The sequence below is a fragment of the Camelus bactrianus genome, chromosome 14 (assembly GCF_048773025.1).
Source record: "Camelus bactrianus isolate YW-2024 breed Bactrian camel chromosome 14, ASM4877302v1, whole genome shotgun sequence".
Lineage (NCBI taxonomy): Eukaryota > Metazoa > Chordata > Mammalia > Artiodactyla > Camelidae > Camelus > Camelus bactrianus.
The window spans coordinates 46619364-46691452 of record NC_133552.1 but is presented as its reverse complement, the minus strand read 5'-3'; positions in this window follow the sequence as shown (position 1 = coordinate 46691452).

Here is a 72089-nt window from a genome sequence, read left to right as displayed (position 1 = left end):
TCCTCTCCTTGTGCAACCTTATTCCTTGACCTAAATGCACTCCTGTTGGACTCTAAGATTCAGAACATCTGTCTACACCTTTTGTGGATTCCCTCTGGAGGCCCAGTTTTGCTCTTTACTGTATATTGCTAACCACCGTAGAATCCGTGAACACGTCTAGTTTCCCTACAGGTTCCAGATTGCCTGATTGTCAGTGACAGCAATTTATGCTCTTATGACCACTCACTGCTGTAACGCATTGATGTTTATGAAATTCAGTGGGGTGAGCAACTATCTTTGTTTCATAATCCTGTCTTCAGAAATGTTTTCCTCTATAAGTGTTTCAGAATTCCAGATCCCTGAAAAATCATAATGCTTGTTATAGCTGCTTATTCATATGAATTAAGCCAGCAATGGCCCAAGCTTAGGCAGATATGATGTCAAACAGCAGAAATGCGTCTTGTGTGGCACTTTATATCGCCATGAAAAAGCTGAATAAAAAATAATACTCCTTAACTATTTCCTCTGTAACCTTCATCTAATCAGACTCAAATGGGATAGAAACATACCTGAACTTACTTTTGTGTCGGTGGACTCTCAGCACACTATGATATAATACCTCTCCTTAAATTAAAGAGCCAGCTCTCATTTAGGACTCAGATATCTTGGCTCACTGACTGTTACTTTGTCTGCAGATTCTCCCACTTTCTAATTTCAGACAGGGAAACAAACTCTGGAGACCATGAAAATTCTAACGTGAACTACTGGAATAGGCATGAGGCGGTTTGCTGCATGCAGACAAAGCTCATAGTCCCTTAGCACGGAAAGGGGCCGTTGTCAACTAAGAGAGAATTAATCAAAGCCAAGCTGGTTACAAGCCCACCGAAGAACAAGAATTCCAAACAGCAAAAGCACATCTCATGTGGATTTTTTAAGGTGGTCTCAAAGATGTAGGGGAAGCACAGCGTGTTAGGAACGGAGGAGAGGAGTTATGGAGCCACAGTGTGATGAGATGGTTCCGTGCTTTAAGGCAAGGGCAAGGGCAGGGGAAGCTGGAGGGGTTAATGCTGGCAGAGGTGCAGAGTGCAAGGGCTTTTGAGATGACAGTAAATCAAGGGATAAAGAGGTTAAAGAGAAAGAATGACTTACATAAGTAGGTTGGTGAAATTTATGACAGTTCTAAACTGGCTTGTTGAACTCAGAGAAAGGCGGTAATCCCTAATGAGAAGGAAAACAGATAAACATTCAGGTTGGACAGATTCTTTTATCCCATCATCTGTTCTTCCCTTTGTGACATGGGACAGGCAACCTAATTCTTTCATATGCTAGTCTGTATAATGGTAAACTGAGTCTCCACCTGTTTATTTAGGGAGTCTAAAGTCCAGGGAGATACTGACTGCTCAGTACTTTGGAGTTCTTTGGAAGGGCACATTTAAGTGCATATTCATTTAGAGCAATTACTCCTTGTTTCAACAAAACCAAACCAAACCCAAATAACTAAAAAACTAAAAAGAACGTTCAAAGATATGGAATTAAACAACCAAGTTCAAAACTAAAAGCCTCTTGAAGGCAGAAGCCATCTCACTCAATGTGCCATCAGCACCAAGACCAGTGCCTGGCACATCTTATGCATGCCCTGTTTAGGGGTTTGGTGAGAAGCAAGTCTGAAAATGGCTAAATTAGTTTTTTTTTTTTTTTTTTGAAAAACTGGATTCATCCAGGGTGTTTTGTGAGCGGAATTAGTCTGAACATGTCAATTTTGTTTCATTTCAACAGAGATAAACTCATTTATCATTGTTTTGCATTTTCTAGAGTGATCTAAGTCTGATGTGCAATGTTGTTTAAGCCTTTTGAGTGTAGGCTGGACCTACCAACTTGCTTCTAGTGAATAGAATGTAGCAAGAGTGTTGGTATGGCATTTCTGAGGTTAGGTTATAAAAGGACCATGACCTTCTCTGTGGTGCTCTCCTGTGCCCTCTCTAGAGTCACTTACCATAGGGGAAGGATGCTGCCATGATGCCAGCCACCCTGTGGACATATGCATGTGGCAAGACGAAGACCTGTGACTCCTAGTCCAACAGCATGTGAGGATCTTGAGCCTGGCTGCAACAGTGCCAGAGAGCTTGAAAGCGAAGCATCCAGCTCTAGTTGGGGCTTGGGATGACCATAGTAACCCCAGCTGACGATTTGATTGCAACGTCATGAGAGACCTTGAGTCTGAGCTGAACCCTACCTAGACACCTACCCTGCAGAAACTATGAAATACTGAATGTTTATGTTAAGAAGTTAAGTTTTGGAGTGATTTTTTTTTATGCAGTAGTAGATAATGAATACACTGTTAAATAAAAGAATAAAATGCTTGGGCAAAATATTTGAAAACATAGTTGTTTTTTTCCTAATAGTTTTTACTATTGTACTTGCTGAGGGCCAGAGAGAGTGAGAGAGGGAGACAGGGAAGGGAGTGGGATTGGGGAAGGGGAGGCAGGTAAAGAGAGAGATTGATTTTGTCTTTCCTTTTACTCTGTCAAGGACTCTAACCTTTATCTTCCCTGTCTCCTCGGATAGCCATCTTGGGGAGCTGAATTGAGTGCATGCTGGCTTCCAAACATGCTTCAAATATATGTAGGCTGATTATAGAAAATAATGTAAAAATTATAAAAATTGTAGCATTCTCAATCAATAATAGATGGTGCATGAATATTTTCAAAAGTAGTTAGGAAAATGTAAATAAATTTTTAAGAAGAAAGTGAAACAAAGACTAAATGTGCATTGTTATAAAATTTATTGTGTATCATTTCATTTTGTTATTTAGTATTTTTATATTAATTTGTTTATACTAATAATTGCAAATGTTTACTAATATATGTAAACTTGCTTCATGGCTCTATTTGGGAAATCCACATTGCATTTCACCTGCCTGTCCACCTGTTTTTTATATTTTATATCTCATTACAGATAGTGGCAGTATTCAGCAGGCTTTGGTGTTACCATGGCATTAAATTATCTTTAAAGTGATAGTCTATTCATGAGTATATACCGTCTGGGAGCATACTGAATTTTATTCACTATGCCTCTGAAACTTCTGAAACTTCTTGGGACAGAGAGAAATGTTTTGGTTTTTTCCTTTATTCTTTCCACATATGGTAACTTTCTGAATCTATTTTTATAGTGTGCCATTTAGATATGAATATTTTAGAAGTTAATTGCAAAGACCGTAAATGTGACAGCTGTGAAAAGTGCCGAAGCCAGTTTTATCTTTCTAACCAAAGACAGAATCTAAAGAAAATTCTTTTTTCCTATTCTCCTCCTCATGATAAGCAATGCATATTTGTAATTACCTATAGGTATTGTACTAATATCTGTGGACCTTTTTTATTCATACAATGAAGGGTTGCCAAATTCACCTATTCCATTACGATTTTATAGAAGTAATCATTATCATCATCCCTTGAACTTGCAGAGTGCTTTCTAGTTTACAAAGTGTTTCTGCATGCATCATCCTGTAAATGCCTCACAATGGCCCTGGCATTAGGAGGGATGTTTCATTCGTATTCTCATTTTATAGAGGACATTCAAGCTAAGGGAATTTAAGTGACTCTCCCAATTATCGGTTAGGAAGTTGTATCCTTGGGTCCTCAGTCTTTCTGCTAACTCCTGGTCCAGTGCACACTCCACAGGTTGTTTTTATTTTATAAATTCCTGGCAGGTGCAATCACATCAAATTTATGATTAGTAATAGGTGTCAAATGACTCAGTCAACTGCATTAACTCTCCAATGGCTCAGATTAAGTGTGAAAGAAGATACAACTATTTAAACTAACAGTCCACGTTTTACTCTACCTGCAACTGTTACTTAAGCTTACTAAAAATACGCAAGTCCTGCGTGTGGGGTGTATTCCTGGCACTTATTCCCACTTGGATTTACGGCCCAACTCGCTTAACAAGTGATAAGGGAAGCACCTCTGGTTTCAGCTTTAAAGTGTATTTGCCATTAGAGGAATTGACACACTTATTATCCTACACTGGAGAGTGTCTAGTTAAAATCCAGTTGAGGGCTTGATGCTTGCTTTCTCTGTCCTAAGGAGTAGTTTGTACAAGCATGTGCTTGACACTAACTGCTCTGAGATCAGAGTGCCAGGCAAAGTCAGGCACCCAGTGAGACTTGGGTGTTGCCTCCGCCCCACTCCTGCCACCCCTTTGTTAGGAGGTGGATGTGTCTGCCACGTGGCTGCCTGGGTTTGAGCCCACAGAACATGGACCTGATTGCTCCAGGATTCCTACTGGCTGAGCTGTGAAAGATTTCTTTCTAATGTGCACATTTTAGGCGTTCAGCAAATATTTGTTCAAAATAAATGAATAAATGCATACTTTCATAATTGAAAACTTTCAAAACCCAGAGGAAATGTGATTCACACATTCCCTGGGGTTTGGGCCTGTTATTTTCTTCATCAGAATTTCCTTGAAGTTGAAGTGTTTGTTAAGTACAAGCCTGAGTACCTTTCACGTCCGGGGTCCCTGTGTCCTGATCCATGGTGGAAAGCAGCTGCGGTGTGGTCACAGGGGCACGAAAAGGCCCCCGGCGGGTCTCTGGGGGGAGCCGTGATTGATGCAGGGGGGTGGAGGTGCATTCTAGGTTCAGAAGCGCTGGGTCAGCCAATAGTTTTGATCTGTTACCCAGGAGGGAATGATTGAGTGGGAAGCGCCAAGGTTAATTTGTTGATTAAAATTATAATTCAGTATTTACATTTGCAAAGTACTTTAGGATTGCTAATGAGTTGTTCTTCAAAGTGGGCCTGGGAGGAAGGTTGGCAGGAAGTGTCCCCACTGAACAAAAGAGGAAACTGAGACACTGGATGTTAAGTGGTTCACTCAAAGTTGCCCAGCAAGTTCAAGGCGGAGGAGGCTTGGTTGAACTTTAGGATCTGACTGTCTACACTGGGCTTCAGGTCTCCCAGGGGATTTCACTCATCTTGGGACTCTGTTGTTTAAAAGTGGGTTGATGTGGATCTAAGAGCTTCTAATGAAATAAGCTCAACCATCCTCACTCCAGAACGATGTCAAGTAAACGTGGCTAGAAGAGTAATTGTGGGAGTGCACTACTTTGCCCTGTCCTGGGCTGTACTTGTGCAAAGCCTGCCTCACGGAGATTATTTCAGGGTTCCAGGGTCTTTGCTTTCACTTTCCAACAAATCTCCCAGGAAACCTTTTCATAAAAGTCTTCTCTCTGAGATGAGCTCATGTTCATATTAATCCCCCTTTTCAATTTCCATTTAATTAAAATAGAATACCATAAACTTTTTTTCTCTTGTTATAAGGAAATGAAGCAACTGTTCATCCCTAATCAGTGCTTATGGGAGATGTAGACCTTCAAATCTCTTTGAGTCATGTTGCTGAGGATGTTTCTTCCTCTGAGTTCCCTAAGCCACTGTGCAGGCCTTAACTTTTGCATTTACAACATTATAATTGTTGCTTTCTCTGGCATTTTCTAGGAAATTTTTCACTACTTTGTCTCTCTAAGATCTTGCACCAAATGTTTCTAATCATAAGCACTTAATGTTAAATGTTTGTTAATAGAAGAATAAATGTGGGTCACTTTTTTTTCTTACAAGTGTCTGTAAATGTTTTGCTTCTTTTCGGGAAGGAGTAATAGACTCAGAGTGAAAAAGAGGAAAACAGAAGAAAGGTAAAAGTCGAGTTGGAGTACTGAGGAGTGGTGCCAGCCTGCTGTGTGACTGTCACGTGGACTATCATACACAGTGTCATGTGCTCTCATTAAAATCTGTTTTGTAGATGAAGAAAGGAGAAGAGGCAGAGAAAAGGAGGGGGAGGAAATAGGTAGCTGGAAACTGTACTCAGGTGCAAATATGTCCAACATTTGTAGTGCTGATTACAATAAAACAAAATTAGCTTCATGTTGAAAAAAGTCATCTTTCCCACAGCCAAACCCTGAGAAGGCTGATGCCAATAAGGGCATTATCTGGAAATTGTATGAGTGCTGGTTTTCAGGGAGTTGGTCTAAATACTGGATGAGCGAATATTCCATCGCCCTCCTCCCAAGGGCTTCCCAGCTTGTTCATTGTGGATTTTAGTTCCGGGAGGGCGGGGTGAGGAATGTCACCCCAGTTCCTGGCCAGCACATCACCGGTTTTCTATTTTCTGTTTATAATAGCCCAAACGCTCCGGCTTACACTGGGAGCATCTAGGTGTCTATTCTTGGAGTTTTCTAAGGGGAGGCTTCATCCCAGTTCCACAGCAGACGTACTTCAGGAGAAGAACCTTTGATAGCTGAGGGACTGCGTGGATGCCTCACATTAACTGAGGCTGTGTGTTATGAGGTAACTGTGATGTACTGGCCACTGTCCAGGAGTATGAGTCGGAGATCTGAGCACCACGTCTGTATCTGCCACTTACTAGCTATGCTGAGCAGGTTACTGGACTTTTTGTGCTTCCGTTTCTTCACTATTTTATAAATAAGTGTGATAATATTTACGCTAGAGACGCTATGAAGACTAAAACTAATCATTGAATTAGGGAGGAGGGGAATATAAACACAACAAAGGAAATTTCTTCCTTAGAGAAAAATGCCCACTAATAAACATGGAAGGAATGATAAAATTAGAAAATCATAACTTCATAGTCCCTAAAGTCATAATAGATTCAGGTGTGAGTATGACCAGTGGATGCTAAAGCCATTGGGTGGAAGTGTGTTGAGGAACAAAATGTTCAGTGTAAACACTGGAGAGTAAGTTTACAATGGAGAGGCCAGGTGGTCACCACCTTGACCAAGTGGTCAAGCTTAGCCTGACGCCTAGAGGGACAACCTGACATTACAGTCGGCTCTCTGTATCCGTAGGTTCTGCATCCAGGGATTCAACCAACTGACCCTGAAAATATTTGGGAAAAAATTCCAGAAATTTCCAAAAAGCAAAACTTGAATTTGCCGTGCATTGGCAACTATTAACAGAGCATTTACATTGTATTTATAACTACTTACATAGCACTTACACTGTGGGTATTATAAGCAACTGGAGATGATTTACAGTAAATGGGAGGATGTGTGTAGGTTATAAGCCAACACTATGCCATTTTATGTAAGGGAGTCAAGCACCTGTGGATTTTGGTATTCTCAGAGGTTCTGGAACCAATCCTCCCAAGATTATGAGGGATGACTGCATATGTTACTGTATAGTAAACACTGAAGCACTCAGTACCACCTATGAATTATTCTGGACAAACATGTTTAATCTAAACCTAATCAAGCCTCAAACCTAACTTCTAGTTTAAGAATACAGGAGATGGAAGTATAAGCTAAGGTGTAGCATGAAAAAACAACCAGTTAAATCCAGAATATGAGATAAGACAGTTGGACCTGAATGCTTAAAAAAGTTCAATATCGTGTGAAAGAAAGAAAAAGGAAAGGGGACTGATTTGGATTAAAAGACAATAAGGAACTATCACAACTTCTATGTTTTATATAAAACAGCAACAAAAATAAATGGACTATAAGATGTCTTTTTTTTTTATTAAGGACAATTAGGAAAGTGTAACAACTGGATATAGGTGATATTTATGGAATAATTTTTATTCTATAAAGATTCTATAATAATTTTTAAATTTTTTAGGGATAGTAATGATATTTTGGGATATTTGAGAATGTCTATATATGTACACATATATAAGGATTAAACAAATATGAAAAATATTAGTAATTGTTTTATGTAAATGAAGATTGAGTGTTCATTGTGTTACTTTTTCAAGCTGTTGTGTTTATAATTTTTCATCAGCTAGAAAAACTTTAAAAAAGAAACATATGTAAGGTACTCAATTTATAAGTCCATGAAAAATATAAGCTATATTTAATATATCAGTAGTATTTATGCATTATCTATAATGAAATAGGAAATTGTTGGCTAATTTGTTGATGTTGAGAAGGACAGGAACAAAACTTATCCTAAAAGGAAGTAAAATTCACATAGAAAGAAAAAAACACTTTAAAGGCTGTCAAACACCTAGGAAAAATATAAATATTTCTCTTTTCTTCCTGAGTATAAATTTTATTAAACTTACCAATTGGTCTGTCATTCTCCTTGTCTGAAGGCAAATCCAGATAATGACGCATTGGAGCCAACGCAGGAACGGTATACTAACAGTGCATTGCATTTGTAAAGCATTCCTTATTTTCTTAATCTGAATGCAACCCCCCAAATACGTAGGTATCACCACCAAATATATCCAATCATCTGACTATATTCACACTAATTCTGACAGACAAATAAGCCAAGGATTTCTGTTTCAATGTATCAATGAAGAAGATTAGTCTATGAGGGTACCTGGGTTACAAGTGTGAAACTAGAACCAATTATTACTCCCTGCTCAATTAGCGTGAATGGGGAAAAATTTTATGTCAGGTTGACTTGGCAAAAATACCTTGGGAAAAAAATCTGATCTGTATTATTATTAAGATATGTTGAAATTGCTTATGCCTTTAATTGTGAAAAGGCAGCTTGGATTTAAAGGCTTTGTTATAATATTGTATATCATGTGTACCTCAGTAAAAAAATAGTTACTCATTATAGTGTCCTAATGACCACGTATTGTGACGTCACTCCACTGAAGTTACTGTATTGTCTCTATAAGAACAGATATACTAGACCAAATACTTACAGCATGAATCTAAGTATTTTTTTCTACAGAAAATAAAGAAAATGAGAAACTGAGAAGATTTACATTGCAAATATTTGGAACTCCAAACATTCATTAAAATTTTTACTACCATTTATAGAAAAATTAAAGTGTCGACAATATTTTAAAAAATTGAATTAGATAATTATACCGCAGCATTTTGCTAAATATTGATTTTACCTATCTGTATTTTTCCTGTTTTTCCTCTCCTATATTGTTTCTTGCTTTCCTTTCCGTTAGTTTTGTGTAATGCAGGAAACAGCTGTGTTGTGGCTATGTCTATGGAATAAGTTTTATGTTTTCTGTACTAAATTTTTAGAAGTAATAAGTGAAACAGAAGTACATTTAAAATAAATAACTAAACAAATCTAAAATATATCACTATTTGAATTGATGTCTTGTATTTTTTTTCCTTTTGCATACTTAACACTCAGAAGAATAAATTCCATTTTCCATGGGAACTTGCTAACTAGTATCAGTACAATACTTCTAGAAAATCATGAATCTAAGAGTCAAAACTGCCCAAATCAAAATACTTTCAAATAATTATCATCAGAAATCCCATCTTAAAAAATGAAGGATGACCACATTTATCCAGAATCATCAGTCATCAGAGGCGAATTTTCCAGAAAAACACTGAAGTGGTCTGAACTTTTTTAAGAAGATTACCAATTTAAATGGAGTGCTTTAAAAATCTTTAATGTACCTCCTTTCATGTAAAAAGTTAATATGCAGAATATAAGCTAATATTTCCTTAATGATTCAAGGTTATCATTATGAAACTGGATGTCTTCAACCCACGTAACACTGAATGGTTTAGAGATCATGTACCTTCATATATCTTCTCAACTGAACCTCACTACAGCTTTATGCCCTACGTAGGGCAGGTATCAATATTCCTGTTTTACAGAAGTGGAAACCGAGGCTCAGGGTGGCTAAGGAACTTTCCCAAGAATCTCTCCGAAGTGACAGAACAAGAAAGCACACAGAGTCTTCCAGCTTCCAGCCCGGACTCCTCCCCATAAACAGCGCTGCCTTCCTGGACCAGTGATTACACAGCGGTGTTTACTAAGATAATGAAGTGGTAACATGGACCATTTTTCCTTGCTCTAAAAACCCTCAGGCTCCTAAGGTTTTATGTTCTTGCATTTGCTTTTTATAGATTTTACTGCACAGCGCCTGGCATATGATAAGCATTTAGCCATTGTTCCCGGGAACCTGTCAGCTGTTGGTTGTAGCACACCTGGGACTAGGGACTTATCTTCTTATTAATATTCCTTCATTCATTTGTTCATTCATTAATGCATTCTTGCATTCATACATTCAGTACATACTCACTGAGAACATACTGTGTGCCAGGCCAGAGGGCTAGATGTGGAGATAAATGCTGAACTCCAAAAAAAGCCTAAAGGTGAGGAGCTCACATCAATCCCTCTGTCACTCAGTGCCACCAGACTTCTCTTCCCCTCAAACGAAGCTACTTCGAAGATGGCAATGAATCTGTATAGAGTCTGCTGGAACTGCCATACCAATGCCCCCAGACTAGGTGGCCCAGGCCACAGAAACTTATCTTCTCATGGTTCTAGAGGCTGGGAGTCCAAGAGCAAGATGTGGGCAGGGTGGGTTTCTCCGGAGGCCCCTCTCCCGGGCTGGAACCTGGCTGCCTTCTTGCTGCTCCCTTGCATGTGCCCTCTTTGCACTCATGCCTTTGGTGTCTCCTGCACATCCCAGTTACCTCTTTTATAAGGACACCAGTCATATTGGGTGAGGTCTCACCCATACCACCTCACATGACCTTAATTATCTCTTTAAAGGCCCTGCCTCCAAATGAAGTCACATCTCGAGGTACTGGGAGTTAGGCCTCTAGCGTGTGAATTTTGGGGGAGACACAATTCAGCTTATAATGCTATATAAATTACTTTCCATGGAGGGCCTAGTGTGTGTCAGAACTTTCTAGACACTTCTATTAACACTGATTCTTTTTTTAAATTTTTAACTTAAGTATAGTTGATTGAAAATATTGTGTTAGTTTCTGGTATACAGCATATGATTCAGTTTTTTATATATATATGCACATATATATACTTCTTCATATTTTTTCCATTATGGTTTATTATAAGATGTTGAATATAGTTCCCCATGCTATACAGTAGGACCTCATTGTTTATCTGTTTTCTATGTAGTAGTGTATATCTGCTAATCTCAGACTCCTAATTTATCCCTTCTCCACCCCCATTCTTCTTTGGTAACCATAGTTTGTTTTCTATGTCTGTAATTCTTTTTCTTTTTTCTTTTTTGCAGATAAAAAGGATTATTAGACATTATTTTACAATTTCTTCAAGGTCTTTTTTTCTTTTTTTTAAATTGAAGTGTAGTTGATTTACAGTGTTGTGTTAATTTCTGGTGTACAGCATAGTGATTCAGTTAAATATATTCCTTTTCATGTTCTTTTTCATTATAGGTTATTACAAGATATTGAATATAGGTCCCTGTGCTATGCAGTAGGAGCTTGTTGTTTACCTCTTTTATATATAGTAGCGTGTATCTGCAAATCCCGAGCTCCCACTCTATCTTTTCCCACCCTTTTCAGCCTCCCAGTAACCACAAATTTGTTTTCTAAGTCTGTGAGTCTTTTAACACTGATTCTAACAACAGCCCTGTAAGTTAGGGTAGAGCTAAAGACATGCTCAAGGTGGCAGAGTAACTCGTGTGCCCAGCTCATACATAGCAGGGCCTGCATTGAGCCCGGCCAGTCTGACCTGACATTCTTTGATGTCTCTTTAATGGTGTAGAAGTCTTTTCTCATCCCGGTTCTTGCCTTTCTGGCTAACTGAGCCCCAGCTAAGTGTCAAACTGCAGAGCAGCATGATATTAGTATACACTTACTTAAATTGTCAATCTCGCTTTTTAAAATAAATTCTGGCAGAACACTTTTTTTTTTCAGTCAGCAAGCATTTATTGTGAGCATACCACGTGTCCAGCCATGTATATGGTCTTTTATAGGCAACGGAGCTGCAGGCTTGCTTGTTTCCCGCCCTACGTGTTGCTTAGTTGATAGGCCATCTGGCTTTAGTGTTTTATTGTGGTGATGATTGAAATAATCCTTTAAAATCTATATTCTTATCCACATCCCTGTGGTCCACAAAAAGACAAAGCAAAGTGTGAGAAGGCCCATAAATATTTGTGGAACGAATTACGATTATGTTAAGCAGTTTCTGGTTTATTTTATTTAGTAGCATACGCACTCTTGCTATATTTTATGTGATATATTTATGGAATCATCTTAGAACCTCAGTATGCATTAGAATAGTCACCAGAAATGTGGTTTTCAAGCCAAAAGATGAAGATTTCATTGGGATGTGGAAAAGGAAAAATAAATTTAGCCCAATTAGTAAATATTAGTTGAGTGTGTTCCCAGTACCAGGAATGAATGATACCAGGCACTGGGGACACAGAGAGGACTGAGACATATCCGCTGGCCCCACCTAGTTTGAGCCCTCATCATCATTTCAGCAGAGGCACTAGTCCCTTCACTAGACTCCCTCCTTCCAGTCTTGCTCCTCTTTAAGCCACACGCCACAGCGGAGCACAGCAGTCTACCCAAAATGTAATTCAGACTGCACCAAGTCCTAATTTTTTAGCATCATTATTAAGACCATCAAGACACTGCCTCTCTCTCTTTGTCTCCTATCATTCTTCACCTTGATGTTTATGCCCAATAGTTTTCTTAACACTCAACCTCATCTTAGGTATCAAATGCCAGAGAATTATTCACAAATTTCTCTCATTTTGATATTACTATCAGACCTGTTTCCATTTAAAAAATTACTTTGGGCTCTGGCTATGAGTAACTGTAGTATTTAATGCACATGTATGTTTGATGACTGGCTTTGTTTTACTTGTACCACCTCAGTTCATACTATAAAGTCAGGCAACGCAGAAATAATTTGGACAAAATACTCATTCTGTGATGTTATCAGCAATAACTTGAGATGTTTATTTTACACAATGTAATGCAAACATAACTCAGTTAAATCATCTAAGATTTCAAAAATCAAGAAGCTTTTTGAATTCAGGGAGAATGTTAATGCCCTGTTTTTATATTGTTGAATAATGTGAAATCTAATGTGCTTTGCTATTTCCAGGAATTCTTCGCTGGGTTCCTGAAGGAGCTCAGTTATTCTAGTCTGATGGGTGGACCTGAAACAATATTGTAGTTGGCTAGTGGCCAGTTGTATTTCCTCAAACATCCTCCACCCCTCAAAAGCATTTCTCCAATGAGCTGCATAATGGTAGAAACCAGCTGTCCATCATCCTGAGAGGTTCTCAAGGAACACAAGATCTTTCTCTCTCTTGTCTCTCTCTGTCTTGATATTGATTTGTATATTACTGGATTTTAATAATTAGAGGCTTAGCTATAGTTGCGCTTTTCTGGTAACTAGCTAGTTGTTACTTAGCAAATCATCTAAGCACACATAAAACACTACAGTAAGACCTTAACAAACTAATATTCAGGGAATGGTTAATTGATTTAACCTGTGGGTTAAAAGCAGAAACTCCTGCCCCTCTTAAAGAAATCTCTGATTTAATATAGTGTTTAAAATATTTTGCATAACTTTCCTATTTATTGTTAATATAATACATTTATAATAGATATATACTGTACACAACCATAGCATATAAGAAATACAATAGACTTATCTATTTAGGATCTTTGTTCAAACAGTCTAAACGTAGTTTTTTTTTAAATTGTTGAAGTACAGTTGATTTACAATATTGTGTTAGTTTCAGGCATACAGCATAGTGATTCAGTATTTTATACCCCATTGTAGGTTATAACAATCATAATAGGTATAATTCCCTGTGCTGTATAGTAAATCCTTGTTGCTTATCTATTTTGTATAGAGTAGTTTGCATCTGTTAATCATATATGCCTAATTTGTCCCTCCCCATTTATCTCTCCCCTTTGGAACCCATGAGTTTGATTTCTATATCCAAACATAAATTCTTAATAAATTCCTAGGAACTGATTGACTGAATGACATAATAATACAGCCGACTTTGTACGGCTTTGAGAACACAGCTTAGATATATTTTTATTTTTTTTAAGTTAAATCCCTGTTATTTTAGGATTTGGTTTGCTCTTTCTAATATCAGTAGAGATCAGGAAAAAAATTCAGTTGATTGAATAGTCAAGTCACTTGGATTCAGATGTTAGTATCTTGACATTAGAGACTGGAAACATGACGGCCTGAATTACAGCTTTCCCACACACTGTATAAGCTTGAGTAAATGACTTCACTTCTCTTAGCCTCCTTTTATTTATCGCTAAAATGGGGATGAAAATGGTACCTACCATTAGGGTTCTCGTAATATTTAACTGAGGTAATGTAATGAGAGGTCTTAACTGGATGCTGTCAATAGGTGGCAGCCATTGTTATCCTGTCCAATGACATTTGCTCGATTTTGTTTCTTTCTTTGGTGTCTGTTGACTGGGATTCTGCTAGAGGCTGCCAGCCAGCCAGTGCTCCCTTCTCCAAGGCCAAACCTGGAGACCTTCCCCTGCACCCTGCACTTCCTCTAGAAAAGGCATGTTGACTGGAGAGACCTACTTGATTTACACCATTCTAGTAGCTCAGGAACTTGACACATACATAGTTGTCCTGGTGGCAAAGGGTGAAAATATGAGGTTACTTGCATTTCACCCACTAAAATTTAATCTCACATGTTCTGACAAAAAGTGGAGAAAAGTTTTGATAGTATCTGCCTTACAATTAAATCTATAGAATCCACAGACTACTTTTTACATTCTCAGTTTTTTTTCCTCTGGATGAGATTATCCAATTTCTTAGCAATCCTAATTATAATTCCCCACTTGGGCTGCCCTTCCCCTCCCTCAGGTTCCTCTCGAGCTCAAGATACTTGAGTTGCAAAAAATATCTGAGTCTTGTCTACGGTAAGGGGGATGTCCTGTAGTGTCCATAAACTTAGTGCTTTAAATGAGGTTAACTCTAAAATTGACTAAATCATGAGTAAGGAAAAAAAAATCAAAGGAGTTGAACATGTAACCCACAACACAAGTGCCATATTTCCTCAGCCTGTTGTTATTACACAGCATATATCAAAGCTGGGACATAGAGAGGAAGATGGGCCGTGACGCTCAAAGCTGGGACATAGAGAGGAAGATGGGCCGTGACGCTCAGCACTCTTTCTTACTGGGAGTACTTTGTGACCCTTTGGTGATCAGAGAGGCAAAACCTTCCTCTTACCTTCTGTTCTCACTCTACAACATTACTGGGATCAGATTTTGGCCCATTAGGGTTTTACTTACTCCAGTTTCCTGACCTTTGTGAGGAATGGCAATAGAGTAAGCATGACATCCACAAAAAAGGATCTTGGAATTAAAAAAACTGGGGTGTGACTATTAATCCTTAGTATTAGTTTGCTTTTCATCATCTGTCAAATGTGCTTAACGGCAGTGGCTGCTCCATAGGATTGTAAGAACTAAATAAAACAATGCCTCGTCAAGTCCATCCATCCATCCATCCATCCACCCAACAAATCACCCATCCATTCACCTCTCTATTCAATTAACTTTTACAACTGTTTCCTTTCACCTGGCCTTGCATTTTTGTAACTAAAATCAAAAAGTCTAGTCAGAGGAATGAAGTTTCCAACTTAAAATAAGGAACAATATCCTAACCAGAATGTCTGCCCTTCTGCTGTGCCCTGTGCTTAGACAGCACGGTGGACAGGCCTTCTTAGATTTATTCACAGGAATTGAAAGTTTTCTTCCTCCCTCACCCGGAAACCATCATCCACATGAGGCCAAAGGATGGGAGTATAATTGGATGGTACATCCACAGATTTTCTGATGTTTACCCAGAGCGCTGACACTGGGGAAATACACACGTGACCCCTGAGTGAGCGGATAATCCTGGGGGAGGGGCTGTGCGCAGGCGTGAAGCTTTTAGACAAATCTAGCCCCAGGCAAAACGAAGAATCTGACCTAGATGGTCCTCTACCTGCCAGCCCCGAGCCTGGGACCCTTCCTCCTCCAGGCGTGTCCACCCCTTCCCCCAGCGCTCACAGAGGGCTGCCTGTCATCCTTTGAAGAAACTAAAAATGCTTCCTATCTTAGGCGCTGGGCATTTTAAAATAGGCATCAAAACCAGAAGCGAAAGGAAATTTCAGTATGGAAATGGTCTGGAGGGCAGGGCAGCCTGTACTTGGGAACTGCTCCACGTCCAACCTTTCTATAGAGAGAGGACAGTGAAGAAGCCAGAGAAGCCGAGACAAGCAGGACGAGGAGGATGGCGCGTTCTCTTCCCTTCCCCGCTGCCCTCCGGTCTCACGTGGCACGGCACGGCTCAGCCCTGAGCTGTAATTGACGTCTTGTTCCCTCTCTTAGGGACTCATTCATCCATTTCCAAAGCGTGGTGGCGGCGACCCCTGACCCTCCTGGGCCTGCACGTCTTCCTTACTTGGGAGCACAGAAATCGGAGAGCAGAATGACCGCTCCTCAAGCTGCCTCTGAATAGCTCTCTGCGCAAAATACCGACAGAGCCACCTTTAAATAAATCATCCCGGGGAACATTTACCTTTTCTGTTACAACTGAAACAAACAATTCTGTGAAATTCTATCACTAGAATATTTGATAAGACATGCCAAATTCCAAGGAGATCAGACTGTTCCTCTGCACTGAGAAGAAGGGCAAGACAGTATTTGACGCTCTACTTCTGGTGAAAAGGCCAGTAACTAACAGTAGGTTTTCTATTCCCTTTGCTGTGTCAGGTAATGACAGTGTGTGACGGTACCGTCCCCTTAAACAAATTTGGTTCAAGCAGATTATTAGTTTAAAAAAAAGGGTCTGGGAAACAGGACATCTTTTTATGACAACTCACTTACGGTTTTGAAGTGTGCTGTAAATGGTAAAATCACAGTAAGTAACTTAGCTGAAGTGTAATAATTGGGTTCCAAGTGTTATGATTGATACATTTCATTGAAAATAGCACCCTGAGGTTTTTCCAAATTAAAGATGAAATCTAAATAAAACCTTAAATAACCCACATGGAAATACTTTATTGTAGTTAATAACCCGGCAAAAATATGCTTGTTTTGTCTGCAGACTCATTCCAACAGATTATACCTGTTGTGGCTTCCCTTTGAAAGGCATCTCACTTGGCTTATGTAAAACTAATAGCATCCCTAACTATTAATAGCAAATAAGAGAGACATTTATGGACATTCATACATCATTTATAAATGACCCTTATGAATAAAGTGTTACAATGATTTCCATTAGCATAAGTTCCACAATTATGGCCTGCCTAAGAGATATATTTTTCTTTCTTGAATGCACACATAAAAAAGCTGTCATTTACTTTCTTAAAATTTTATCCATAATGCTTCAATGTATTTCTATGCTGCTAAGCGAATATACACCTAAATACATAGACAGGGATGTAGCCTCGGGGTATGTGGAGATCCATGAGGACCTTAAGAATGTTCCTCATTGGGATCCGGGGCACCTGACCATGTCTACCCTTTGGATGGTGCAGTTTAGAATGGGCTCAGGCTTCCATTGCTGGCTGGGACAAACTGGGAGGGAATTAAGGCACCTGATGGAGACCTTGATCTTGTTTTTCCCTTTCCCTGGCATCTCTCAATCCAGATTCTTGGGTACTATCTTCTCTTTGCAAGGGATGTCCAACTTTGGAGTAAGTTACTTACTCCAACTTCTGATGCAAAGGACAAACTAAAAGACCAATAACTGTAGGTTTTATATTCCTCTCATTGTGCTGGGTAATGCCAATGGGTGATGGTAGTATCTTCCTCTTAAATGAATTTGACTAAAGCAGATTAAAAATAAAAATATAGGGGTCTGAGAAAAAGACACCTTTTTATGGTAGCTCACTTACGATTTTGAAGTGTGCTTCAAATGGTAAGCTCACAGTAAGTCATTTAGCCAAAGTGTAGTATTTGGGTTCCAAGGGTCATGATTAATACATTTCATTGAAAATAGTACACTGAAGTTTTTCCAAATTAAAGGTGAAATCTAAATAATACTTAAATACTCCAGCTTTGGAGTAAGTAAAGTAGTATCTTCCCCTGATGACCTAGTGAGAGAAGCATCTTTCTGTGATGGGAATGCAAAACGTGAGAACAGATGGTTATCAAGCGCCTGCTTTGTGACAGGCACTGTGTACCCATGATCTTGCTGACCCTCATAACTACTCTACGTCAATGCACATTTTGATGATGATCCTATGAGCTACGTTTTGTCACACTTTTTTTCTAGATGAGGAAATCAATGCTCTAAGAAGTGACATAAATTTCCCAAGACTACCCAGAACATGGCAGAAAGGATTTGACCCAAACCTATCCTTGTCCCACCACATACATCCCTTGATCCTACAACTCTGTCTGAGATCAGGGTACCAGGTCTCTTGAGCTCTCCCCATTAACCCTCTGAAGATGTGGAACTACTTGGAACAGGGTGCACTTTACATAGGGCATTATCATTAGTTTGGTCTCACAGTGCCAGGAGACTGCCTGGGCTATAAGTTAGGGAGTTTGACCCAAGGACAGCGCCAGTAAGGCAGTTATAATGAAGCATATTTCCTCCAGCTATTGATCTACTGTGTACTGTTCTCTCTTGTCGTAGTCCTGCATCTTCTGAGCGAGACCATTTAAAGCAGGCAGGATGTTCTAACTGTGACAGGGCTCATTATCATGAGCTGTTGCCATGGCTCCTTAACTTGATTTGACAAGATTCTTTTTTGTTGCTTTTTATTTTTTATTTTATTTTATTTTTTATACAATTTTAAAGGTTACCTTCCATTTACAGTTATTACAAAATATTGGCTATATTTCCCAAGTTGTGCAATGCATCCCTGTGGCCTGTCTTACACCCAATAGTTTAATCTCCCCTTCTCCATCCCTCTTACCCCTCCCCTCCACGTTGGTAACCACTAGTTTGTTCTCTGTATCTGTGAGTCTGCTCCTTTTTTTTTTTTTTTTTTTTTTTTTTTAGATTCCACTCCATTTGCCAAGATTCTTGAGGGGAGGGCAGTGAGCTGGCCATGGCTCCCCTTCCCCAATTTTCCCAGTGACTTTCCTACACTCTTTCCTTCCTCAGAGTGATGGAAGCATTTGGGCAACAAAAAGTAGCTCCTCCATAAAAAAAAGTTGGTGGATCCTCTGCTTGGGAGCTCATATACAAATGGTTCCACACATATAAACTGTGAAATTGGTAAAATATCTTAATGATATATTCATATACATGTATGGCAACAACTTCAAAAAAAATGAGGAATCTTAGAAGTGGAAGGGGACCATTTGGTCCACCCTAAATGTTTATACAGAGGACACACATTTATTGTGATTAAGTATCAGTCAGACCTGAGTTTCAGCCTCTTTGCCTGCCACTTCCTAGACATGAGACTTCAGGCAAATAATTACCCTTCTGTGCCCTCAGTTTCTCGTCTGCAAAATGGGAATAATAATAGTACCTGCAGGAGAAGATTACATGAAATGATCCCTGGTTCAAAAAAAACTTAGAATAAATGATAGCTCTGTTATTGTTGTTGTTGTTGTTGTTGTTATTATTATTATTATTATTATTAGTCCAACTAAGATCATACTGCTAGTTTGTAGCCCTTCCAGTACTGGTGCTGGAACCCTGGACTTCTTAATCAGATCAATTCTTTTTCCTCCCTGTTTCAACCCAGGATAGATTTATACTTTTGATACCAATTTTTAATATCAACCTGTAAAATGTTCATAGCTGATCCATAAAAACAGGCTAAAATTATTATATCACTAATTTTGGCTTTTATTAAATGACTCTAGTTGTTGCTTTAGAATAGGCTGTGTTTGCTAGTTTGCAGTTGATCACGTTAACATTCAATCAACTCTAGCAAATATCTGTTTCTACATATGTTATCAACCATTAACTGAAAAAAAATCATGTTTTTTTCATTCTATTCTTCATTTTTATGCAACATGTCAGCTTGATTCATCACATAATTCTCTAAGAGTTTGTTATTCCAAAATTGTGTTTTTCCCTTTGAGGACAAGAGCAAGTTAAATAATGACCTGTTCTGATGAAAGCAGTTGGAGAAAAGTACTGATGTTGTCATTTGCAGAAGGAAAGCCTTGCTGATATTTGCAAAACAAATCCTAACTTTACAAATAATTTATCCTTGCATATTCTTTACTTTTTGGAGGGAGAATATCAGCCTTAACCCTAAAATTAAACCCATGGAAATCATAGTTTTTTAATGAGTGTAATTTTTTCTCCGTGAAATTTATTGATGAATAAAATAAGATCGTGAACAAAGAATCACTATTTTTTCCCATAAAATATAATGTTAACATTTCTCTTTAATGCTTTCCAAAAACTTTTAAGTCTGAAGAGTCCTAAAGACCTCTTTTGTAAAGAAACAAGACTCAAAATAAAATTTTAAGGTTCACTGTGTGTATATGCGTGAGTGATTATTGTATAAGGATATTAATAATAAATTACAGAGATTTATAAATAAGTTATCTGTGGTAAACTAAACCAGGACTTCTAAGTTCCTCTTTTACTTTGCATACATTGAGCTATTATTTAACTTTAAGCTGTTAAGTAATTAACTACAGATGTTTTTGAAATTTTATGGGTCTCCTCTGGAGATAAGCAAAACCAGATATCTGTTGTAGAAGATATAGCCTTTATTTTATAATCAGTTCTTTAGGGAGTTGCTTGGTTGTTTGTTAAAAATTACCTTAGGAATATATGTTCATGTCAAGCAGGCGTATCATAATTCTATTCAAAACTCAAACGGAATAATGTGAAAGCCCTTAATTTTAAAAATCAAGGCAAACTGCATGTAAATCACACCAGATCTTCAAATAGTTTTCAGAAATCATCAGACCTGAAAAAGACCATTTACTTCACATAATTGAAATTGAAACTGCTCCAGTTAACCTGAGCCCCTCTTTTCCTCACTTGTTCGGATCGCCACATCCCTAGGAGAATGCAAAAGCCCTCCTGACTCTAGCATCTCCTGTTAAATCAGAATTTTATGAAAATGTCTTAAGAAAGAGATAGAAAATATAAAATACCAGCATTATTTAAGTCCAACAACCTGATACCTATCAGGTCTGGTCTGACTCACATGTGTCATATTGTGCAGAGGGACCAATATTTATTGTTACACTTGGATTCCTTTATGAGACAGAGGGCTGCCAATTTTGTGGCAAATTGAGTGTGGCAAAGACTTGGACGGGGGCCAGCATCCAAACAGGCACAGAAAACGCGTTCTTACTGCAGTGAGAGGAGACTAGACAAACTTGCCTGCTTTCTGTCAGCTCTACGATAATTAATTTCAACCATATTATCTGAATTAAAAAAGTGACATTTATTCCCTGGACTGATTTCCTGGAACCTTTCCAATTTCTCTACTCTATTTGGGGAAAAAAAAACCCAAACTTGGCTACAATATGAACAAATCACTAAGAATGGATGCATTATAGGATGTAGATATTCCTGTAAAAGAGGACATCTTTAGAACATGATTTTAAAGCCATACTAGTTGAAAAGAAACTATCTGAGAGTGGACTCTAACGGTCCCCAACACAGCTGGGGTGCCTTGTGATTGAGAGCAAAAAGAGCTGACTATTAGCAGACCTTCTGGGCCTTCGGAATGACTCTCTGTTCCTCCCAGAAACCCATGTTTGTGTTTGCTGATCTCAGTGATTGATGGTGGGGTCATATTATCTCCTGCTGTTCCCCCTCCCTCGCTTCTGGGGATCCCAACACAGGAATCCTCAGTCAGGGCTCCATTGATTATCCTCAAAATTTCCTCTTGCTATTGACCAAAATAGGAAAAAAAAAATCGTGCCTCTGAATTATTCACAATGAAAATTTACACAGAAGAAATCGATATGCCACATCTGATATTAAAGACAAATTAAAACAGGCAGTAAAGAGGGGCTGAGGCAGCCGCTACATAAAGAGAAGAAGGCATTTTGGACATAAAGGAAAAGTGTTTTTTGCTTTTCAGAAAAAAAAGATGTTATAGCTGTCAAAACTTTTCAGAATTAATAGCTTTATTAATGAAGGCATTAGGGCTTCCTGGCCAGATAGTTCCTTATAACTGTTTGAACTGTACTTGAGATGCCAGCTCTGTAATTTCTTCCTAATATTACCAAAGTCTTTTTAACTAAACAGCGACGTGCAGGGCTGGAGGGATACAATTGTGGGGAAAAGATCAGGTCAAAACCAGGAGACTGACAAATAACCATGGCCTGCACATGTCCTGATAGGACTTTATAGGAGTTAGAAATTAAACAGACGGGAAAAAAAGTGCCCATCATGGCTGTAAGAAACATACACCTACTTCGTATCTTAGAGACAGAAAACAAGGCTCGTGGAGGCTGTGAGGAACAGATGGGGGTGGGGAAGTGTAGGAAATCTCTGGCGTGGAAATGTCACCCAATTTAACCTGGATTTCTGAGGAGAAGGGAATCTATTCAGCGTTATTTCAATGGCATCGAGTTGGACAACTTGCAATTGTCTGGAAATCTGATTCCCTGGGCGAGCTCCATAGAACTTCAAATCTCCTTTCCCCCGTTTTCCTTCATGAACTGGTGAGTTCAGTTCAAATTGTTAAAGATAATTGTTTAGCGTCTCCATCTCACTCTGTCTGTGAGATTTTCGTCTTAGTCACTCATCTGCTCTCTGCAGGAGGCAAATGACCCAGAAGTCCAGGAAACTGGAGACAGACACCCCCCCCCCTCCCTGCCACTTGGAGAACAGGAGGCTTTACTAGGGAGACAGTAACAATCTCCCTTGACTCTTGGTTGAAATGTCACTCAATTAGGAGTCTTCCCCTGGACTGCCGAGTGGAGAGAGGCCATTCTCCTGGGATGCTTCTCTTTTCCAGCCCAACTTCTGAGGGGTGGGCCCCTTAGCTGGGGATCTGTATCCTTCCTGTGAAATTAGCAGGGGCGCTGAATATGGCAGGGCAGCGCTTGGATGACTGAAGACAGAACTTTTTCAACTTTTTTTCATCTTTCTTCTCGGATTTTCTATTCTTCAATAATATCATGGTGTTAAAAAGCTATCTATTTTAAAAGGTTATAATTAAATGCATATATCTGTGAAATACATCACAGTCTGCCAGTTTCTCTTTGTCTTTTTTGATCTCTTAACAATGAAACGTCCCCGGGTTGGATCCTTGGAGGACCTCTTCTGTTTCTCTTCCTCTTGTTTGGACTCACTTGGTGACCAACCAACTCACATGGCCTTAAATACCATCCGATGACCTACATGTTTTCCTATCTTGAGTTTGGACTTTCCCTCCAAACCCTAAACATGCAGGTCCAGTTGTTGACTTTTAACTTTTGCTCAGAGGTTTAACAGGCATATCAAACATAGCATTTCCGAAACTGAGCTTCTGCTCTTCCCTGTTCCTCCAAATGGTTTCTCAGCCTGTGGTCCCAGTGCCGGTAAATGACAACTCTATCTTTCCACCTGTTCAAGACAAAAATTCTGGAAAGAGATGCTCCTCTTTCTCTCCTGTCTCACATCTAATTTCAGACAATTCTGTTTCAATCTAGAATCCAGGCAGTTTCAGACACCTTTTCTGCCAGGATCCTGATCTGAGCCACCAGGATCTCTTACTAGGTTTTTCCATAGCTGACTCACTGGTCTCCCTCCTCAGCTTCTTCCCCTCATCTGTGCTGCATCGACAGTGACCTTATTAAAGCATAAAACAGATCACGTAACTTGCCTGTTCAGATGGCTCCCCATCTTCAGTGGCTCCTCTTCTCAGCTAGGGTAAAAACCAAAGTCTTGACAGCAGTGTCAAGACTCTGCATGGCCTGATCATCCTCTCTGTCACCTGTCCAACCTCAGCTCTTACTACTCTCCCTGAGGCTGCCTTTGTTCCAGATACACTGGCCTTCTTGCTGCCCTTTGTAATATTCTAGCCTGCTTCTGCCTCAGGGCCTTTACACTTGCTCTTTCCTTTTCCTGGAATGTCTTTTTCCCCCTGATATCCTCATGACTGGCTTCTTTACCTTTACCCAAATGCCATTTCTCAATAAGACCTATTTTGATCATCATATTTAAAATCACCTCTTATGCAAGTGTTCTTGTCCTCCTTCCTACTTTTTCAAAATTGCACTTATAACTATCAGAGTACTATATATTTTATTTTATTATTTTCTGTGTATTTCTACTAGAATGCAATTTCCACAGGAACAGCAATTTTTTTCCTTGACTGTTACATCCTCAGTTCTTACATATTACCTGCAACACAATAGGTCCTTGGGAAATATTTGTTGAATGAGTTCATGATGCTCCCATATCTCTATGAGACAGACCAGGCAAGTATTATTGTTCCCTTTTCACTGGGGGAGGAGATGCAGAGAAGAAGGCATTTAGAGGATAAATAATTTGTCCCAAGTAAACAGAAATTTTAAATGAGAGCCCAGTTCTCTCAGCTCCAAGTGCTGGGGCATTTCACTACACGTGCATTTAATTTAGGAGAGGCTATATATCTGAAGATCTTGCTGAACTTTGGTGGGCGAGGGTTACAAAAAGACTTGGGTAGAGGAGGACACTAAAGTTATCAGTGCTCAGCTGGTTAAATTCTTTGGATCCAAAATTCACTTTACAAGAGAAGAATCCTAAGTAAGCTCTCACTGCAGGGTGACAAGAAGAACATTAATCTGCCAGAGCTGCTGTTTGCTCTTATAAAATACATCAGTCTTCATAATAATGGAAAATCCAAGAGGCAGCTTTGCTGATTGAATTGAAAGTCAATGGGAATCAAGGAATTGTCCATGTTGAATTATTAAGTCACTCTTTCTAAATTAAGCCTTTTGGATGAGCAGCAAACGGGACTGCAGCTTGCACAAATGTATGTTTTCCTCACTTCTCTACTAGCAGAAGTTACATTAGTTGGACGCCAGCACATCAATCAAAGACCCCAAAACAGGTGTGTGAAATGCCCATCCATCAAACGGGATCTTTGGCTACTCCACAGCAGAGTGATTTGGAACTCGTTCAATGGATAATGCACAGGAAAAGGGGGAAGCTGTGCAGAGCTATTAGTCTGAACTCAAAAGGGCTTGGAAAATACAAATTGATGCTGGAATGAAAGCTGAAGATACACTCAGCAGTTTGCTTATTCTGATGTAGACTGCCAGTTTGAGAAATGGAAGAAATAATTCAGCAATGTGTGGAAAAGGCCTATTTTTTACAGTAAACTTTTAATTTTAGAACATTTATAGATCTACAGAAAAACTGCCAAGATACTACAGAGTTCCCTTCTGTTCTACACTTTTATCGTTAATACCCGATGTTAGTGAGGTACGTTTGTTACTATCAGTGAGCCAGTATTGATACGTTATTTTTTTTTTTACTACTGTCCATATTTTATTTCTATTTTCTTTGTTTTTGCCTAATGTTCTTTTCTGTTGTAGGATCCCATCTAGGCCACATTACATTTAGGTATCTGGTCTCCTTAGGCTCCTATTATCTGTGACAGTTTCTCAGATTTTCCTTGTTTTTGATGACCTTGACAGTTTTGGGAAGTACTGGTCAGGTGGTTTGTAGAATGTCCCTCAACTGGGGTTTTTCATGATTAGATTGGGGTAATGTATTTTTGGAAGGAAGACTATAGAGGTAAAATGCCATTCTCATCATATATAACCATATATAAACTATTATCAGTATGACTCATTACTGTTGGTGCTAATCTTGATCACTTAACTGGAGGAACATTTATCAGATTTTTCACCTATAAGGTGACTTTTTCCCCTTTTCCGTACTGTACTCTTTGGAGGGAAGCTTTTTCTTGGCATCCTCCTCTCAAAGAACGGGCAATTACCAGAGTTAAATTTTTTGGAATTCTCCTGCATGGGAGATTTGTTTTTTCTCCTTCATCCATCTATTTATTTATCTGTCTGTCTATCTATCTATCTATCTATCTATCTATCTATCTATCTATCTATCTATTTACATATTTATCCATTCATTCAGGATGGACTCATAGCTCCTTATTTTTTTACTCTGCATTATAATCCAATAGTACTTTATTTTTTTGCTCAATATTTTCCAGTCTTGGTTATTAAGAGCTCTTTCAATTGGCTCCTGTGTTCCTTTGACATACTCCCCCTCATTCCTCATAAATGTGGCTATATGTATAGAAATATATATATTGTACTTGGTTTCTTTTATTGGAAAATGATATTAGAAGCTAAGATCTGGGTTCTAAGTATGCTCGTTGTTACTGGATATAGTTGATTCTAGATGGTCTCAGTTGATAGGGTAAGGAAATATACATGTGTGTGTATATACATACATATATATGCATGGAACTGTCTGTTCAATATTTAAGCTAAATGTGTACTTATACTCATGTATCTAACTCCAATCTGTTACCACATGGATTATTCTATTTTTTATTTTGTTAGGGGGAGGTAACTAGGTTTATTTATTTATTTATTTATTTATTTATTTATTTATTTTTAATATTTTTTATTGATTTATAATCATTTTACAATGTTGTGTCAAATTCCAGTGTAAAGCATAATTTTTGAATTATACATGACCGTATATATATTCATTGTCACATTCCTTTCTCTGTGAGCTACCATAAGATCTTGTATATATTTCCCTGTGCTATACAGTATAATCTTCTTTCTCAGTCTATCTCTTCCCACCCCCATCCCCTTGGCAACCACAAGTCTGTATTCTATGTCTATGAGTCTATTTCTGTTCTGTATTTATGTTTTGTTTTTTTTTTAGATTCCACATATGAGCAATCTCATATGGTATTTTTCTTTCTCTTTCTGGCTTACTTTGCTTTGAATGACATTCTCCAGGAGCATCCATGTTGCTGCAAATGGCGTTATGTTGTTGGTTTATTCCATTGTATAAATATACCACATCTTCTTTATCCAGTCACCTGTTGATGGACATTTAGGTTGTTTCCATGTCTTGGCTATTGTAAATAGTGCTGCTATGAGCATTGGGGTGCAGGTGTCATCCTGAAGTAGGGTTCCTTCTGGATATAAGCCCAGGAGTGGGATTCCTGGGTCATATGTAAGTCTATTCCTACTCTTTTGAGGAATCTCCATACTGTTTTCCACAGTGGCTGCACCAAACTGCATTCCCACCAGCAGTGTAGGAGGGTTCCCTTTTCTCCACAGTCTCTCCAGCATTTGTCATTTGTGGACTTTTGAATGATGGCCATTCTGACTGGTGTGAGGTGATACCTCATTGTAGTTTTGATTTGCATTTCTCTGATAATTAGTGATATTGAGCATTTTTTCATGTGTCTATTGATCATTTGTATGTCTTCCTTGGAGAATTGCTTGTTTAGGTCTTCTGCCGATTTTTGGATTGGGTTGTGTTTAAAGACAGTCTCTTCAGCAAATAGTGTTGGGAAAACTGGACAGCAGCATGTAAAACAATGAAGCTAGAACACTCCCTTACACCATACACAAAAATCAACTCAAAATGGATCAAAGACTTAAACATAAGACAAGATACAATAAACCCCCAGAGGAAAATATAGGCAAAACATTATCTGACATACATCTCAAAAATTTTCTCCTAGAAGAAATAAAAGCAAGAATAAACAAATGGGACCTAATGAAACTTACAAGCTTCTGCACAGCAAAGAAACCATAAGTAAAACAAAAAGACAACCTACGGAATGGGAAAAAATTTTTGCAAATGAAACCGACAAAGGCTTGATCTCCAGAATATGTAAGCAGCTCATATGACTCAATAAGGTTTATTTATTTTTAAAGGAGGTAATGGGGATTGAATCCAGGACCTTGTGAATGCTAAGCATGTGCTCTACCACTTGAGCTATACCTTCCCCTCACATGGATTATTCTAGTCTCCTCTCCTTGCTTATGTGTAGCTTTCCATTCCAACAGTGAGAATTTGGCTCTCACTAGTCACAATTTACCTAATTCTTCAGTTTCAGTATACATGCCTAGTGGTTCCAGAATTGTTAACCTATACCTTTGTGAGAAACAACTTTATCAACTACAGTACAGTGCTTACATGTAGTGGGTCTTTTTTTCATTTAGTCTTACAGACTCTATCACTTGGAAGTTATTCAATATATTGGTAATATACTTAGATCCTTTGTCACATTTCTATCTCATCCTGGCACCTTCCAACCTCTTGGATGATTGTTTTAAAGTTGTATCAATAAGGTCTGTTCTTAATTCTCTAACATTCTATGAGATTGGACAAATGCATAGTGTCATGAATTCATTGTTATCACACAGGAAGAATAGTTTCACTATCCAAATAGCTGAATAGTTTCATCAATTCAATCCTCAAACCTCCCACCCCAATCCTTGGTAACCTAATTTCTTCACCATCTCTACAGTATTGCCTTTTACAGCATGTTATAAAATCAGAATCATACAGTATATGGCCTGAAAGACTGCTTACTTCACTTTGTAATATGGGTTTAACATTCTTCCATGTCTTTATATGGTTAGATAGCTCGTTATTATCATTATTCTCTACTGCTGAATATATTCTGTTGTGTGGATGTACCACAATTTGTGTACCTACTCATCTATTGAAAGACATCTTGGCTGCTTCCAGTTTTGAATGATTATGACAAAACTCTAATATAAACATTTGTGTGCATGCTGTTATGGAAGCATCAGTTTTCAAATCAGCTCAGTAAATACCTAGGAGTGTGATTGCTGGATCATATGTTAAGACTATGCTTAGCTTTGTACGAAACTGGCAGACTCTCTTCCACAGTGGTTGGACCATCTTGCATTCCCATCAACAATGAATGAGAGCTCCCGTAGCTTGGCATCCTTGCCAGAAATTGGTGTTGTCAGGTTTTTGGATGTTAGCCATCCTAAAAGGTGTTTAGTGGCCTCTCATTGTTGTTTTAATTTGCATTTCCCCAGTGGCAAATCAAGTGGAGCATCTTTTCCCATGCTTATTAGGAAAAGGCCTCTTTTGAAGAGTCCCCAAACCCCTTACATGATGTGAACTGGCTTTCCTGTGTCAGGAGTTTATTACTATTCAGTCTAAACTTCCAGAGGTTGAGAGAAGGAAAATTTTAGATAAAAGTTTTCTCCCTTACAACTTCAAAATGGCTGAAAATGGTTCTGCTGTTTTTACAAAATAGATAACCAGGAGATGGCAATGTCCTTTCTGACCATGAGCCTATTCTTTGCATAATTATTTATAATGAACTTGATTTGTGTTCCAGATAATATTTAAAATTTTTTAGATAAAGAGTATGATTTTTCAATGACTTTCCCCAAATGTTTTAGAAAACTCTGCCTCGTCTCTGACTAGCCTTTATCCTCTGATTAAAGGGCCCTGGACAATTGCAAGGACCACTTCATAGACTTTCAATGCTCCTGGCTTTAATATTCTGTGCTAGATTCACACAACTCTTTTACCGATGCTAAGCATTCAATCCTGAAGGCTCTACTTCATCATCAGGTAATTAGTATTTTCATTAACTTGCTTATTGTCAAGGAAAATGAGCCTTGATCATCTAATTTTTCCTCAATGAGTTGAATATTGTAATATATCTATAATTAATGTGCTTTATGCCACAACCGTGTAATGGAGTGGAAATCTGAGGCTGCTCCCAGCAGTCACTGTCAGTAAATGTTTGATGAATAAACAGAGACTTTCTAATGGGAAATGGTGGCGACTTTTATAAGCAGACACAATAAAGACTTTATTAACATACTTAAGAAGCATTCTGGGAAATAGAATTGAATGCATTATTACTGTAGGCTCCTTTTGTGAAAAGCAAATTTTACTGTCCCCATAACAAATGTTTACTTGTTTGATGCAAGTTGTGGTATCAGTATTTTATGGCATATTCTACAATTTAATACAATGAGGCTTAAATTAGCTACATATTCCTTATGGATTTGAGATTGTGAAGAAAAAAAAATGTAGCAACAGTTTTTTCTGTTAATCATTTGCAAACCTTGGTTTACAGGGAGAGGAAACCGTGCACCTATTTCAGGATTTTTAAGAGCCCAAACACAAATTTTAAAGTATTTATGCTAGCTTGTAAGGAGAGGAAATAAATATGTATGTGTTTTAGTTCCACATATTAAGAGTGCAGTTTTAAATGGTAGATCAAAAAAAAAAAAAAAAAGATGTGGGGGGGCAAATGGATTAAATTTAGAGAATATATTCACATGCTTTAATGCAGGATCCAAAAATGTGAATTTCATTGTATCAACGTATTTTTCTTTGTCAAACCACAGTTTAACTTAAGAATTACCCTTCCTTCAATTATTTGTGAAATAGAATTGGAAGGCAGAAGGGAGTCTGTCTGTTGTTCTGCCTTCAGTCTAAAGATGAGGGCTCTGCAATGGGAAGCTTTAAAATCACTTTCCCATGGTTTGTAGCTAGAAGTGGCAGCAGGGGAACTCGAACCCAGATGACCTCCCTTGTCTCCCTGCACACTCTCCAGTGGGTGTGGATTTGTAAGTGGTGAACCCTGCCATCACTGTCACTTGAACAACTCTCACAAAGCTGTCCTCGCTACCAGGGGGATGGCAGCCACCATCTTATATGAACGTGTAAGAGTCATTCATTTCCAAGTCTGCCTTAGCTTGGCCCCACCCCAGGTTATAAGCATTCTTTAAACATGAAGGGAAGAGAAAATTAATTTGGGCAAAGAGTAGCATGGGTAACATTATAACCCGGGCAAAAAGGGAACCAATCTATCCTCTACATTGTAGACCACATGGGTTTCCCAGGATAAAAATTGGATCATGTCATCTCAATGCTCAAGACACAGTGGCTTCCCATTGTCCCACAGTGTCCCCTCCCCCACCTTTGCACAGTCACGGGCCTGATTTCAGCTCCTCAAATGCATGTCTGCTCTCACCACAGGACCTTTTTCCATGCTCTTTTTCAACCATCTCCTACTCATCCTCCAGAATTTGGCTCAGCTATCACTTTTTTAGGAAAGCCTTCTCTAAGACAACTTTTCTTCTATGTACTTGTAGAGCTGTGAACTGGGTTCTCTTCTTAGAGCACCTGACCACATCTATGTGCTTATTTGAATAAGTGAATCTCCCACTAACTGGAAAGTTATTTGAGCTGGATTTGTATTTATTTATTCTTACCATTATGTTCCTAGCACCTATCATGGTACCCAGTGCATAATAAACACTCAGAAACGTGTCTTTTAAGTGCATTAGAACCTGGGGATGTATACTCTAAAACTGGATCCCATTTGCCCTTTTTTTTTTTTTTTTTTTGACCTACTGTTTAAAACTGCACTCTTTATAGGTGGAACCAAAACACACCCAAATTTAGTTTCCTCTTTTCACTAGTTAGCATAAATACCTTGAAATCTGTGTTTGGGCTCTTAGAAATCCTGAAATAGGTGCACTGTTTCCTTTTCATGTGAAACAAGGTTTCCAAATGATTAAATAAATGTATTTACACAAGTATGGACATAAAGTCATTCCTCTCATAGGCAGGGTATTTAAGTTACCAAGATGTTTACAGTCTTCAGGCTACTTCTAAGTATAGTGTTTATGAATGTGAAGTGGTTATAATCACATCAGATCTTCTCATATATGAGTGAGAAACCATTTAGAAGAGGATGTGATGTGAACAAGGGCTGCTGACAGTGGGGAAGAATCGGCTGCCTCTTTTCAAAGGCTTATGAACAGCTGGGACTTTTTTCTGAGCAAGATGCTCTGGGCCAGTTAACCGGCGTGCTTTCATTTTGAGCTCCAGGTACTTACTTCCAGTGGCCTCCTAGATGCCCACCTGTCCATGTGTACGTTCTGCAAGCAACCCCATTCATTGCCTTCCCTCTCAAACCTGGCCCTTCTTCTCTCTGTAATACACAAATTAATCTCTACTCCTTCTCCCGCCTCAGCTCCCAACTCCAATCTATTAAAAAAAAAAAGTTCTCCTAAGCATCTCCCTGCACCGTTCCCTCCTTTCTATCCTGCCATCAGTGATCCACTTTTCAACCACCTTTGGCAAAGGCTGTTGCCTCAGCTTTTCAAGTGGTCTCTGCTAACAGTGACTGTCCTTACCAATTTATCCTCTATTAATCCATCATCAGAGTTTTTCTTTCAAAAATAAAACCTGAGCATGCCTCTCCCTTATTTAAAATCCTTCTTTTTCTTCTTCTTCTTTTTCTTTTTTTTTGTTTTTTTTTTTTTTGTTTGTTTGAAGGGATAGAAAATAGCTGGTTATAGCCTCCAGGGAAAAGTTTGTATTCTTTAGGACTGCAAGTAAGGTTTTTCACAATCTCATCATGACTTTCCAGCTTCAGCAATCATCTGTCTGGATGCACACCCTGAACCCCACTCATTTAGAACTTTTCTTCTTGTCTTTCACAAGACATGATCTTTCACTTTCAGGACTCAGGAAACATTCCTGCTTAAAACCCTCCATTAACACCCCTAAGCTATCAGAATCAAATGGATCTAGAGAAACTCTTTTTTTTTTTTTTTTTTTTGGTGAAGATTATACTCAATAGTGATGAAACAGTCTAGGTTTTTGGTCTTTTGAAATAAAGGGCTAAAATACAAAATAAAACTGCTTTATAGTTTCTAAGCTCTTAAACTTGATTATAATTTCAGGACAGGGCATAAGCAGTATAATAAGGTGACAGGGTTAGTTAGCAATTTCAAATACAAAATACTTATCCAGATTAATGTCCTTTACCCTTGATGCCCTTAAAATAGCAAAGCAGCACTTTGAAGACTTGGCATTACGTATAGGAGACTTTGAGTCAGACGGTCTATGTTAGAAGTCTTCCTCCCACTGTCTTTTGCTTTTGACCGAGGTCAAGTTGCTGTTTTCTTAATCTAAATTTTCTCATTTGTGTATTTGGGTAACAGTAACTAAAGTGGGTGTGTTTTGAGGGTCAATTTGAGGAATAAAGTGCCTTATAAATTAATTCAATCATATTAGGTGTTTGAAGTATCTCTTTTGATTTTTCTCACCTGTTCTAAATTCCAGACAATAATTCATCTTATTTTTAGGAAGGTTCAGTCTGGTTTTTGATAGATGTGGCATGAATCAAATGGATGTGATCATGAGATTTTCTGAGTTGTGTTGAAAGAAGTTTATAAACATCACGTCAAACAACTGGAAGTGAGAGCTTCCTTCCTTTGAATGTGTTTTAATCTTGGTCTAAGTTTTACCGTCTTATTAATTCTTTATCACATTTTGGTCAAGATAATATGAGTATGCCTTGCATCCTTACTGTATTTCCAATGTGTCTTACGTGTCTTTTGCATATTCTATAAAACCAAAGTAGAGCTTAGCTTGATTGAACATACAGAAACTGAACCAGATGGAAACACTACAAAAATATTAATTACTGGGTTAAAGATAAGATACTTGCATTTCTTTTCCCATAACTATTAATTGCTGGGTTAAGGATAAAGTATTTGCATTTTTGTTTTATTTCTTTCCATATTCAAAGAGTATATGTTTATATATGCATGTTCATGGGCACAATTTGAGAGGAAATACAGAAAATGAAGACTTTAAAGGGTTCATTAACTTGGGTAGCACATGGCTTATGGTAGTTTATTTTTTAAATTTATTTTATTTAAAAACTTTTTTTATTAGAATTATCTTTCTTTTAAGAGGGGAGCAGTAATTGGGTTTATTTATTTATTTATTTTAGTGGAGGTACTGGGGATTGAACCCAGGACCTCGTGCACGCCAAGCATGCACTTTCCCACTGAGCTATCCCCTCCCCACCATGGCAGTTTATTTTTAAACGTTGTACTCTTTCCTCTGAATGATCCGTGCAAATTATTAGCAAGAATTGTGTAAATATTAATTTTTGTTATTCTTATTCTTGCCCACTCCCCGTTTACCAACAGCGGTCTCAGAATGTTTAGTCTTACCACGAGAGCGTGATGGTGGTGGGAGGCTCCAGTGCACCAGGTCAGAGGGTTGGGAGATTAAATAAGAATACATGTCCTACAGCTGGCACGCAATCGGCCTTCAGTGACAGTCAGTCCCCACTTCGTTCTCTCCTAAGGACATTTGAAATTTGACCCTTATCAAAAAGCCTTAAGTCAGAGTAGTTAAGCCGTAATATTAACGTCTTAGAGGGTGGATGGCTGATGCCTGTTGTGAGTGTGGGACTAAGCTGCTGGGAGGCCCTGAGTGGTCAGCTGACAGCTGGTTGGTGAGAGCCCCTGTGTCCTCCAGGGGGGCCCATGGGGTTGAACCAGGAAGTGGAGATAGATCATTTCAGCTCTGCCACTGTGCAGCCGTGTGGCTTCTGACATGGGGGTTACTTTTCCGGAGTCACTATTTCCTTAAATGCAAAGTGAGACAAATGACAGGGGTGACAGGAGCAGTAGCAGTAATTTGTGCAAAACGCCTAGCCTAGCACAGCTCCTGATGCACCATCTCTTCTTAATAGTAATAATAATTAAAAATAATAGTCTGCTGTTCCTCTTCCTCTTTTTTCCTTTCTTTCTCCTTTCCCTCTTTCTTCATCAAGGGCAAAGCATGAGCAAGCAGGAGCCACAATTCATCTAACAACTTTAAAAGCTTCAATTAAAAATAAAAAAAACAAGCATTTTAAGTATCTTTAAAAGAAATTAGAGCTATTGAGCAAATAAAGAGAGGATGGTAAAAATGTCTGTAGATTTTATACCTTCCTAGTTGTGGCTGGAAAATCAAATTATCGAGCCAGGGTCACCACCGTAATGGAATTTCAAGGAGCAAAATAATAGTCAATAAAAGGGGAAGATATTTTTGTATATTTGCCTGCTGGGTGGAGATGCAGTTTTTGCCTTTCACAATGAGAACTACATTAGAGATGCAGTGAGTTTGTTCATTAACTCGATTACAAAACATAATTAATATTAATAATACCCTACATATTAATATTGCCCTACTTAGAATGCTCATCTCTTTATAAATACCCTAGCAAACACACAGAAAACATTTCACTTTCACAGAGTTGTAGATCACCAATCGTAATTTTACATTCAGATAAGAATAGAACATCATTTCACATAAAGAGGTCACCAATTGTCCTTTTCCCTGGGATTCAACTCAATAATGTATTTCTGAAGTGACAATAAAAACATTGGAACAGAATAAGCAAAAGTTTCAGAGAATGTAGTTTAATGACCTATAGGTATACATGGAGCCGACCATTCTACCCATATAAATAGAAAAGTCATTGTGATCCTCAAATGACAAAAAGACTGTATGTGACATTTTCTTTCTAAATTATTTCTGAGTGATTGCCTTATTCTATTTTAAATCTCTATTTTTAAGCAGGTTCGATGACACTAACAAAGAATCTTTCAGGAGAATAGTACAGAGGAGAATCGCAATTTAAAATGTAAAATTCGTAACTCTAAACAATATTTGAAACAAAAGTGCAGGAAACGTGGTTCTTTATTTTGCTCGATGGAGACAGAGGGGAGAACGAAGTGGGGAAAATAGTCCATGTAAAGACATCAGAGTCCTAAGGCACTGACACTTCCCTAATGGACTACAGTGCACATAAAAATAATTAATCATGGGGAGAAGGCATTGCCGAGGTTAGAACTGAGGTCTCTGGTTTTTAATGGAAATGTTCTGTCCCTGAGCTAAAAGAACAAGCTCCCCAGCTCATGCATTAGGGCATCTGTCACACTTAACTCAGAATAGTTCAGGAGTTCAGTAAAATATCAGATAGAGTTCAGCACTTTTATTGCTCAGGGTATTAAAACTATACATAATAAGGAAAAAAAGTGGTTGTGATGAACTATCTAACATGGTGGGTGGAACATCAAAGAGGTTAAACTTGGAATTTCTGAAATCTCCAGGAAAAAAATTTCCCCTGTAATAGCTATTTCATCCTGTAAGACTTTTGCTGTTACTTCATGTGAGCTTCTGAAGACACTGGCGTAATGATAAGCAGATACCAAAGGGAAACACACAGGCTGCGTTAGAAAGAAGAAGTCCTGAATGTATTTCATTGCTTAATTTAATAAACCAGGTTCATGTACTTATAATTTTGGGCTCCTGGAGAAAGTATATAGAGGTAGAATTAGGATCTTTGGGGGAACAAACTGATGGTTAAATTGTACACTTACTTTTTCTGCTGGTATTTATGGAAAAGAACCTCTTCTTAAGGTCTGGGAGGGGTTGGGGAGGTGGTTTTCCAGTGGGCCGGGCTCCCGAGGAAAGCAGAAAGGAATGGAGTCCTGAGAAATGCACGCCCAGTGCATTCAAAGACTTGATTTCCTTGGTCCATTGAAGTCGATGAGCACACTGTCATCACCCAGTAATAGACTAAATTCTTTCAATCCCAGCACTAATTCTGGGAGTAGTTAATACACTGGTGCTTGAAGAATTTTGCTTACTAAGTAGGATGCTTTGCAGAAATGACCACAATTGGGAGGGAGGTGTTGGATGCATGAAGGGCTGATGTCGGTGTAGGACCTCTGAGAGGCTGGGAGAGGAATTGTGCGTAAAACACGCGGAAGCTAGCACAGAGGTAGTAACTTTCGACTACTAAAATGCTGTTCTAATTTTTTAACCTACAGACTGGATTTCACATTCCTGCTTCATTTTTTTTAATCTCGTGAGCTCCCTATGGTTGGATGACAATGTTAAGACCTTCAGGACAGCAGTCCTGGACAGGACCGGGTCACTCTACCCTCTGCCAGCCTCTTCCACTCCCCCAAGGGAAGAGGAGGGAGAGGCTATCTGGGGCCACCCTTGGGGAGATAAGTCTAGCTTCTCACGAAGCCTCTTTGCCAGAAAGGCTTGGACTTCTGGGGCTGGAGCATTCTTCTGTTTCTTGTGGGTGTCCATCTGCTCTGAATTCTGCCTTTTATGGTTTGGGGTTATTGATGATTATCATGGGAGGAGAGAGTGTTTCTTCTCCGAATCGAACGCACGCAAAGAACACCACATGATTCGCAAATACTTGGCTTTGATTTGTTGAAATCGCAAGTCCCAAAGTACAGCTCTGGGGAAGGTGGGAGGGGGGCAATCAATCTTTTTCCTCCAATAAGCACTGGTGTTACTAGGTCCGGCGACTCACTCTATGACCCGATCTTTTGCTCGGTGGAGATTACATATTAATGTTTTGAGAGAGCTGGAGAGATGGGGTTGAGCGATCTGGGGAGAAACACGAGAGGATTTGCCTGGACTTAAAAAAGGCTGGCTCTTTGAAATACTCCGAGTTTTCCAAAGCATCAATTAACTCAGATAAAAATGCAAATCAAAGAAAAACTTTCTCAATCTTTTAAAATATAAATTCCCAACTCCGTTTCCTGGCCCATCTTTTAGGTGTCCCCACCCCCACTTCCTCCTGTGAGCGTGATGGTAAGTTATAGTTTTAAGTTTATCTATTATGTTAGGAGGATGGCTTTTCAAAGAACAAGAACAGCAACAAGAAACCCTGTGATTTTAAACATACATGTACTAGAAAGCTTTTGAGGAGAAGGTTAGGATGGGGTATACAATTATTGAAATTTTTATATGGGTTTTTTTAACTCAAACACTAAAATCAGATGTAAGGTTCAAATATAGTCTCTACACTTAATAATTTTGTGACTTTGAGCAAGTTGATTTCTCTGAATATACTTATCCTCGCCTGTAAAAGGAGATGATAATGGAACCTATTTCCTATTGTTGTTTAGAGGGATAAATAAGATGACAAAATAAAATGCCTGGGTGCTATCAGGCACCTGAGAACTTTTTACAAAATATTAGCTATTCTTATAACTGTTGTCATCATTATATCTATTCCCCAGCTAGGTTTTATTTTTGTTCTCTATTCTAGAATTTTCTGTGTTCAGATTATCAAGAAGTAAATTGAACTGAATTGATCATGGATATATTTTCTTGTTCAGTTTTTAGCTGCAAGATTTGCTGTGACCCACACTGTCTATGTCCACAAATTTCTGCTCTGCCACTTTGCAAATCATTCACATACATAGAAATCCCCTGGAATGCTTGTCGCCTACACATACTAACATTTCAGTTTGAACAAATTGCTTATTTTTTCTTGTTTGCTCAAAATTCTTAATTTTTAAAGTTTTTGTTTCTGCAATGCAATCTTTCAATTGAGTTTGTTTTCCATCATAGTTTTATGGGATCTATAATGAATATTTAATTGCTTCACCCTTCTTTCATCTGAATGCTATTAATTAAGCTTGTGTATGTTTCCCTTTTCCCTGGTGTTCCCGGAGCAATCTTTTAACTCATAGCTACTTTCCATTTAAAAAAACCAATCTTCAGTTCCTCTTCTTCCTCTTTCTGCTTTCCCCTGCCTGTTTTTTTTTTTTTTCCTCAGGCCCCAAAGTGAAGCCTTGAAAACTCTTTGCCTCTTGGCTGCAACCCACTGGGCTGTGTCGGGGCTCTCCCATCATGACAGAGTGGATCGCCAGAAACTTGTTCTAACACACCGCTCTTCCTTGTAATCCCTTCCCGTGTGGGAAGCAAACCGAGTACATTCTCTGCTTTCCTTGGGCACATAATTACTTCCCCTCGTGCGGCAGAGCTTCCTGTAGGACAACCAGAGAGCAACCGTGTTCAGAAGCCAGCTGACAGGAGAATGCCTGCCAGCATCCTCCTTCTATGAGGCTATTATGTTCGAGGAAGGCTTTAGCAGCCCAAGCATCAGCTTTCAAATGCCAGGTTCAAATTCTGACTTGGCCTTTTGTCTTCACATAACGTTGGAGTAACGCTGGTGTGGCTGTGTATTTGGCGGGGAATTGCTAAGCAGGAATACTGCTGCAGCAACCTTTCAAATGACCCCAGGGCCCAGGGAAATACTGATATTGCCTTTGTATCATGGACATAATGGCTGTCCCCCAGCCGAGAAATAATTTTCCACGCATCTCAGAACTTTATGTTTTGGGAGAAACTCTTTGACGTTTCTCCTGCATTTTTCTTCCATTAAAAATGGGGATAATGTCATTTTTGCCAGTTTCTAAATAAAGCTGGGGGCATCCCTTAGATATTTCTAACGTTAGCAAGATACAGAATCAGAAAAATGCTTTTGCAATCACTATTAACTGCTGATTTATGTTGCTTTGTGACATACCTCTTCACTTTCACATGGAATTTTAAAAGTTGTATAAGGTCATTGAATATATAGCTGGGGTTTGAACTTAGCCTGTGTGTGATCTTTCTATCACTGCACGCAATTCCTGACCTGCTAATATGAAAAGATAGCCCCAGCTTCTTGGGAAACTTTCACCAAGTCTTGGGGTCACTCAATATCAGTCCTAGCAGGGAGCTGGAATCCAGAAGGCAGCAGCTCAGCTGAACACGGAAAACATCTGAGTCAGGGATTCTTCTCCTACTCCGAGCCCTGCCCTTGCTAAAGACTGCAACTACTTTTATTTGCATTTTAGCCTTTAAGTTAATTAATGGGAATTAATACGTGTGTAAGAACTTCAGAAATTTCCCAAAGGCTCATTATAAATTTAGTGTAAAAAGAGCAGTGGATATTTTTTTTAAAGATAGGGCTCTCATTAAATTTTTAGGTTATTAATAAAAACATTTTTACCAGGGCAAGTTTGGTGTGAATGCTGGGATGAAGATATCAGTTAACACACTTGAGCCATATTCAACTGATTTCAACAAGAGAAGCCATATGGGTGTGTGTGTGTATGTGTGTGTCTGTGTGTGTGTGTTAGAGTGGAGGGGAGGGGAGGGGAGGCTGGTAGTGAGAAAAATGAAAGGATGCCAGAAAAGCACATATTCATAATTTTCTTTCATTAGGAAACAGGTTCCCAGTTTAACTGTTTGGATTATTTAATCATCTAAAATCTCCTCTGCTACCACAGGGTAGAGCAGAGAAAAATGGCACTTAGTATATATAAAAGCAGAACTGAGTGTCTGCTTATTTGGGAATTTATACCTGTTTATTCATTTATGATCACCAGCTAGGTAGCCTGATCAATGATAATAGGAAAGCTTTATGAGGAACGTGGTGTGAGCCAACTCCAATGTTTCCGCAGAGAGTAAGTGCACAAAAGTAAATCTTAGTACAAACAGGAAAGTGGCTTAACTTTTGTATGCTCTTCCTGACTGTCTTTAAATACAGGCTTATCCTGGCTGGACCTCTGTGGGCTTTCCTCTGGCTTAGTATCCCACTGTTTAGAGTCACAAAGTACCATTCTCCCATTGCACATGCATCCTTTTTGTGTACTTCAAAAGGTCATGCTGGATACGCTTGCAAACCCCAGTAACTATAAGTCGCTCCTTTGCCAGGCAGCCGGTCCTGTTATAAGACAATAGAGAAGTGATAGATCTTTGTTAGAGCACACCTCACCTGGGGGCGGACTCTCCTCCCCTCAGCTCCCACCCAAGCACCCAGCCCTGTGCTCAGAACAGTCGGGTGGGGACCATCACAGTTGTTACACAGCACTTTCAAAATACTGGAGGAGCTTTGGCTCTCTCACCTAATTTATCTTCCTGGGTTAAATGTGGTGGGTGAAGAGAAGGGAGGAATAAGGGTGATGTTAGCAGTTGGGGGAAGGGCCATTTGCAGAGATAGGAAGACTAGGAGAGGGATAAGATTGGGAGGGGGAAATGGCAAGAATTCTCATTTTGGACATGTTAAGTTTGAAATGAATCCATGACAAGAACACAGAAAACTAAGGAAACAAACAGTTATGATCATTTGAATGGCCAGAAATAATGAAAAATATGCAGGGTAGGAAAGGTAATCACTGTTTATCCCTTGACTTAGCCTTGAATGGTACAAGGAGTCAAAATAGTGTCCATGCTGAACATTGATCTAATCAAGCATTTTAAATAACTATATTGGGAGGAGAGGGTGTGAGAAGTGGGTGTTTGTGGATGATGGAGACAAGGATGGAAAGAGTGGTGCTAATCTTCCATGAGGGAAGTCAATAGATAATGTTTGGAACTGAAAAAGTCAAGAAATAGAACATAAACATGTCATTTAGAAATATGGAGGTAAATACTAACAGAGTCAGCTGCAAATGTTAAAAGTGGTTGCCTCTGAAGAAGGGGAAATTGGAGTGGTGGGAGATAAAGGCTAATGACAGCAGATTGTCAACAAAACTTGTAAACCTGGGTGACTCTTTAAAGTAGGGGCATACATAATTTTAATAAAAATAAGAGCTTAAAAATTTTAAGAGAACCAACCATCAGGACAGTTAACCCTACAAGCATATCTAAATCCCACGGCGAACCCAGAACTGGTTACAAGGCTAAAAAGAGGGAGGCTGTCATTGGGAGTTCTCCCACAGATATCATAGCCCATTTACTTCTGATAGTAGTCTGCTAGGATAGATATTTGTGTTACCATTTTACAGATAAGAAAACTGAGGCTTAGTGAGGTGACGATTCATCCACTCATTCACTTATTCAATAAATATTTATGGATTGTCTCTTCTGCACCAACCAGACTAAAAGCTGGCCATTGACTTTTTAGACTCTAGGGTTTATATTTTCCCCTTATACTCTTCTATCTCCCGTGAAAACAGATCTCCTAAATTAGAGAAATTTCATGGACAGACTCTTTTAAAGAATATGATTTTAAAGGGAATGAGAGGTTTTAAAAATATATAATTCTGACTATGCAAGTGAGACTAATTTAAATGAGAAGGAAATGAGATTGAAGATCAGGGGACCCAAAATAGCTACAATATTAACTCACTCATGAGCTCAGATTTTTTAATGTACCGAATAAGACAGAAAGAGCTCATGACCAAGAAAAAGTACAGAAGAGAGGTGCAAACCTGTAAGATTTGAGTCCGAATGGTTGTGGAACAATGCAAGGTAAAGTTTTATAAATATTCAAAATCCCCACAAGTAACTAGAAAGATTGTGGAAAGGGAAGGTATGTGTCTGCTCTTCATTGATGTTATGATATTAACAGATATCAAAGAAAGAGCCAACATTTTCTTAAATTCAGTTTGTGTCTGTTTTCTTCATCAAGGGCAATGGTTTCTAAATAGAAAAGAATAAAATATATTCCTGAGAGGTGGTTGAAGCCCAAAGCATAAGAAGAGATAGTGAGTTAATGCTTGGAGAATTTATACAAATTTAAATAGGTTTAGTTTCCCAAACCCAGTAGAATTGTAGGTTGTTGACATTTTCTGTACTTTTGACCATCTATGAAAATCAAATGATTCAACCCGGAGCCCTGGGACACAGGAGTTATAATAAAATAGTGAGCAAAATTATAAAATGCTGATGCATTAAGGCTCAAGATATAAGAAGCATTGGTTGGCTAGAGCTTTAGCTGAGAGGAAAGGTGGCTTCCTAGAAAAGACATGAATTCCTTAAACACCAGGCATGAGCCACCAGAGCTTCGAAGGCATTGGCAGCAGAGCTGGCCGCTTTGGATGGCAGAGCTCTTCACCAGAGCCCTTGGTGGCCTCATGTTCATGGTTGCCCCTTTGGCTGTCTGTGGCTACAAGATGACCAAAATGGTAGAAGCACCTTGGTAACCAGGAAGAGGAGGAGTTTCTAGAAGAAAGATGAAAGCCCTTTTTGGGAATTCCTGGAGATATTTCAAAGGAATTTGAAAAGAGTTGAAATTCTTAAGAAATTGGTGGGAACAGAGCAAAAAACATTCTATTTTGTCACTATTGTTACAGGTCAAATCCATTCTTCTTGGGTTTTCAGAGACACTATTGACCCTGCTGTAAGCCTGTGTTGCTGATAGCTGATCTGTATTAATATTCCAGGTAATTTTTACATTCGGACAGTGCATTCTTATAGGATATTTTGATCCAAAGTGATGAGTTCCTAATGGTAGACAGTTAGCCCCTGCTAGAGTATGCCTTAGCAGAGGACCATTTCCCTGTGCCTCTCATATTTCTCATAACTGGTGTTCCATCATTGCTTGCCCAGTGTTTTCATAGTGTCTCTCTGGATCCTCCATCTCTTTCTCTTTATTAGGGTCTCTGAATTATTTTCTGATTTCCACTGATGCATGTCAACCGAAGGAGTGTGTAGATGCACTTGTAAGGTCTAGAGAATCGTTCCCTTCACACTGTTGAAAGAGATACAAAGAACACACTAACGGGAATGACTTCATGTTTCAGATGTTTCACAAATGTCATGAGCCGGAGTGTGTATCTCAAATGTCTATTTATATAGTTGAGCACCATTGAATGTGTCTTCAGGGTGCTGTTGTAAACAAGCTGTCAAGCCTAACTGGTTTATCTTGGGGGAAAAAAAACAACTCTTGTTGCAAATGCTGTTTGCAAACCTTGGAAGAAACATTCACTAATCGAATCGACTGAGCACTTTTAAAAACACGGAGTCCTGTGCTATCTGTTCAGAAATCCAAAGCTTAGGCCTTTTTCTATTTAGGCTTTGGGGAAGCTATTTTAAAAATTAAAAGTCAGTCAGTTAACAAATTGCTTCAAAATTTTTACAACTGTTACTGTGTTTTCTTACTTTTCTAGAAACCAAATTAAATTGATTTTTAGTCAATACATAATATGGAGAGTAAGCATCAGACTTTTGGGTAAAGTTAATATATTCACTTTCTCATTCTTCTGCTTTTATTAGAGAATAAACAACCTTAAACAAATATCCTTAATTTCTATGATTAAGTCTGAAGTCGTTTTCCTCTTAAACGTAAAACGCTAGAATTCCTAAAGTAAAATTTTCCTGATTACATTTAATTTTAAGGCTTTTCCATGAGGAGAATTAATGGAGGAGAGGATCAACTTCAGCAGTATCAGAGTTTGGAGTAGGGGATACCATAGCCAAAGGCAACAGGGAAGCCTTCCTGGAGGAAGGGAGATTTGAATTAGGCTTTGGAGAATAAAAAGAATATCCACAGATGGGTTCCAATATGAGGACATTCAGGAAAGAGGGAAAACGGGGAAATCTAGGCATGTCTAGGAAATAACGGCTAAAGCGATGTAGAATAAAACGTATGTATATAAGTGGTAGATCCCATGAAGGACCTCTCACAGCGATTCAGGAAAGAAAATGCGGTAGAGGCAATTTGTCCTTTTATTTATTGATTCATTTGTTTGGCTGCTGTTTACTGAGCTCCTCCTACATGCCAGGTACTGCTGTGGGCAATGTTTATTAAGGAGGGGATGTGTGAAAGAAATGACGCGAGGCCTTGGACAGAGTATGAAAACATGTAAGTATCAGGTATGCAGGCGAGGATGAAGTCCTCAGGCGTTCGGAGGAAGATCACCAATATGTCTGAGAGAAAAGTGCCTTCCACTGGAGCCCAAGGAGATAAACTAAGTCTAAATGGAAAAAAAAAAAAATCCTGTAGCATTGACTTCCGTTCATTAATTCAACACGGTTTTAATGGAGCCCCCTACTCTGGGCAAAGCGCCGTGCCAGCAGTGGAAGGGATTCTGCCCTTCCTTCTAGGATGTGTTACAGCAGCGCGCAAGCCTGGCTGGGACAGTGAGCTCAGGGCACAGAGGGCATGTGACCTCCCTTGATGGGGCAGGAAGCTCTCTGGGCTCCTGCGGCCCTCAGGCCATTTTTATGGACATCGGCTATCTTTGAACTACCGATTTTCAGAAGTGCCAACTATTAATAGACAGTGGAAAGCAGAGTTTACTGTAAGAGGCTGACAAATATAGATCTGAGATATCATTATACTGCTAATTTCTCTTCTGCCCGCAAAAGCTTTGCTGGCCTGTGGGCATCTTCCTTTCTTTTGCTCTTCTCACTAGCGCACCAGAACAATGGCTGGGTCCCAACCTACTCTGGGTCTGTCTGCAAACAGAGGGCACAAGTTAAAAACAAATTCTGTTATCTTAGACCCAGATTCTTATTTTCATTATTTATCGTCTGACTTAAAAGGACCAAACATTTCTTCTCCATCCTTTCCTCCTCTCTCCCCTCCGAGCAGCCCAGAGCATTTGGACTTATATTTATTTTCATGCATGATTTACAAGCCCTCTCTTTGGGAATTCTGAAGCAAGGTCCTTCACTAATAGAGGATCCTGAAGTCATGTCAGGGAAAGATCTACTTTTGTTTAATGGAGCAATAAACTGGTTATGGAGTCTCCTTAGAACTTTTTTAAAAGACTGCTGTAGGCAATAGTTTGAATGTCTTCCAAATTCTGAGCCAGTCTTTCTCAGTCTTAAATAATTGCAGAGCTGGCACGTTTTTGTGATTATCCCAGTGATAGCCTCCCCCAGAAACAGAGCAAAAGGCTCTTAAAATATGCTCCACACTGTGGTTCTTTACATGCATAAAGGTTAAAATAAAATAAATCGTTCAAACTTCCTGGAGTTTCCGCTACAACTTGAAAAAAATATCCGTGTGCCTCCACTTGAGAAAAAGTTTAGATAAATCTCAGATATGTTTTTCAAGGGTAATATTATGGAATTTGTTATCCATGAATGCAGAAACATAGTGTTGTGGGTTTTTAAGTGAATGATAAATATCAGTTTATAGTTTTCACTGTAGTGTGGAATTGCTTATCTAGAGTAAGCCATGGTGGAATTATGGCTTGGGACTTTTAACCATTTTTCCCACCGTGGAACTGTTTTCTAGTGCCTCAACTTTGCCCTCTAAATTTGTTACAAAATATTCTATTTCAATTCTATTTCCTTATAAACTTCCTTGCCGGTAGGTATTTTAAAACATCATGGTAATATATTATTTCTGTGGTTTGTCCTTTTTTTTCATTTTAACCTTGCAGTTTAGGACTATTTTTCTGCCCTTTAATAAGGTAAATCTATTTTCCTTATCTGCTTATATAATGCTGAAGGATTTAACTTGAAGTTTTGCTTTCTTAATAATGCATTATGAAACTAGAAGGTGTAATTTATGTTTGAAGGATGAGACTATCTTTATCAGAAAATTAAATGAATCAGAAATCTGGTGTTAGTGATGATGTGAAGATGATTACACATTCATCACATTTGTTATTTGTTAGTGTAATGTAGACTTTTGAGTTATTATATACATCTGTGAAAATATTGGCTAAATATGAGAACTGGATAAGAAATCTAAGATAGTATGACATGTAAGCCTTATTTATTGACAGGTGCTAATATTTCTGAAAAAATGCTGTTTGATTAATAATCTCACCTGCTGACAAGAGGCCAAGAATTGAGAGGGATGCTGGGCATAAAATGGTAAACAAGATAAATTCTCTGGCTGGAAGAGTTTAACATACAGTGGGGAAGCCATCATGATACCGGGGGGTGCATTCTGTGATGGGAATGTACAGGAAGCCACATGTGAGTTGGAGAGTAATTCAGTTGTAGGGAAGAGCCAAGAACTCCTAAAGGAGTTCTAATAGGCATAACTCTAAAATAATCCCCAGGGAATCATGGATGTTTATGATCCCCTGCCCCTGAGTGAGGGCAAAACCTGTAATTTAGTTCTATCCATGGAAGATGGCAAAGGTGATAGACTATGACTCCTGTGATTATATTACATTATATGGCATAGATGGAAGGATTTTGCATGAGTAATTAAGGCTCCTGATCAGTTTAAGTGAACCAGAAGGGAGATTCTCTTGGATGGGTTGACCTAATCAATTCTTTACAAGAGGCTAGAAGTCAGAGAGATTTGCCTCCTGGCACTGAGGAAGTAGGCTGCCATGCTGTGGGAAGGTCATATGGCAAAGGACTGTGGGGGTGGGGGTCTCTGGAAGCTGAGAGAGGCTCCTGGCTGACAGTCAACAAGAAAGCAGGAATCTCAGTCCTACAACTGCAAGGAATCATATTCTGCCAGCAACTATATGAGCTTGGAAGAAGACTTTGAGCTCCAGAAAAGAATGTAGTTCAGCTGACACCTAGATTGCAGCCTGGTGACACCCTCTGCAGAGGACCAACTGGCCTGCACTAGACCTCTGACCCATAGAGACTGTGAGATGGGCAGTGTACTTTTCAGACTGCTAAATTTGTGGTCATTTGTTATGCAGCAATAGAAACCTAATACAGCCGAGATGTAACAATGGTACTAAGATGGGGAAAGAATGTCCCAGGATTTTAGTGGAGTGGCTAGAATCACAGACTTTGTAGTCAAGATTAACATGGCTTCTCCTTTAGTCAGTTGACCCTGAGCAGGTTACTTAACCTCTCATTTTTCCTAATCTGTAAGTGGGCATTCTCATTATCACCACCATCACCATCCTCCTTCTCATCATCATCATCCCTGTCATCATCACCAGCATTATCATCACCACTACCCATCATCTTCATTTTCTTCTCTGTTATCACCCTCAGCATTCTTTCTTCCTAGTGCTATTGTGAAGATTAAAGGAACAAAGCTGTTTGATGATCTTAAACAGAAGAGTAGCACGAACAGAGCCAGGATTCTAACTTAGCCCATCTGACCCTGGGGTCTTGTTATTTTTCCAGAATGCTCTCCTCAACTATAATTTATATTCTCATTCTCTATTATGAGCTCATGCTTAACAACGTGATGGAGCTGAGCTGAAAATCCAGCTTCACTTTGAGCAAGAAATTAAAGTTTTAAGGCTCAAATTCTTCATATATGAGACATGAGTTAATAGTACCAACCTGACAGGGCTGTGAGAATTCGATGAGATAATGTATATGAAATACGTAGAAAAGTACACACTTAAGAATTTCTTCAATTATTTAAGAGATGTTTATATATTATTATTTGCAGCTTTATCATTGTATAAATGACACACCTACACGTGTATAAAAAGCTTCTCTGCATTAGGAATAGATTATGGAGGCAAATTATAGTCTCTGTAAAGATCCTTGAAACAAAGACCTGTTTTCCATGGTCTGGAATGCTTTAGGTCAGATAAATATGAAAATTAGTTGATGTAATAGATGTTCTGACATTACCCTTCCAATCATTGTGTTTCTTATTTTTAAAAATTCTTCACCGTAATTATTTCCTGTTATGTGTGGAGACAGCTGAGCAGACTGATCTATATCCCTCGGGTCCTTCTTCTCTGATTATATAATTATTTGTTCTTTGATTTTCAAGGGCTGAATCATTGCTTTCTATTTTTATAGCTCCTTTTTTTCCTCTTTTTTCAGAAGAGCTTGCCTCACTCCATGAACAGGTCCTGGTGATATTTAGTTGGCAGAAAGCAAGCTTTTTCACATAATGTGGCTTATTATTACTATAATTTTCTAACCTTGGCAATTGCCAGTGCTAATCCAGAACAAGGCGAACACGGAAAATGCAGGAAGCTATGATGAAGAATGAAGAAGCTTCGTTTTATGTCCTCAGTTTGCTTTCACAGCCCTTCCCGTGCTGCTCTGCTTGTTTTATTGGCATCTCTGCTTTCTCCCTTTCTGTCTCATTGGTACAGGCTGTGCTTATTGTTGCCTTGCAAATTATTCTTCCACTTGGCGTTTGTGGTGGCTAATTGCCTACTAACTTTCTCTCCATTCGAGTAATGAGTGGCAATTTTGCATCCACCTCCATGCAGATACCCTGCTTCTTATCATTATTACACTGCGTCTCTTTCTGTCTTATACTCTATTTGACTTCTGTGTATATAATGTCTTTTTTATATGAAGGAAGCAGAAGCCATTGATATTCATAATTATTCCATCTTTCCAAGAGCAAGGCAAAAAATGCATTCGTAAGGCCATTTAGATGAGGGAACTGAATTACAGTTACTAACATTTTCAATAAAGTTTGAAAATTGTGCAATTGTACAAACATATCAGTGCCTCTTTATCACCTGAGTCAGGGCAGGGAGCTGAAGTCTGTATTTGCTTTGGAGGAACCGGCTGAGATGCCTGAGTGCCTGTGGTGAGCTGGCAGTTTAGCTAGGACCCCTTTATTGGTCATCCAGTGGCACATTTCAGACTCTACACAGCTGTGCCCACTGACAGATGGATGGCACCTCCTTTTTTGGCATGATCTGGACCACAGAGAACCACGAGACAAAAAGCAATAGAGGGCAGTGTTCTTCTGCTGTAAGAAGATTACAGAAGACATGGTGAAGTTATTCGTGTGTGGCTCAATTGAATAGGCATTTCTGCCCATAGTCCCCTGATTTTGGCTTGGAGACTCCACAGGCATCCTCCAAAGGGTAGCTGATTGTTACTGTCATGACCACTGACAACATTGCTAGTTTAAGGTCTCTCTGAACTTCTCTTAACTCCAGGCTCATCCCTTTCTTAGCCATCCTTCATACCGCTGCCAGAAGTTCCTACTTTACACATAAATCTATGTCGCCCCCATGCTTAAAAACATTTGCTGTCTCCCAACCGTAAATAGAAGGTGATGATTAAGAGCAAGCACCAGCTTCGGAGCAAGGGAACCAAACCTTGGTAACCTTGGAATAGTTATTCTACTTGAGCCTGACCCTCCTTCCCTAAAATGGGGATAATGATATTTACCGCATAGGATTTCTGTAAGGATTAAAAATATGTGTGAAGTGCTCAGTGGAGCCCCTTACACAATATGGGTTTTCAAGAAATGCTAGCTCTTAGCTATTCTTTTTTTATGGGTATGATTGATTTAAAGTCAGTATTCCTTTCAGAAAAAAGGAAAAGAATCAGGAGAGACATGTAATTTGGTCTCTTCCTCCAATCCATCAAAACTTATTGTAATTCAATTGTAAAGCAACTGTAATTCAGTGCTCTGTTTTTTCATGTGCCAGGTTATTTTATATTCAAGTGATCATGACTATTAGAAGAATATTCCATTTTTAGAATCTGATTTTAGGAGGTTGACAGAAATGTCAACATAACACGGCCAAAAAGAAATACATAAACAATCAGATCAAAGAGACTCAGCCAGAAGAGAATCACATTCAGAGCAAGAGAGAAAAATGTTCAGAAGAAAATTAAAGAGGCTGACAACAAATTAAATATCATCAGCAAGAACATTTTTATCTGGTGCAAGCTGCTTTGAGGGCTCTGATTCTTCTTTTGAAAATTCTCACTCATATCAGTCTCTTCGTGTTTGCTGGCCTTCTTCTGGGATGCACCCTGGAATCTACCCACAATAACACCTTTGCTCGTTTCACATTTCGCATCCCCTAGCTGGGCCTTCTCTCACTGCCCCTTCTTAAGGTGCTGCTCCCAACTACACCTGTCCTTTTTACTGCCTTACTCTACATTATTTTTCCACATAGTGCTTTTCACTACTCTGAAATCTTTGTGTATCTGATGCCTTCCCCACTAAAATGTGCACTGCTCAAGGACAGGGTTCTATAGACGGAATGTCTGTTTCCTCTCAAAACTGATACATTGAAACCTAATCCCTGTGTGATGCTGTTTGGAGCTGGGACCTTTGGGAGGCAATTAGGTCACTGGGATGGGAGCCTCATGAATAGGGTTAGTGCTCTTAGACCCAGAGACTTCTTTTCTTCTGCTACCATGTGAGGACACAGCGAAAAGACAGCTGTCTTTGAAACAGGAAGTGGACCCTCACCAGACAATCTTCTAGCACCCTGACCTTGGACTTTACAGCCTCCAGAACTGTGAGAAATTAATCTCCCGGGTTTATAAGCCACCAGACTGCAGTGGTCTGTTACAGCAGTCCCAATGGACTAAGACATCGGGGCTTTGTGTTATTCAGAGCTGTATCCCCAGTACCTGGATTACAGCTGGATGCCAGAGTGGGTATTCAAATACTTCTAGGCTGAGCAGGTGAAGAATAAGTTTAATGTTCACATCCCCAGGAAGCAATGTTTTAAAGGCCTTCTACTTTGTGACTTGCCAAAGAAATTTTCATTTCACTTCAGTTTCTCATAGATTGAGACTTCTCCCTAAGCAGCTCCTAAGTGAGGGAAACCTGCTTGGGTACCTATTTGCTCTGCAGGGAATTATGAAATTTGCTTAGTGCAGTTATTGGCATATAATGTTTATTAAGTACTAGCAATTATTCTAAATATGATAGTTGGAAAATGAGATTTCTACTCAAGAATGTAGCCTGCATTACAACAGCGTGAGTATACCGTTCACAAGGGAATCTCTGACCATCACCTCTCTGTCAGACTTGAAAGACCACACTGGAATTTATCAGTGTGAAAAACAGGAGGCGGTGAATAGTGAGGGCACGACTGTCAGCACTGATAGAAGGACATTGAGTAACACCAGCAGAGCCTCAAAGCAACCACTCCTGAGGTCCTTTCCTGCTCTGAAATGCAGAGCAGCTCTATCAGTCGGATTTTCAAAGTTCTTCCCTATGTTTCTCCATCATCCATGTCAGACAGTTCCCAGCTGTGAGGAGTCAGGAGCAGAGGTTCCTGATTTAGTTCTGCCACTGTGTGCACATAATTAAACACCACTTAATCTTCTGGTACCTCCATTTCCTCATCTATGAATGGGAATAATGCTAGCTGCTCAACAGCAGCTCAGAGGAATCTCCTGAAAAGAACGGGGATGGCGGCATGAAAGTATATTGACAGATGTGAGCATGAGACTCTTTAAAAAGCGGCACTTAGCACAGCGTGTAAGCCCCTCTCTGGCATCACCAATAGAGACAAAGAAAGGGAAAAAAAAACCCACCTCTGCTATCATTTCAAAAGGCAGTCTTAACTACGTCAAGGACATTCAGGAACTATATCCTGGGTTAAATATTAGCTCTACTGGCAGAGTCTTCAAACTGTCATTTGATATCTACTTTAAAAGTATAAATAGGAATGACAGATTACAAAGGAAAAAAATAGGACCAAGACCAAGAGAAGAAACAAAAGAAAAGCGACTTTGTGAATATAGACATATCTCAATCTGAGCATATGGTAGCTAAAAAAATCCCCACAAAACATTCCTGTTTTTCAGACAGATCATCCTTTTTTTCTTCTTCTGTCTCCCCTCTCTTCCTGATTTCTCTACAGATTTCCTCAGCTTTGCAGAGGCTCTTTCTACACATTCAACTTAAGTCAGCTTCCTACACAAGCACAAACAGCCCTGCTAAAACATTTTGTTCAATGAAGGATAAAGTATATGACTTATCACATTATTATTTTTTTGCAAAAAGCTATTATGTAAATATACAGGCTTATATGAGCTTAAATAGTCTGAGGCAAGGATGCAAAGAAAGGGAATACATACACATCTACGGAAGCAATGCTCACAGCCGCCTGGTTTTAACAGACAATTGCATACCCTCACTTAAAGGGCAAAGAAGAAACCATAAGTCTATTTTAGTGACTCCGTCCTGAAATGGTGCACTTATTCCTTTTATTATATTTTCAAATAAATACATATGGGACCTGTCAGATGTCAAGAGTGGCTCAGAAAAGAGTCAGAATTAGTCACACTGGCACACAGGGCTCGGGAACAATGAATGGTGCTCTGGAAGACCCTTGAATACAAGCCTATTTGCCTCTTAATCCAAATGAATAATTAATGATAATTATCATGCTGCAGTTATTATCTGTGATAATAATATATCCGTAAGGTGAATAAATTCAATCTGCTACTATGCAGAAATGGCAACTCATAATATTCTAAAGAAATACAGATATAATTATCAGTATTAATGGTCAAGAAAAAAAGAGAGATTTTTATATAAGGAATTACAGCCAAAGGTCTAAAGTAAGGTGGAAATGAATCCTCCTGATAGTATTTCTTCCACTGCCGTCGCCGCTGTGGGCCTGCTGTGGGGATGTTGGGGTTCCTACTTTTGTGGGTAGGTTCCATTTAAGTAAAAGCTTTACTACGCACTTGTGCGCTGCAATCTGCCCATAACATTTCCATTATCACCCTTCAGAAAATGAATCTGGTTGAGTTTAAGATCCTGTAAAAGGGCATGCAAAGTGTGTTAGGACAGATTGGGGTGGTTGGGGTGCCAACTTGACAATTTAACACTGCAAGGGAAAAAAAAAAGCAAAAAGCCAAACTAAATAAAATGTGAAATGTTGTGTTATTCAACTAGCAGTGGAGGTAGGGCAGTGCTGATGGGTGACAGTTGTAGGTGGTGGCTGTTCTTTTTGAAATGCTCTGATGACATAGAGTCAACCAGGGGAAAGGACCTGCTCCTTCCTGCTGGTTCACATCACCATGGGAAGGCAAGCTGCTTGGCCATCATTTTATGTGTGTGTGTGTGCATCTGTGTGTGCACAGATGCACACACACACACATCCTTTTTGCAAAAGTCAGGACCATGAGATATAATTTACATAAAGTAAAAATCACCCTTTTAAAATTTATAATTTCTTCAGTTTTGGAAAAAGTATACATGCAGTCATGTAATTTCCATCACAATTTGGATATAGAATCTTTCCATTACCCCTAAAACCTCTTTCAAGGACCTATGTAGTCAATCCTCTTTCTCACTCCCAGGCCACTAGGAACCACCAGATCTCTTTTCTGTCCCTATAATTTTGCCTTTTTCAGAAGGTTATACCAATTAAATCATGTGTAGATTTTTTGGATTTGACTTCTTTCACTTGGTGTATCTAAAATTACATGCATTGATAGGTTTCTTTTGCATTTTCTGAGTAAAAGTCCATTGTATGGTTGTAACAAGATTTATTTATTTATTCACCAGTTCATGGATATTTGGGTTTTATCCAGTTTGTAACAGTTATGAATAAGGCTGCTATAAAAAGTAACCTGCAGGTCTTTGTATGCACATTTCTCTTGGGCAAATACCAAGAAATGGGACTGAGGGGTCAAATAGCAAGTGTGCATTTGACTTGATGGCTGCAAATTACTTTCCAAAGTGGCTGAAATATTTTCTATTCCAGCAATAGTATATGAGAGTTCCAGTTGCTCTGTATCCTTACCAACATTTGGTATTGTCGGTTTAAAAAACTTTGCCATTGTGGTTAGTTTGTAGCAAGATCTCGTTATAGTTTTAATTTGCATTTCTCTAATAACTAATGACATTGAACACTTTTTTTCATGTGTACATTTACCTTCCATAAATCTTCTTTTATAAGTCGTTTGTTCAAATATTTTTCCATTAAAAAATTGAGCTTCAACGGTGAAAAACTCAAAAGCTTCCCACTAAAATCTGGGACAAGACAAGGATGCCCACTATCACCACTCCTATTCAACATAGTCCTGGAAGTCCTAGCCACAGCAGTCAGGCAAGAGAAAGAAATAAAAGGGATCCAAATTGGAAAAGAAGAGGTAAAATTGTCATTATATGCTGATGACTTGTTACTATATATAGAAAACCCTAAAAGGTCCACACAAAAGCTACTAGAGCTGATTGAAGAATTCAGCAAGGTAGCAGGTTACAAAATTAACGTTCAAAAATCAGTTGCATTTCTTTACACTAACGATAAATCAACAGAAAAAGAAAGTAAAGAAACAATCCCCTTTAAAATAGCACCCAAAGTAATAAAATATCTGGGAATAAATCTAACCAAGGAGGTGAAAGAATTATACACAGAAAACTATAAACCACTGATGAAGGAAATTAAAGAAGACTTTAAAAAATGGAAAGATATTCCATGCTCTTGGATTGGAAGAATCAATATTATTAAAATGGTCAGACTGCCCAAGGCAATCTACAGATTTAATGCAATCCCTATCCAATTACTCAGGACATATTTCACAGAACTAGAAAAAATCATAATAAAATTCATATGGAACCATCAAAGACCTAGAATTGCCAAAGCATTACTGAAGAGAAAGAAAGAGGCTGGAGGAATAACTCTCCCAGACTTCAGACAATACTATAGAGCTACAGTCATCAAGGCAGCATGGTATTGGTACCAAAACAGACATATAGACCAATGGAACAGAATAGAGAGCCCAGAAATGAACCCACAAACTTTTGGTCAACTCATCTTTGACAAAGGAGGCAAGAATATACATTGGAATAAAGACAGTCTCTTCAGCAAATGGTGTTGGGAAAACTGGACAGCAGCATGTAAAACAATGAAGTTAGAACACTCCCTTACACCATATACAAAAATCAACTCAAAATGGATTCAAGACTTAAACATAAGACAAGATACAATAAACCTCCTAGAGGAAAACATAGGCAAAACATTATCTGACATATATTTAAAAAATTTTCTCCTAGAAGAAATAAAAGCAAGAATAAACAAATGGGACCTAATGAAACTTACAAGCTTCTGCACAGCAAAGGAAACCAGAAGTAAAACAAGAAGAAAACCTACGGAATGGGAGAAAAGTTTTGCAAGTGAAACCGACAAAGGCTTGATCTCCAGAATATATAAGCAGCTCATATAACTCAATAAGAAAAAAATAAACAATCCAATCCAAAAATGGGCAGAAGACCTAAACAAGCAATTCTCCAAGGAAGACATACAAATGATCAAAAAGCACATGAAAAAATGCTCAATATCACTAATTATCAGAGAAATGCAAATCAAAACTACAATGAGGTATCACCTCACACCAGTCAGAATGGTCGTCATTCAAAAATCCACAAATGACAAATGCTGGAGAGGCTGTGGAGAAAGGGGAACCCTCCTACACTGCTGGTGGGAATGCAGTTTGGTGCAGCCACTATGGAAAACAGTGTGGAGATTCCTCAAAAGACTAGGAATAGACTTACCATATGACCCAGGAATCCCACTTCTGGGCTTGTATCCAGAAGGAAATCTACTTCAGGATGACACCTGCACCCCAATGTTCATAGCAGCACTATTTACAATAGCCAAAACATGGAAACAACCTAAATGTCCATCAACAGGTGACTGGATAAAGAAGGTGTGGTATATTTATACAATGGAATACTACTCAGCCATAAAAACCGACAACATAATGCCATTTGCAGCAACATGGATGCTCCTGGAGAATGTCATTCTAAGTGAAGTAAGCCAGAAAGAGAAAGAAAAATACCATATGAGATCGCTCATATGTGGAATCTAAAAAACAAAAACAAAAACAAACAAACAAACAAAAACAAAGCGTAAATAAAGGACAGAAATAGACTCACAGACAGAGAATACAGACTTGTGGTTACCAGGGGGGTGGAGGGTGGGAAGGGATAGACTGGGATTTCAAAATAGTAGAATAGACTACACTGTATATAGCACAGGGAAATATACTCAAAATGTTATGATAACTCACAGAGAAAAAAATGTGACAATGAGTGTGTATATGTCCATGAATAACTGAAAAATTGTGCTGAACACTGGAATTTGACACAACATTGTAAAATGATTATAAATCAATAAAAAATATTAAAAAAATTGAGCTGTAGTTCTTCTTACTTAGTTGTGAGTTTTTTTATTTGTTTTGGATGTAATTCCTTCATCAGATATATGTTTTGCAAATACTTTTCTCCAGTTTGGGGCTATGTCATCATTTTATAAATAATATCTTTCAAAGAGCAAAAATTCTTAATTTCTTAGCCTGTCTGAATTTAGCAAGCAAAGCAAAGTGGAATGATTGTGTAGATTAAGACAACTCCCTCTTCCCAAATACATCACTGGTATTTATTGAGCACTAACTACATATAAGGCTCCAGGCTAAACCTATAAAAGCATATAAACACCAATTTAAGAAAAAAACAGACTAGCAAAAGTAACTCAGTAGCTTGTATAATGTTATATGCCATATGCCATACAGCATTCTGTTCTCTTGTCTTTATATACACAGTGGTAGATAAATAATTTTACTTTGGAAAAATATCCAAAGGCATAGGTATCATCATGAAAGTGGGGTTTTCCTTTGATAAAATATAAATTTATCTAAATTCTATGATTAGTAACATCTATATCCTTAAGATGTGTAAACAGAAAATGTTAACATTACCAGTTATTTGGCATGTTTGGTATGTTAGCACTGGAAAAGTAAACTTTTACTTACTGGTGGAATAAGTCTAAAGTATGAGAGGAATATAAGTTCTCGAGAGTGCTTAACAGCCAGATTTTTAAAAACATTCTTTAAGAGCAACACTTATAAGGAATTACTATAAAACTTTCAAGGTATGTATGCAAAGGCCTCAGATTTTCAGGTAAAGTATTTCATGTTCTTCCTCATTACTGATTAGCTAAGCAGATGAGAAAACTTATCAAGTCCACTATTTGCAACAATGTTTAAAGGTCTCTCTTTTTCTCTTTTTGTGCTATTTCTAAGTTCTTTTGTATTCATTTTGTCTTTCTTTGAATAGTTTTCTCAGAGTTCTAAAGGTGATCTGGTTTCCATCTTCCAGGAAAAAAGGTTTATCTTTTTAGAAGGAGACTTTTGTTTTTTTGTTTTCTTTTTCTTTTAAAACTATATTCACATCATAATTTTGTTTAAAAGTCTAAGTGTTCAGAAATTTGAGAACATCAACAATTAATTTGTTGTCACATTGAAAAGAAAAAATATACAGTATCTTTAAGAGATATGCTGATGAACTACTTATGTTCTGTTTTTACTTCTTTTGAGAAAAAAAAAGAATCCCACAGTAAGAATGCTTATTAGATGTTGGGGAGGGAATAGCAACATTACAGGAGCTCATTTTCTTGAGGCCTTTGCTCTTGACAATGAAAAAAAAGATTTAAACATTTCTGCGGGAAAGACTGTCAGTGACATGAAGTTATATCATGTTTTTTTTTTTTTCCAATTCTGCCCTATTTGGGCTGCTATGAAATTACTCCATTTCACTGGTTTTAAGTGACTCAGCAGAGCTGGGAGAGAGAAACATATCACTGGAATTAAGACACAGAAAATCTGACTGATTTTCTTTAAACAAGTGTATATATGTTTTTCTAGTTCAGGACAAACTTTGAGTTCTTAGTGTGCCTAATAAAATTAAAAATTCATTTTAGAATTGTTGATAATAACATTTCAATATTGTAGTGCCTTTCAATTGAAAAGCCCCGAAAGCTGAGAGACGGGGTTGGGTATCTGATATTTAAATATCAGCTTTGTAGGAGAAAAACTGCTTTTCTCTAAATTGTTTGAATAATTGATAACTCAGTACAGAATCACAGATAATCAAGAATTGACTGAACTGGAGAACTTAAAAGAAGTCTTCCCCGTTCCTTTCTTAGGTATGGAGAAATGAAAAATTATCTTATTTTGGAAGAGGTTCAAGGGTGAGTCCTTAATCCAGTTCATTGTCTGAATCAATTACTCAATAACACTCAAAGCCAGAAAGTGTCTTGAGTCCAATGCCTCATGCCTTATACACGAGTTCGAGTCCATTCTTCCGTGGTCACTGTACTCTGGGTGGGAGCCCCTCACACACTCAAAGACAGTAAGTAGACCTCCCAAGCACTTTAGTCATCTTGGTGACAGGCTTTGAACCCGCCCTGGAGTCTCCATTTCCCACCCTTAAGTCAGGGTCTGTGCATCTCCATAAAAGTCTGACTGAAGCTGATTAATACAGAGAAAGTGGTGCTTCTGTGCAGCCTAATCAGATTGTTTTGTAAACACTATGGTGTCATGTTATTAACTTACTCCGAGGTGTTTATTACTGTGAGCTTCTCATCATTTCCTTCCTGTTTTTACTTAGCTTATTTATTTTCCAGCTTCTAGATTTGCACTTAGAAATTCCTTATTGGCTCCCCTCCCCTTCACTCCATCAGCTTATTCAGAAGCAGGATCCTATCTTTCAGTGTGATGGAAGGTACTATGTTCTGAATGTTTGTGTCTTCCCAGAATTCACACGCTGGACTTCTAACACCCAATGTGATGGAGTTAGGAGGTGGGGGCTTTGGGGGTGATTAGGTCATGAGGGTGGTGCTCTCATAAACAGGTTAATGTCCTGATAAAAGAGACCCCTAACAGTGCTCCGCAGCCCCTCCCATCATGTGCGGATACAACAGTAAGCCGCCCTCACTTGACTATCCTGACACCCAGACCCTGGACTTCCAGCCTCCAGGACTATGAAAAGAAGTTTTTGTTGTTTAAAAGTCACCTAATCCGTGGTATTTTGTTTGCAGTCCAAATAGACTAAGGCAGAAGGACTTGGTGCACTGGCAGAATTTTCATTTTTTGCTGTGTAATCTTTCTGTTATTCAAAAACACAATATGGCAATTAAAAAATTGAAAAGGCTGGAAAAGTTCCAGAAACCACTGAGAGACACTGAGAGTGGTGAGAAGGAGCCAGAGCCACAGACAGCAGTCCACAGACAGTGTGCAGACACAGGTAGGAGTGAGGGTTCCATCTGTGATGGAGGAATTCGGGATTCTGAATGCACGTGGCAGGGAGGTTTAGGGCAGATTAACTGGGTGGTTCACTGGTTCAAGGGCTTCTTATTCTCTTAGATAATTTCTAAATTATAATTTCTATAACAAAGTAAATTACAACTTAAGTTCCGGATATTGGTCTGTAAAGAATATATGCACTAAGTAAATGTTAAGAATAACTGATGTTAATAATATTTTGAAAGTTTATCTGGGAAAATATATGCTACCTCTTAAATATAAAAGCTCTGTTGGCCTGAGAAGTGGAGTCTTCTGAAAATTTGCAAAAAAGAAAAATGTTTTGTGTGAAGTTAAAGCAATAATTCCACCATCTCTGGGTGTTTTCATAAACTGGGGTCTTCATAACTGGACATGAGGCATGTTGCCTGACATACGTGGAATGAGACTGTTGAGATCATGTTGATCCAGGCTTTATTGCTTTGAGGTAATGGATTTACCCTGATCTGCTTATGTCCTCTTATTTGGGAGAGTTCATTTGTGATCAAATAAATCTCTAAAATATCTGGCCAAAAGTAGTGGGGCAGTTTTAGATGTGAAACAAACTAAATGCATGAGAATGAAATTTAGAAGTTTATGGAATCTTTTTCATTTAAAATTCTACAGGAAGGCTTTCTGATTTGTAACCCCTTTATGGGGACCCCTGGGTTTTATACCTAATTGGGCATATTAAAATACAGACATACATACCACATTTACAAGCATATAATTGCCATATATTTTTGGCAATGGGAGATTGCCTGATGTGTGGCGCTGGAGCACTTATTCAAAGGACCATGCCATGCTTTTGTGTGTAATGGCCTAGAGAAAGATGACCTGGTTTTGATTTTCACCACGGTTGTCCTGAGTTAAAACCATGTGACAACTGAATTTGTATTTAGCTCTTTCCATCATCCGTTCCTGACTCCCTCCCTCTCATCCACTCCACCTTATGGTCTTTGATTACTTAGTATTCTCAAGCTGTTTACTGGTTGTTTAGAATCTTCCAGGAAAGCATCACCACTCAGCCTGCCCTCTTTCCCAGGACCTTATATGCCTCCTCTTTTCCTCTGCCCCATCCTGGAGGATCTGCCCTGTGTCTCATTCTCAGTGTTCTTCGAGGGTGAGAGCAATATGATTTATTTTTTTTTTAAATGTGAGCCATCAAGTTCACCTGCAGTGGTTAGTAGTGTGGGAGTTTACTCTTGCAGGATTGATGGGGGAGATACTTTGGGGTTAGAGAGTGATCTGGCTTTATGTTTGTCATGCCTGTGAATCCAAATACTTCCTTAACACTTCTGGCATAACTCAGAAGTGTGGCTGGGAGTCAGGCAGGGAGGGGCAGCTGATTTCCTAGAGATCATGGTGCTCCCTCCCTCAAATGGTGCTTTTCACAAACACTTGCAATGTAATAGTCACTGAGATGGTGATTTTCATTACCGTGATTAAAAGATTTTAGAGAAAGCAGAGTGATAGAGAGGAAGTCAACAGGCTGTAGACGGTCTGTGCTCTTGGTTCCTCCTTAGACAAGTGGTCCCTCCCCTCCAGGCCTCACCCCGAGGCTGGCTCCCCTTGGTGTTAGAACCTGGATCGGTAACCTGCCCATAGAGCTGAACAGAGCTCGAGTTGTTTGAGAACTCCTGTGGCTGCTAAAACATTCACATCTGGTGTTTGTCAGTTTAGGGGTAAAATCCACTGACTAGGAAAGACTATCTTTTAATACATTTGTGTTGGCAGAGTTTGATCTCTGTTGACAGAGAAGAGGCATTTTTAAGCTTTCTCACGTTGCTGAGGAACTATTGACTTTGGAAGGAGCACCGGGTCTCTGGATAATTCTGAATCTGGATACTCATCTAACAGATTTGAACTGAGCACCTGTTGAGTTAATATCCTAAAGCGAGAGATGAGAAAAAGAGGCCCAAGCATTTAAGAAGCTTACACTGTAGAGGCACCAAAGTCCTTTGTAAAATTTAAATCACTCTGCAGGTTAGTTACTAGTTATAATTTACTATATGTACTCATCCAGTACGTATTGAACAAGCACCTGCTGTTTCCTAAGCGCTGCACTTGGTGCTGAGGATACTGGCGGATATAAAGGTGCATGAGATGCAGTCTCTGTGCTTAAGGAGTTCGTCATATGGGATAGACAGTTATGTTAAAAAATAGTCAAAATGTCAAGAATTAAACTCCACAAGGTACAAAGTGCTTCAGATTCATTAAGAAGGGGACTTATGCTAATTGCTTGTGAAGGTGTAGGCAGGCCTCTGCTGAGGAGATGGTGTGTGATCTGGGTTTGAAGGCTGAGAGGGAATCCATAAGGTGGAAGGCAGTCTGAGTAGATGGTACAGGTAGAAATTTGAAGGCAGGGAGAGCCAAGGTTAGAGGGAATTTCCAAGGTCTGGAATGCTGTGAATATGCTCATGGTCAAGGGCAGATGAGAATAACTTTGAACAAAAGACTCACCTAACTAGGTAGTTCTCCTGCAAGGAACACAATTGGCCAGTTCTCTTCTTTCACATCTGAGTCTGGTCATAATACCTTCACAGATAGCCTGCTCACTCTGCTTACTAGAATGCCAACAATATCACTGCACTTGCATAAAATGTCTCTCTTTCAAAATGTGTCAACAGATCAAGTGTAGTACAGCAGTAATGTGTGATGAATAATGTATAATACAATAAATAAAATAGAACATATTTGTATTAATGTAGTATGAAATTATCTCTTTAGAGGAGAGATGATACCAACTAGTCAAGTTCTTAAAATGCCCAAGGTATGTAAGTACTTGTATGCCCATAAGTATAGCAATTTTATCTCTACATTATCTTTTTAAAACATAACTCCTGAAATTCCAGCTACATTCCTTTTCTGCACCATTATTCCTTGGAGGGCTGGATATAGAAATCCAAGGGCACATTTTGCTCAGAGAATTGAAAAAATCCCATGCATTGGCACATTGACATTCCACCCAGCAAATTATGATGGATTGGTGAATGTGAATTCAAGTGGTTACACAGAAATGTCTGCAGAGATTTGCAATCTATTTTGATGGCCCTGAATGTCACACTTCTTTTCCTTTAGAAAAAAATAATCCTGTCATTCAACACCTGTAAAATTTGGGTCTTTAACGTTCTGGGGTCTTGTGACTTGGTACTTGGCACAGCTGGAGTTTCCCATTTCTTCTCTTAAGCTGCAGTCTTTACCTTTCATTTCCTCAAACTCACAATCAGTGAGTCTCTGTCATTGGTATTCTCTCCTCATACCCCTGTTCCACTTTGTCATTGTGACCCTATCATCCCAGGACTTTTTTACCTACAATTTGCCCCTTAAGATCCCCGAATTTCTTTTCGTCCATATTTTTCCATTCATTTCCCTTTCGATCTCATGGTTTCATAGACCCTGAACTCCTCTGCTTTCTCATCATCCACTAATTAGCATGTCTCCATGGTAACAGACAGTTGCAGAGAGGGAATCATTCTCTGTGCCAGCTACTGCTGAGTAACCTCTGGGCCTAGCAAGGAGGGGCCTTGACCTGATTAAGATAGGAAGACTCTTCTCTTCTTGGCAGGAGAGGATCCATACATTTCAGAGAAGGCCCTGTTTCCTAGGGGAAAGAATAAGTCAATTTGGTCGAAAAGGAGTATACACTTGGACTCAGGCATGCAAAATCAAAGTATGAAATAAACTAAGAAAATATTTTTTAAAAAGTCAGAAAAATATCTAATGCTGATGCTCTGCTGCTGGTTTGTAAAGATTAGCAGGGCTTTGATTGGGAAGAAGCTATGAAGCAACCAGTAGCAAATATTTGGTAGCATTTACCTTCTAATTTTACATGTATGATTCAGTATGTGTGCACCTTGGGGCTGAGTTTAAGACAGAACACTGCTACTCCCAGATTTAAGAGGTTTATTTATCATTCTTTTAAAATCTTATGTTCACTATTTTAAACTATATATCAACTCATAATCATATATTGTCTAAGCAAGTGTAACTACGTTAATTATTGTAGTTTACTGTTGCAGTCTTTTGGGGGAGGTGTAAATGATAAAGCATTATGTAGTGCATGTAGGAACATCTTTCCTGTACATCTCCCTATGGCTCAGAGTCTAGGAAAGATATTAGTTATAATTTATTGAGCACCTATTATGAATTAAGTGCTAGATGAAGTGATTTGCATATATCATCTCTAAACCTTGTAACAGCTTTTCAAATTAAGGTACTATTGTTTCCATCTTGTGCATGAAGATGTTGAGATTCACAGAGGTTAAGTAAGGTCCCCAAGGTCAAAAAGTGAGTAAGAGCCTGGAATGGAAATCCCAGATAACTGAAACCAAGTCTGGGTACAGATATGCATTACTTGTACATTCCTACATAAGGATGTTTGGATGAGTACCTGAAAGCTATATAGATGTCGAAGTATAGACTCCTAGTTTCACAGGAAGTCCTTGATCAGTAAGAAAGGGAGGCTGAATTTTGAGGTCTCCTGTGTTGGAAGCTGCAGTAGTTGAGAGGATAAAGGTCTGAAGCTACAGATGATTTTACTGGATGTCAGGGAACGAACTGTTTTATCAACATGTGGCAACTGGAAGAATAGGAATTTATTGCTTGAAAGCATGTCGGTCGTGATGTAAGTTTGTGTAACTGGCTGGAAACATTTTGTCACCTGACCTATAAATGTGGGCATGACGTTGCGATCCTGGGAATGCTGCTCTTGGTGAGTGGGCATGGAGAACTTGTATTTGTTGGAAGAGTGCTAACCTTTCCTCCTCTTCCCTCCTTGATCTTTATGATGAAAAACATCCTTTTTTTTCAAATTTGAGGGCAATGTTACCAATATGTATTTTGCATTTCATCAAACGTCAACTTACATCTCAAATTCGATTGAAACACTGAAGAAAATACTCTTCATTCAGCCTGTGAACAAATGTCTGATAATCCAAGAGGGGGGGAATACATAGACTGATTGACTTCTACATGCCAATTACTGAGCAAAGTGCTTTCATATGCAATTGATGGTGGCTATGAGGGTATGCCTCTCTGATTTTTTTTTAACGGGGGTGTAATTAACTGGACCCAGCTTCTGGGCTCCGAAATCCATCACTAAGTCTGTATGGAAGCCTAAAGGGTTCTGGTCATCAATTCTCGTGTGTGTGTGTGTGTGTGTGTGTTGGGGGTGTCTCCCATACCACCAAGCAATTCTTGAATACCAGCTGGGGTGTCCTATAATTCAACTCAATTCTGACACTGTCTACTTGAAGATACTTATCAGATCTCACAGGTTAAGGGCTCAGTCCTTCAAAACTGCCGCTGTCTTCAGATGCCAGTTGAAAGCCCAGGTGGTTAACCTTACTTCTGACCAATTGGCTATAAATCAGAAGTTCCAATGACTCCCCCTCTTTGGATTTGATTAATTAGCTAGAGTGGCTCACAGGTATGAGAGAAACATTTTACTTCCTAGATTATCGGTTTATTATAAAAGGATGTTGCTCAGGAACAGCCAGATGGAAGAGAAGCACAGGTCAAGGTGTGGGGAAAGGGTGTGGAGCTTCCATGCCTTCTCCACGCATACCACCCTCCTGGCATCTCCATGTTCACCAAGTCAGAAACTCTCTGAACCCTGGCTTTTGTGATTTTTATGGAGGCTTCATTACATAGGCTCAAATGATGAAATCATCAGCCATTGGCAATTGATCTCAATTTCCAGCCCTTTCTTCTCCTGGGTAAATGGGTCGGAAATTTCCAACCCATCTGCAAGGTTTGTTGGAACCATGACCCTCTCTTTGGGGGACCTAGGGGCATAGCAAGTCACCTCATTAACATATCAAAAGACACTTGCATGGCTCTTATCGCTTAGGAAATTCCAAGAGTTTTAGGAGCTCTGTGCCAGAAATGAGACACAGACCACATATATATTTTTTATCATAAATCACATCACAAAGCCACACTTCCATGGGCTGTTCCCAGCCAATGGTTGAGTGTGTAGGGATACCAAGGAAGATCTGTTTCTGGGAGAAGGGGCATGTTCTCTGAAGAGCCTCTAAAGCTTGAGTACTGACCCCCCATGGCCTTCCTGAAATTTCTTAGATCTACAGTCAAGACTCTTCCACCTAGTTTTCTGTCTCTTCCCTCTCTCCTTCAGGTGCCAGATGGCATTGTGGTCTGAAGGCTTTTCCTACCTCCCCCTGTTCCCTCCTCATGTTACCCCCAGATGTTTCCCTTAATGGACTTTCGTGATGCTTGCTTCTTAGAGGATTTACATCAACATGCTGTCTATTTTAATCTCTCCAATCTTATGAGCTATTTATGATGATAATAAATAGAGCCTCAGGGCATCATCAAAAATTCTACAAATAATAAATGCTGGAGAGGGTGTGGAGAAAAAGGAACCCTCCTGTGCTGTTGGTGGGAATGTAAATTGGTGCAGCCACTATGGAAGACACTATGGAGGTTCCTTGAAAAACTTAAAATAGAGTTACCATATAATAATCCAGCAATCTCACTCCTGGGCATGTTTTTGGAGAAAACTCTAATTCTGAAAGACACATGCACCCTATGTTCATAGCAGCACTATTTACAATGGCCAAGACATGGAAGCAACCTAAATGTACATCGACAGATGATTGGATAAAGAAGTTGTGATATATGTGCACAGTGGAATACTACTCAGCCATAAAAATAATGAAATAATGCCATTTGCAGTCACATGGGTACACCTAGAGATTATCGTACTAAGTGAAGTGTAAGTCAGACAGAGAAAGACAAATACCATATGATGTCATTTATAAGTAGAATCTAAAAAGTGGTACAAATGAACTTATTGACAAAACAGAAACAGACTCACAGACATAGAAAACAAGCTTATGGTTACCAAAGGGGAAAAGGGAAGGAGGGATAAATTAGGAGTTTGGGATTAGCACATACAAACTACTATATACAAAACAGATAAACAACAAGGACCTACTGTATAGCACAGGGAACTATATTCAATATCTTGTAATAAACTATAATGGAAAAGAATCTGGAAAGGAATATGTGTGTGTGTGTGTGTGTGTGTATATATAAAATAACTGAATCACTGTGCTGCACACCAGAAACTAAAACAATATTATATATCAACTATACTTCAATTTAAAAAATAAGAAAAGAAATAGAGTCTCAGGGAGTTTGAAGGACTTAACTCTGGTCACCCAGCTAATCACAGCGGGCTTCAAGCCCAGCTCTGTCTGCTGGCACAGGCTATTGACTCTTCCCATGGCATCACGCTGTCTGGAATGTCTTTTTGTACCACTCCTACTTTCCCTGTTGACAGGTTCTATGGTGAAAACAGGAACAAGTAAAAATTATCCTAAAGCTCCCTGCCAAAAGACAACAACAACAAAAGATCCAGAAGGCAAGTTGCTGATAGAAAATGTGCACTTTTTCGATAGTAACTTAGAATTTAAGCTTTCTCATATGTGTCACTGACAAGGAGCTGTCTGGCAACATGAACATGTTGTTTTTCTTTTTTTTTCTCCACCGCCCCTTTTTTAGGTAAATCAGAGCTGCAAGGGCTGGCTCTGTTTTTCAGAGATAACGTGTGAATTTGTGGCATTCCCTGTGGAGCCTGAGGTCTAGGAACCAATGAAGAGATCACAATGAAACAAGAGCATTATATTTGCAAGTGCTAGAGTGATTATGTCGGAAAGTCTTAGCTTTATTTAAAAGGCAGCTCTTTTCCTTTGGATGAGGCAGTGGTGTGCGATTTCCAAAGGCGAGAAAGCCTTCGTAGCCTGAATAAAAGCTGAGTGCAGAGCGGGATTGCGGCTGCTCGTGGTCATTGGAGGCCAGGCCAAAGCCACGGGTGCCAGCCTCAGGGAAGCCACTGGAACGGATTCCCAGGGTGTGGAGAACCCCATGGGGAATTGAAGAAACAAAGGGAGAATTTTTATTATTTTTTAATTCTCCTTCCCTTTTTTAATTCGAGCCAAAACAGTACAAGTTATTGCAATTCATTCTTGAACCTGGCAAAGGTTCAAGATGGCCAGGCAGCCTGAGGACCTTCACCTGAATGGCTTATTGAAAGATGCCGTGTCTGAAGCCTTCGGTGGCAGGAAAAAGAACATTGACTCATCTCCCTCTTTACTTTGCAGGGCACCCTTTCTGTGACTGGGGGAACTTGACCCTTCTCGGAGCTGCGTGGCTGGTGTTGGGGGTGGGACATGGCGATGTACGGATCCTGGTGCTGATCCCGTCTCTCTGTTTCTCAGGGCTCCAGACGAGGGCAGGGACCTTGATCATCATCTGATTCTGTTCTGCACGTGAGTCTCCCAGCGAATCTTAGCTCTGAGATGGAGGCCTCTACTGTTGGTCTTACTCTGCCTCTATGTTCCTTTCAGCTGGGTAGTGGCTTGCTTCCCTCTCCAGCTTCATCTCCCATGGCTTCTTCACATCAAAACAAAGTGCTTTCTATTCCAGAAACTTTCACGCCCCCTTATACCATATGCCTTTGCTTGTGCTGTTTCTTCTGCCAGTAGTGCCCACTGCCCCTCCCCAACTCTGATATTCTTTGCCTAGTTGGTACAAATCTAATTCCATTAGGCCTGTGATCAAAGGGAACCTCCTCAGTGAAGCCTTCCTTGACTTCTCCAAACTCAATTAATTACTTCATTCTCTGCACATTTCAGTAATTTTGTTGAGCTGAAATTAATTTTGCTTCTCTCTGAAAATACAGATACAAATTTAACAAATTACCTCTGAGGGACCACTAAGTGCCTGGTGCTGGAATGATCACTTTCATATATATTTCTTGAAGTTTTACTTGGCAAAAAGTACTAGAGAAGGAGATGATTCTTCTGGGTTGGAATGGACTAGTATGGCATTCTGAAATTACCAAACTCTTGACTTTTAAGAAGGGATTGAGCTTAGAAACGAAGGACATTTTCAGTCACTGCCCAATATGAGAACAAAACACCAGCAAAATCCTTGCTTTTTAAGGTCTCTGATTTCCTCACAGCTTTTTGAGAAATATTCTAGAAAAAAATGACCTGCTACCGCTCTAGGGCACTTGTTAATAATCTCTCAGTCTGTTCTCTCTGGAAGTGGTATGTTCATGTCTGAGACAGGAACTCCTCAATCTCAGTCAGTCCTTGTAAGGTGGTGGGTAACAGCCCGGTTATCTGTACAGTGCAGGAAGGACCACTATTTAATGCTGAGAGGAATTTTGATCCACTTCCACTCTGCCCCAAGCCATGAGGAACAGGCGATCAGCTCCATGAAACAATCAGCAATCTAAAAAACAGCTTCTAGTTTTCACTAATATGACTGTCAAAAAATCTTTGAAATTGACAACTCCTCTTTTAATTAATAACATAGAGCCCAGGCTGGTAAACTACAGCTTATGAGCCAAACTCATCCTGCTGCTTGTTTTTGTAAATAAAGTTTTATTGGAACATAGACATGACATTTGTTTACTTATTGTCCCTTGACTGTTTTCACGTTTTAACAGTAGAGCTAAGTAGTCACAAGAGAAGCCGTATGGCCCACAAAGACTGAAATATGTACTATCTGGTCCTCTGTAGAAGTTTGCTGACCCTTGACATAGCAATCTGAAATTCTGCCAGAAACCATAAATGAAAACTCTCCAATATCCAGTTCTCATCAAAAGCCTGATTGTGAGCATGTATTTCTCTTCGATTTGGTATCAGGAAATCTGTGTTTCTTCCTGAGCCACTAGTGAGTTTGAGATAATAATAAATCTATTATCTAGACTTGACTTCTCATGTGTCTGCCTCTGCCTCCTGGTTTAAAATTTCTTTGGAGGATTACTATGTCATAAGATACTTTGCATGTAGAACATAATAAATACTTGGGATTTTTTGTTTGCTTGGGTTTTGTTTGTTTATTTGGTAGCAAGTTAGTTTTAGAAATTATTTTAAAGATCAGCACATTTTCAACTTAAATTAATTGGCTGCTATTAGTATAAATCAATATCTGCAAGATGCCTAAAGTTGATTCCTTGGTTGAAAAATTCACCTAGTTTTCATGCTTTTATTAATAAAAACAATGATGATAATTGTTACTGTTTATTAAATGCCTAGTATTTACCTGATGCTTTATGTACATGGTTGGACTTAGTCCTCATGATGGTGTTTAGTAGTCTTGATATTCCCATTTCTCAAGATCGTGACAATGAGACTCAGACACACATTGCTTGCAGGGAGTGTACTGAGTTTTGGTCGCTGATGCCTGCAGGAGCCTGGCAGGTGATGTCAGTGAATGAAGCAGGAGGGTGTCATAGAGTGTGGAGTCCCAAGGGTCAGTGAGCATACCTTGTGTCTAAAGAGGCAGACGCTACTCCCCCGCCCCCAGCCACCTGCTGCTATATTCAAATGTCAGCTCCCTGTTGCTTGACTTTCCAACTTTTCACAAACTAGGAATCCAGACTTTCAGTGAAATATTTTAATTTTGAAAAACACTGTTCAGACATGATGGGCTATGCTGCGGTCAGATTTAGCACTTGGGCCAGCAGTTTTCTAACTCTGGGTTAAGACCTCAGGTGGTGGGGCAAACTGCTTGGATCTGAATCCCAACTTCACTACGTGCTCTTTTATTTTGAGCACTGGAACCTCTCCAAGCCTCAGTTTTCATCAAGTGAGACTAATAGTACTATGACTGACACCTAAGAAGTCCAGGAGTGGGGAACGCAAGAACACACCCGCCAGTAACAGAGGTACTGCAACAATCAGAAACATCGATTTCAATTATATTTTGACTTGATAAATTTTGGTGAAGTGTTCAGTTAATGCCTGTCATATAGAACGTACTCCTTAAATGACTATATGTTCATTAGGATTATGGCTAAAGGACACAGAGCTAGTAATTTCACATTTGGTAATTTGTCACCAGATCTTTATAACTGCAAAACCACATCCTTTTCTCCCAGTGTAATCGTGTTTCTCATAACTCAGTGTTTTGTTTTGTTCCTATTTCCAGTTTTCCAGTTGTTTATCATAATAGAAACAGACCAACAAATTTATGATCTATATAAGTGTTTTTTTGCCGATAAAGTATAACTAACTGAACAAAGTATTGCTTTCAATTTTGCTCAAGAAGTTCTTTTTAAGATTCTTTCTATCCCGTCTTATTTTAAAAAGCTAAATTCCTTTTATAAATGCACATACAACGCTCGTTGATTTCAAAGGGAGTCAAGAATCCAGGGATGGAATCTAGCCTCAAGAGTTTGAATTTTCTGTTTGTTTACAGCAGGAGATAATAAAAATGGTATGTTTGCTTAGAGTGTATCAGCATTAAGTATTCTTGCTAGCAGGATCATGCACAGACTGAAATTCAGAGAACAGAGTTTCTGCATTTCACTAGTAAACCTGAAGATGCTTTCTTGTAGGTGAGCAAGTATAGCTTTTGGCATCAAAGACAGCAAGTGATACTGACAAGGAGGAAGGGTTTCACTGGGGCGAGAAGGGGAGTCAGATATGCTGCACAGCAGATAAATAGCTCTTTACCTGTATCTTTTCATCTGACTGATATTTTTGTTAAGAAAAATGGTAATTAGTATAGTCATGTAATATTTTATTCATCTTGGCCTTTTGCATCTCCAAATATAAACTTAATAATAATTTTAGAATTAACTTGTCAAGTTTCACACACAAACACACACAAAGCTGTTGAGAGATTGAAATTGCATTGAATCTATAGATAATTTTGGGGGGATTTCAACTGACATCTAATATATAATATCGATATTCACTCTTCAATCCATGAGCAAGGATTATCCTATAGGCATCGTATTTAAAATTTTTTTATATTATTTTATATTTTCTGCTTAGAAATTTTGTGTTCTCATAGTTATTTCTAGATATTTGACATATTTTGGTGTTATTCTAAAATTTAAAAATATTTACACATTTTTATTTTTATATCTCAAGTATATACACATTCAATTCATTATTGTCTATTAACCTTTATCCAGGGACTTTCCTTTTCATTTTTTTCAAAATTTTGTATAGAGATTTTCAAACATACAAAAAGTAGAATTTTGTAATAAACCTCCATAGGTCTCTTACACCAGCTTCAACAATTGTAATCAGGTTTTGAATCTCATAACTCATACCTAATTTTAGTAATTTTCTGTAGATTCTTTGAATTTTTCTATATACACAATCATACTATTTGAAAGTAATGAAAATTTTAGTTCTTTTTCCTAAGATTTATTAATTACTTAACCTGCTTTCCATGGTGCTGAAAATGTTTAGAAAAAATGTTGAAAAGAAATGATAACAGCATTCTTACCATTTTTGTGAATTTGACTTGTGCCTTTTTATTTTCATCAAATGACACTTACAAAAAAGAAATTCTTATGTATTTGAGTGTCAAGCAGAGTCAATGTGTTAACTAAGTTGACATGTTTATACTTAAAATATTTGCATAACTTGGACAATGTTAAGTTATAACTGCAGTACATTCAAAATGGGTTCAAAAAACACCAAAAACATGTCAGTAGGCAGGTCCTGTGTTTACATGTAGTTGCACATTTAAACAATTCTCAACATTTGCTCTATGGTTACTAAAGTAATTTTAAAGGTCTCATACAAAATATAAGCTATAACCACCTACAAATTGCCATATTTATTTATTTTTCACTCTGTGACAATGTCTTTAACTCATTTATGCTTGGGCCAAGTTTCAGCACTAAAAGTAATCTGCTTTTCAATGAACTTTATGGCTCTCAACTGTATACCAGCAACAACAAATATGAAGGCATTTTTAACTATGAGAATCGAATGCTAAGAAAAATTTAGCAGTTTATTAGATTGTATTTTATTTAACAGTCTGGGAAGTTCATGGCCATCAGCAGTTCCAATGTAGTTTCAGGTGCACTTGGGAATTTTGCTTTCTCAATGGAGCTGTTAGTACAGCAAACCTTGTAGATGAAATAAATGCATTTAATAGCACATGTGAAGGGATCATTCTAAAATAGACTTTGATGGCTTTGTTTTCCACACTGAACTGGGTCATTCAAAATGGCTCTTATTGTTTCTGATATTAGGGCATATTCTCTTTTTATAATAAATTTATGACAGAAGATATGAACTCGAGATACATGGCATCATAGCCTTCCCACCTGTGTGGAATTTTTTTTTTCTCCATCTATTATGTTCTGATGAAATTCTATTTCATTGCCCTTGGGGCTTTGATAGGTTCTTGTCAGCCTCTGCAGCTGGGTCCCTGTGTTCCGTCTGCCACAGCCCCTACTACAGGACCATTCTCTCTCCTTTATCCTGTCTTTTTTTAATATTCTTAAAAAATTATATATCTCTATATATTTCATTTATGTTATTGCCGTGTGCTGTGTGGAATGGATGCATCAAAGTGTGAATGTTGTTTCATCTTGACCAGAAGTCAGATTTGGGGTCACAGCAGGAGCAAGGTGCTGGACAAATT